This window comes from Echeneis naucrates, chromosome 21, assembly GCF_900963305.1.
Source record: "Echeneis naucrates chromosome 21, fEcheNa1.1, whole genome shotgun sequence".
Taxonomy (NCBI): domain Eukaryota; kingdom Metazoa; phylum Chordata; class Actinopteri; order Carangiformes; family Echeneidae; genus Echeneis; species Echeneis naucrates.
Genome location: NC_042531.1, coordinates 16,190,424 through 16,262,048, shown reverse-complemented (window position 1 = coordinate 16,262,048; position 71,625 = coordinate 16,190,424). Strand labels below are relative to the sequence as shown.

General features: G+C 41.4%; 3 protein-coding genes across 4 annotated transcripts; 2 read left to right on the top strand and 1 right to left on the bottom strand.

Moving 5' to 3' along the window:
- Positions 1–12,993: 12,993 nt before the first annotated feature.
- cpo (carboxypeptidase O) lies at positions 12,994–16,285 on the bottom strand. Its single transcript, XM_029530852.1, has 11 exons — positions 16,245–16,285; positions 15,902–15,965; positions 15,630–15,731; positions 15,216–15,326; positions 15,010–15,126; positions 14,806–14,899; positions 14,460–14,552; positions 14,090–14,199; positions 13,599–13,683; positions 13,293–13,373; positions 12,994–13,202 (listed from the first exon to the last, which is right to left on the bottom strand). Exons 1-11 carry the CDS (start codon positions 16,283–16,285, stop codon positions 12,994–12,996), a joined length of 1,107 nt encoding a protein of 368 aa, XP_029386712.1.
- Positions 16,286–17,423: 1,138 nt separating this feature from the next.
- On the top strand, positions 17,424–20,319 carry LOC115062217 (melanoregulin). Its single transcript, XM_029530849.1, has 4 exons — positions 17,424–17,567; positions 19,818–19,908; positions 19,993–20,159; positions 20,248–20,319. Exons 1-4 carry the CDS (start codon positions 17,424–17,426, stop codon positions 20,317–20,319), a joined length of 474 nt encoding a protein of 157 aa, XP_029386709.1.
- A 22,521-nt stretch (positions 20,320–42,840) lies between these two features.
- On the top strand, positions 42,841–71,414 carry LOC115061419 (fibronectin-like). 2 transcript variants are annotated; one of them, XM_029529699.1, is made up of 49 exons: positions 42,841–43,144; positions 44,064–44,189; positions 44,283–44,417; positions 44,729–44,860; positions 45,153–45,290; positions 45,896–46,054; positions 46,507–46,698; positions 46,825–47,007; positions 47,270–47,446; positions 50,838–50,993; positions 51,338–51,466; positions 51,577–51,720; positions 54,711–54,832; positions 54,975–55,143; positions 55,512–55,697; positions 55,811–55,939; positions 56,130–56,219; positions 56,328–56,522; positions 57,718–57,996; positions 58,167–58,430; positions 58,564–58,658; positions 59,047–59,215; positions 59,333–59,419; positions 59,537–59,728; positions 60,238–60,510; positions 61,150–61,264; positions 61,390–61,466; positions 61,549–61,638; positions 61,754–62,020; positions 62,129–62,245; positions 62,355–62,519; positions 62,614–62,769; positions 62,919–63,032; positions 63,149–63,418; positions 63,543–63,754; positions 64,270–64,357; positions 64,543–64,728; positions 64,845–64,934; positions 65,085–65,276; positions 65,371–65,460; positions 66,326–66,431; positions 66,548–66,767; positions 67,308–67,478; positions 67,568–67,706; positions 67,941–68,108; positions 69,148–69,273; positions 69,425–69,531; positions 69,646–69,765; positions 70,066–71,414. In XM_029529699.1, exons 1-49 carry the CDS (start codon positions 43,015–43,017, stop codon positions 70,132–70,134), a joined length of 7,506 nt encoding a protein of 2,501 aa, XP_029385559.1. In that variant the 5' UTR covers positions 42,841–43,014; the 3' UTR covers positions 70,135–71,414. The 2 variants fall into 2 exon arrangements, with proteins under 2 accessions (XP_029385559.1, XP_029385558.1); XM_029529698.1 differs by having other exon boundaries at positions 44,280–44,417.
- Positions 71,415–71,625: the final 211 nt, after the last annotated feature.

The following is a 71,625-nucleotide window of genomic DNA, read 5'->3' as shown; positions in this document are numbered from 1 at the left end:
CCAGCCAAAGGGGAAAATCAAAATATTATTCAATATTTTGTCTGTAAGAGGGTGAAACCAGTGTTTAAATCCAATATTTCCACTGAGTTCACCAGACACTGCACAAGCTTGCACAAAGAATTTCACATAGATTCCAGCAAGGAGTGAGAGCAGAGCTGAGTATTCCTATCTGTGGACACATTGGGTTCCCCCTCAGGGCTGGAAACACTATGCAAGGAAATCACAGAAGAATCTGAAATGGTGAAAAGTGGAGGTGTTGGGGTCACTAATGGGGCAACTGTCAAAATAAACCATGTTTAATGGAAGACATCTGTGTCAGTGAAGTGAGGCTCATGGCTGAGTGAATGCATGTCCTTGAGGATGAAATAGAAAGAGAAGACAGAGATTAAACAAAAAACAGGCATATGATCTTTTCATGAGGACACATGCCCAATTAGACACAAAAAGGGACACAATCTCTGACTGTCAGTTGTCAATAAATGAAAGGCTAATTCTCAGCCAGTTCATTGCTGCAGTATTCAATGGAAGGTTTCCTCTTGTTTGAGAGGAGAGCCAGGTCTTGTTCAATGCCATCAGCAGAGGACCTGCAAGATTTCTTCATCCAGTCGGATCCTGACCGTCTGCCACCACTGCCTCACCAGCTTGACCCCTGCACAGCAGCATGAGAAATGATGACACCCCTGACAGATTTGGGAATATGCTTCTTTTGCGGGCTAAAGGGCACTTTCTCCTCGAGGACAGCTGGGCAGGGGCCCAAACTCTGACTGGCTCCTGTGTGTGTATCCATGCCTTATTACTCCAGAGCATTATCCATCTTTCTGCTGTGGGCGTGCATTTGGGTGTGTGTTTCTCGGATTGTGTATCTCATCAGTGAACCAGGTGAACTGAGTTTATGACTTCACAGTTGAGAGCCGCATACTCACTGAGCGAGGAAAAGGACAAGAAGGAGCCAGAAGCACAACGAAACAGAGGGAAGAATGAAAGATAAATGGAAATTGAGAGGATGCTTTTTCTCGTTGGTAAAAAAAAAGAAAAAAAAGAAAGAAGGCTTGAGTTCACAGTTGTATGCTCATTTGTGTGAACCACCTCCCACACACACCTACACACATCTACACACACACAGTCACAATGAGCAAGTGAGAGTCAAACTCAGAAAAGACCTTTGACACAGAACTCATTAATAGTTTTCATCATCTACTGTATGAAACTAAAATAGGAAAAACACTTTTTAACCTGAAAAAGACTTTGTATTTGAAATTATATGGGCATAGCTTATATCAGTGAATGTATTTTTAGCTTTCTTACGGGCATGCTCATGTTCATTACATATCATTTATGTTTTGAGCTAAGTGTAAAGCTTGACAGACATACGTGCGCATTCTTTGGTAAAAACACGCGGACCCACTATCGGGCCTGTTGGTTGTGGGTGTCTCTGTACTGTTCAACAGTGCCACCCAGAGGTTAAGACAGGTGTGACATCAGTGAAGCTGCAGTGTGGACAGATGTTACAAATCTTCCTTTCCACTGTTTAAACAATCAACAAACTGTAGAATCTGTTTTCCTCCTTCAAAGGAAACAAGAGAGAAGATTGTACTTTGTAAAGCTGTCCCACTGAAAGTGTTTTAGCCGGGACTTTCTGGAAGGGGAGATAGAGAATTGTGTGTATGTGTGTGTGTACACGTCATTTCAGTCAGATACACAGTGCCTCCCACAGTGGTCAAGAATCGGAGCAGCTATTGATTATCATCATCATTATTCATGGTCAGCTGTCAGGTCACAACGCTCAAATGCAAACAGCAGTGAAAGCAGGGACACAACACACTGATGTACAACAGGCATTCAGAAACACACACGTACAAACACTCATTTATTATTCAGTCCAGTGGTACCATAAATCAACATGAAGATCTATAAAGCCACAAATTCAATCCATCATGAACATATTACTTTCTCTCTCACACACACACAGTTTCCCCAGACTTTGCCTGATAAAATAAGAGAAAGTCCAAAATTATTTTGTTCCTTTTTCCACACTGTTAAAAAAGAGCAAATAAAGCTCTGTCCAAGAACTGAGTCATTCTTTGTAATATTAACTTGGTTACTCTGTGTTTGATTTCAGAATTAGTCTTGATGAAAGGCTGTGTCTGCTTCCATCATTATCCAGTCAATGAGAAAAATATTGGTTTTCCTCAGTGAAGCTTCATGTCCAGAAAGTAAAGATATAAAGAATTAAGATCTGCAACCTATTTTCTAGTCACATTAATGTGAAGACTAAATCACAGACGCAGAACTACACACAAACACCAACTGTGTCAGGAGATGTCCATCAGGGCATTTGGTGTTTTCTCTCAGAGTATTAGTGCAATATTGCCTATTTCCTGTTTTGATGGCAAGTCATGTTTCAGGCAGACAGAGACACAGATGGCCTGGTCACCTCGTGGTGATGGTCTATGACTGGTGAGATTGCTGTGTGGTCTCTGTTAGTTTGTCTGCTTTTCTCACTCTATTCCAATGTAATGCTCTAACCACCCACTTCCTCTGTATCCTGCCCTCTGCTCTCTGTGTTGCTTTATCACTTGGTGCATGAACAGGAAAAAAGGATGCAAGTTATTTTCATAGTTATCTCATGTGGAGAATGTCGGGTCAAAATTCTGTGTCAAGTGGGACATAGAAGGAATGAGTCTTTTCTCATTTCAAGGTTCAAGAAGACGCAATTGTTCATGGATGAAAAAAAAACTGTCAGTCATGAAGGTTAAAAAAAAAACAAAACAATTTTATTATCACAGTTGGCTATCTGGGCAAAAGGAGACAGGGGAAACTATTCATGCTTGATAATGGCACATGTGACAGGATTTAGAAATAGACTAGATTACAAAAACTAATGAGGAAAAGATTTTCAGCACATTTCTACATGTGTAAAACACTAGAGAGGAAACTGGCTGCAGTCAGAAAGTTCATCCTGGTTAAGTTGATAAAATAAATCACCCTTGCACTCATGTGGTAACTGGTGAGAGCTAGGACATGAGAAACATGTTTTTACAGGAGCACCACACCTACATGTATGCACATCAACATATCCTCTACCACCCAGCTTCGGAAATCAAATCAGTAACTGTGGAGGCACCTTAATTATTGCATGATCTACCACCGATGAAAATACCATTAGATTTCCAATCATATGTGATAGTGTGGTGGAAGAAGTGCTGGCACAAATAAATAATAATACAGAAACATGTTCACTCACAAACGCACAAAATGAGATAGGAAATGAAAAGTAAAACTTATATAAATGTGCTGAAACCTTGTTTTATATCACAGTAACCACTAAATAAAGAACAATCTCTATTTGATTAACCAAACTGCTTTATCAAGACTGTGTCTGTGTGAAAGCTGAGTGAGAGAGCTGAATACTTGTATACTATGTTTTGCTTTCATACTCACAATTTTTTATTCACCCTCTCTACCTCAAGAAACTTTGTTCCCAGCAGTGTAGACAAATCTTTTCAGCTGAAACTCTGATAAAGTTTATTTTGTATTCTGCCAGTTCTGTACCAAACAGATAAAGTTGGACATAGTGGTGCTTGAAGCTACTATAAGGCTGAATGTTCCCCTTAGCAAGAGTGGAATTTCCAGTCAGCCACAGGCACCAAAGATAGTGTGGCAGCTTTGGTGCTTTTGGTAGTAATTACAGGATCTTGTCCCCACTTTTCCTTTAGCAAGACACTGATCATCAAATTGCCACTGATGGCCATACCAGCACTTGGCATTGCAGGCTGTGAGGTAATCGATGGTCGGGAGCACAAAAAAACTAAAGGAAAATCCAAGGTTGGACTTGTGTCCAGAAGTGTGAGAAGCCTTGAAGAGTCCAAACGCATACTAATGGATATCACGTTCACGTTTGTCATATGAGGTGATGATACTTATTTTACTGAGCTTAATGGGCCAAAACATACATCATTCATTCATTCACTCATCTTCTACTGCTTATTCACTTCCAGGGCCGTGGGGGGCGGGGTCACCCTGGACAGGTCACCAGTCCATCACAGAGACCAACAACCACTCACCACCAAAAACATATATATTATATATAATTACGCAGGTTATCATTTCTAATGTGAGGTTTCTTAGTTCTGTGATGGTAACACATGAACACAGAAGCAGGTGAGTCTGGTTTGACTTCGAGCCTGCTGGACTCTTTGCCGTATGTCATTTCCCCTCCCACTTTCAATAATTCCTATCTAATGAAAGTGTGAAATGCCTCCCCAAATAACTTTAAGAATAATTCCTTACAGTGCACAGCATTAGGTTGCATCTCCTTTTGAACACTGACGCAGTTAAGAGGAAAGAAAGAAGGGCGGAAGGAAGGAAGGGAGGGAGCTTGTGCTGTCTACTGTTCTATCTCTTGGGGACCTTGACATAATGATGATTTGAAATATGGCTACTCCACTTCCTCTGATTTGTTTCTCTTTGGCATCAAATTCTTTCCACTAATTTTGTCTGGGTTTTTGTTTTCATGAGTTCCCTCCCTTTGCCTGTCTGCCAATCAGCTTCAATCATTTCCGTTATTCAACATCACACATACCAACATACACTGACATTCACACATATCCACCAATCATCATGGTCTGCTAGTATGATGATCATGTGTCGTCCCCGGTCCGACTTGTTATTGATCACCAGTTGTAATGATCAGGAAATGCGGATGATGGTCCCACCCTCATTGATTAGGAGTGACAGTTAAAAAGCATGGCATAATTCGCATTGATTGTCAGTGACAGTGTGTAAAAAATTGTGTCATCTATATTGATTAGCAATAAAAATATGTGGCGAAGATGTGTCATGGGTCCACAGCCCACAGCCCTCTCACACACACTTCTATCCATCATGTGAATGTGTGTGGCACAAGTGGACAAAGGTGCTGGAGGAGGACCTTCCACAACTTAAAGCATGAGAGAGTATCAAGAGGGAAACATACTGACATATGGGGGTATCATGTTAGACACGCTCTGCGTTGAAAGGAAAACAGCACTGAAGGTCTTTTCCCACTTACATCCATGTAATAAAGTGGAGCAGACAAATAGAGCTAGTTCTTGCAAGAATCTCAGCACTTGCAGAAAAAAAAAACAAAAAAAAAAACAACAACACAAGATTTCTCCTCTTTTAATTTTTAAAGCCTGGAAGTTGATCCCTGGCTGCCTCCTGTTTGAGTCACTGAAAGTTTCTGATGGTTTATATGGATTGTCTAACCCTAACAAATGCATACTTAAGCCTGAATAAACACTTTATTGTCATTTCCTTTAGCTGTCCGTAATTAACATTTCAACAAGGCCTTCATTGTTGAAACATTATAGGAAGCGTCTAGTCAAAATTAATCACAACAAAGTACAATGAACTCTGTGAAACTATCGAATGTCTATCAAAGGTTTTTTCTAGCTACTCCACAGAATTCCCTGCGAAACACTGAAACAGAGTGGTCAGTGTCATATATCCCTTGGTGCCTTGGTCCCTATTGATCGAAGACTGAAATAGTCTGTGAAATTACTGCTTTAGGGTTCCAACAATATCACTGTGGCTGTTTGATTTGACGAGCTTGAACTGGGGAAAAAAAGGATATAAAAATGGGTTTTTTGAAAATAGTCTAAACTCTTTTCCTCTATCAAATCATTATGTTAATAAATCTTAGGCTGAATTTTAAAACTCACCTCAGCTAGGTAGCATGAAATAACTTGTTTTATAGGTAAATATTGTTTCCTTCTGACTCCACTAGATTTCTATGAAGAACTCGTTACATTTGCATTAGAGAACTCCCTTCATGGAGAGGAAAGGTGATCAGCTGCAGCTGTGCACCACAAGCCATGGCTTCGGCAGGCAATGGAGAGAAAGCTGCTCCTGCTCTCTCTGATAGTCCGTGGCCACACCTGAACTCCATGATTGGAGCGACAGGGTTAAAAAAAAGATGCTTATTGCTTTTGTTGTTTGTTACATTTGGATTTGACGTGCTGGCTTCCTCCCTGCTGTGTCCAACCTGTCTCACAAGGTAAACACAGCCCTGCCTGCCTCTGCTGCCTGTGAACGGCTTTTTAGTGCAACTGGGTGCAGCTTCGCTCCAAGACGGGGAAGAATTATTTCCCACAACTTTGAAAACCAGCTTCTGCTGAACTTAACAAGAACTTCCAATTTGAGCAGTAGACTAGAAGGAGGAGAGGAGAGAAATGCAGAGGAAAAACTGCACTTATTGTACTGTTACCCAAAATTGAACGATATGTCTTTGGCTTTCGGTTCAGTTCACAGAGGTTTTGTCACTGAGCCAAGACGCTTATGATAGCTTATTTTATTTAACATTTTGATTTTCAATAGGGCTGGTTTTCTTTTCATTAAAAGAACAAGATAGTGCTGGTCCGTTTCTATAGCAGCGGTCTCCAACCCCCAGGCCGCGGACTGGTACCAGTACCGGTCTGTGGGTCTTTTGAACCGGGCAGAAAGAATAAACAACTTGCATTATTTATGTTTTCTGTATTATCTGAATCTGAACTGTTTTATTCTGAAAAATGACCGAATTCTCTCTGTTACATCCGTCTATGACTCACTCTTGACGCATGTCAAGACGTTTCAGTCACGTGATACATTATCGCAAAATTAAACCCACAAGATAGCGAAATGATTAAAAAAGGACAGTTTCTTTGTGAAGGGGAAAAGGCCCAGTGAGGAGACAATAGAAGAGCCTGCCACTTCCATGAAAAAAGCTGCATTTAGGTTTGGGGTCAGGGGGCAGAGAGGATGTTACTCATGTTATGTTGTTGGCGCGATGTTACGACGCTAATAAAGTTCCAGGTGAGTACACAGTGGATTCACGTTTATTATGAAATTTAGAAAATAGCATCATTTTAGTATCATAGTATCATTTTATTTTGTTGCATTTATCCGCCATACCTTAAAGGACGGTCCATGGAAATATTGTCTAAAGTTAAACCGGTCCGTGGCGCTGGGGACCGCTGTTCTATAGGATGTGCTTCTTATTCAGAATTTTGATTCAGTCAAATTAGTTAATGCACACAGACTTGAAACCTGAAAACGTGATCTTTGTGAATCACAAGGAACCATTCAAGATCAAGTTGATCGACTTCGGCAACTCACAGCAGCAAAATGGAGGTTGGACTGATGATGCAGACTGCTTCATTTAGAGCTCCAGAAGTAAACCTGGGACTCCCCTTGTCCGAATCCATTGATATGTGGACAGTGGGCTGCACCCTGGCGTTCCTGTACTTTGGTGCCAACCTCTTCCCTGGGCATTTTTCATTTGGGATGGCTCCACAGGGCTGAGACTAAGGACACCATGGGAGTTCAAGGAGGTGACTGGTGACAAGCCAGAGATTTATAAAAGGCCGGAACTCTGCCCGAAACTTAAGGCATGCCATAATGAACTATACACCAACAAAAGACCATGCTGAATATGAGGACAGGAGGACGTTTTTAGACTTTCTGACAGAGCCGACAAAGAGTCAAACAAGTCCCCTAGATAAACAGAAAGCAGCTGTCCTGATGGGACCAGAGACACAGCCTCTCCAGCCAAGGAACAGCCGGACAGCTTTGTTCTACACAACAACGACCATCCAAACAACCGCCATGTGCCAGTTTCCAGTGACGATGCAGGCCCATCAGCTGACTCTGCACCAACCGATGGAGGAACCGCTGTCAACCAAATTGACGCTGATGCCATCAAGACAGAACGTCGCCACTACAATGCATTTTTTTCTGCAGAGTGCAGAAGACACTGACTTCCATCTTTAGACTGAGAAAGAAGTGATCCAACTCAACTACCCACTTACCAACTGCTGCCCCCCCCCCCCCACAGTAACCAATGAAAACAACAGTAATTGAAGCTGCAAGAAACAATCAACGGGCCAGGGGCCATACCACTTTCTGAGTTTTAGGGCATGTTTAGGCTACTAAGAAGGTTCTTGTTTAGGTGAAATAATAAAGACAAAATCCAACAGATTCAATAGGGCTCTCACAATGTCGAGTCACAAGCCAAAATAAAATATTGTAAGGCTCCCTTAACTTGACAGGCGAAGGGCAGAATCTGTTTTGTGTACATTAATGATATCGTTTTCTTGAGGACGCAGGAGCAGCATCTGTTGGACCTTGAAGCTGTGTTCCAGGAGCTGCATGAAGCAAATCTGACCCTCAACGTAAAGAAGTGTAATCTTCTGGAGAACCAGCTCACCTTTCTGGCTCATATGGTTTCAGGGAAAGGAGTAGAGGTGGATCCAGAGAAGATCCAAGCCATCTCTACCTACCCGGCACCCACAAATCTGAAGGGCCTCCAGAGGTTTCTAGGAATGGTGGGCTGGTACCACAAGTTCATACCCAGGCTGGCAGACACCATGTAACCTCCAGAAAAAAGCAGTGCCAGGTGAACACCTCCAGGGGGTCCTGCAGTCCCTCCCAGTACTCGCTCAGCCTAGACTGCACCTAGGGTTCCAGGTTCATTGTGATTCCAGTGATGTGGGGTTGGGAGCTGTCTTGGTGCAGAACGTGGAAGGAGAGGAGCATGCCATCGCCTTCGCTTCCAGAGCCCATCATGGAGCAGAATTGAGGTATTCCACCTCAGAAAAGGAATGTCTGGTGGTGGTATGGGCAATAGAAAAATTGAGGCATTATCTGGAAGGAGAACTCTTCGATGTGTTCACAGATTACAGTGCTCTGGCCTGGGCCTTCAAATGTCCTAAGACCTCATCACGGCTGACAAGATGGACTTTGAGGTTGCAGGCATTCTCCTTTTGGGTCATTATAAGAAAGGTTGCTGTACTGTGGTCCCGGATGCCCTTTCACGTGCCCCTTCTACAGACGGAGGAAACGTGTGGGTAGCCATTGCCAGGTCTCCCTGGGCTGATCTGCCCAGTACCCTGTGGGACATTGGAATGGCTCAGCAGTCTGATACCATCTGCCAAGAGCTAGAGCAGGACATAGATCAGCCCAAACCCGGTCGCATCCAATATCAACAACAGCAGGCGGTGTTGTATCGGGGAGTCCCTTCAATGCATGGAGGATTTAACTATCAGGTCACCGAGTTTCTGGCTTACTTCCATGATAGCCCGCTTGGGGGTCATTTGGGAAGGATGAAGACACTGCTCAAGATTCTGGACGTGGCTTGGTGGTCCAGTGTCCGCCGGGATTTATGGAGTCACGTCCCGCTCTTGCCATACTTGCCAGCAGTACAATGGTTCCACTGACAAGCTGGCCGGGCTCCTTCAGACCCCTGACATCAGAGCTCCAGGGGAGATGATAGGAGTTAATTTCATGGGTGCTTTCCCACTCAGCAAATCCCAAAATACAGTTCTGATGGTGGTAGTGGACCATTCTAGCAAGTGGGTGGAGCTGTTTGCGCTCAGGGATGCTAAAAACACCACAAGTCTGTCAAATCCTTAAAAATGACATATTGAAAGGTTGAAAGACGTGTGGGCGTGGCTAAAACCAGACAAGCCAAAAATTATAATGTACGGTGCAAAGAACACTTTTTAACTGTACACTTTGTAGTTGGAGATTTGGTCTGGGTTAGGTCCCATCCACTGTCTAAGGCCTCGGACAACTTCTCTGCCAACTTGGCACCCAGATGGTCACGGCCTGTCAGGGTAGAGAAGAGACTACGTCCTGTTAATTACAGGGTGCAGTGGTTAACTGATAAGACAAGGGTGGACACCATAAATATGGTAAATATGAAGCCAAATTATGGTCCAGAGAAGTCGCTGGCTGGGGGGCGGGGGTGTAAGGCTCCCCTGGCTCCACCTTTATTGACAGGTGACAGATGACAAAGTTAGGACTTAAATGTTTATGCCAATTTCATTTTGTTATCATGACGTCACCATCAATAGTTAATGATGTGTTTTATCCCAGGGTTTGTGTGGACCGTATTATTTTCTTAATTATTGCCATTGTAGTATTTCTGTTCTTTTTCTACCTGTGTTACCGGAGATTATAAAAAGGGAAATGACGGGGAAACAGGGGCGGGTTTTTTTGGTGGTTGGCAGGATCTGCTGCAGCGTGTCTCCTGTGGAGTTTTATGTGTTGGATTACGTTTCTCCTTCAGGCTGTGGGTCTGATCTGCGCTGCCGACAGGACTGTGTGACTGCGACACATGGCCACAAGTATTCAGACCGTTCGCTGTTTGCTAACTCAGCTGCTGTCCATTTCTTCTGATCATCCTTGGGATGGTTCTACACCTCCATTGTTGTCCAGCTGTGTTTACTTGATTGGGAAAGGAACACACCTGTCAGAGCAGATAGTTTTTATTTAAGCACAGCACAGTACAGCGCAGTATAAAAGTTATCGTTCTAGGCTAAGCTAGCTGCTATAGTTTCCTAAGGTCTGATGTTTTCCCCTCCCACTGAAAGGTGTGTGTGAGAGATGGAAGAGGCTGTAATGATTTCTATAATGCAGGTATGTGAGCTCCACTTTATTTTTGTGAAGTTACATAGTTTATTTTGTATTATTTGTGTTGATATTTTTAGGCATATTGCATGTTCATATCACTATTATTGGTGTAATGTTCATCTATAATACTAAAAACCGCAGCCAACGGTCGGACGAAATAACATTCAAAGCAATATTATATAACTATATAAAAATAATGAGATGTACACGATTTTGTTTAAACGGACTGTGTCGCTGGTGGCCACCGGACTTGCAATTACCGTAAATTCGAGCGAATTTTTCGCTGTTGCAGACCTGCCAGCGGTTTCTGAAAGCTGGGAAGTTGCGCTTCACAGTAAACACAGGGACATTACGGTAATTCCACTCGTGCTGTTGCCAGAAGTGAATCAGTTCCTGCGTTGTTAACAGTTAACGCATTCTGCAGTAAACTGCCGGGAATTGAAGTTTATCAGTGAGCAAATGAGCAAAAGAACAAAGACAAGCAGTCCTGACAGGACAGGCCTGTACCTGCAGAGCTTCTAACCACTAATCTGAGAAACAGAGTGTAGATTGTGATGCCCTTTCATTTTCCTTGTAAACAGATTCAGAACTGGTGGTACACGATCATTTAAAATGGAAGCCTCTAACCAAGAATACCTTTTTTTTTTTTTCCTTTTTCCCAGTTAGATTTACCTTTCACCATTCGTTCTCGGTTACTCTTTTGTGAATCACCTACTCTGTTCCCCTCTTCACCTTGCTCTACAATGAAGAGGAGAGCAGGCTAATGTAGAGCCTACATCATTGCTTCTGTGCCCTCTCATTGGCCTCCTGAACTGCTAACGTTAGTCCCACCATGCAGTCCTCTTTTTCTTCTTCCAACATGAGCAGATTTGATTATTTTTTTTCCCCCCTTCTTCTGTCTCCCTCTCTTGTGATTTTATGTCCACAGTGTGTTTTTTCCTGTTACCTTGATGAGCGCTCACACACATACACATACCAGTAGATGGATGAGCTGATGATAACAAAACCAGCCAGACTTCACTGTGAATCATAATCACCTTCAATCTGTGTCTGAATCCCTGCCCAGTTCTTCTCTTCCTATGTGTGAATGTCATGAAGCTCTGCTCTGCTTCACCAAGTCTGTGAGTGTCTTCTAGAAAGTGTAAGTGATGGAGATAGCATTTTTCCCCGAGGGCCTGTATATGACTCTGTTTTTGTATGTGTGCTGTTTTTGTGTGTCAGTGTGTCTGCTTAATATTCTCTTGGTCCCCTGGTGTTTGACCCGGCTTTCTGTTCTGTTGAGGTTTCATGTGAGTTGGAATATAATTCTATTTCCACTGCTGCTCGAATAGAACATGCACACACAGACACACTTTTAGGGAGAAGCCATCAGGGTGACTGGTCCATCACTCACCCTCACATAAGGTATTCAACTGCAGTATGTCAATGTCACATTGTGTGTGTGTGTGTGTGTGTGTGTGTGTTTCTCTGGATAACTGGTGATCTGGCAGTCATTGAGGTAGTAGGGGGAAATACACAGTGGAAATATAAATCTCATAAAGACAGAAAGAGAGAGGAATGGTTTTAAAGTTCTCAACAGAAGCCCTCTCCTCTATACATTTTCCAAATATTAAAAAAAAATTAACTTTTGGGAGAAGTTCAGGCTCGAAGTTGGGCGTGTTTACAGGGAGGCTGGGGAGGGCGTTGTTCACCCAGAGGAATCATTGGCCTATCATACAAAAACTCATGCTCGTACCATTATAGCTATTATTTGAGCATTTCTAATTTTCTGTAGGCCATTTCGAAGGCGTGGGTGTGCTTAGTCAGTTCTCCTCCTTCACATTAATACCAAGCCACGACACTTCTTCACACATGATTAAGTGAAGTACTACATTTAAATTTCATCCCAGTACAATATTGATATGAATCAGGTTTTCCAGAAATGTCTTGAGTTCTGGCAATATTTTATTTTGCATTGATTTGCCCCACACCCCTCCATTACTAATGACTTAAAAGAAGCATTGGTAAAACAGACAAAATGCCAATCTCCTCCATTTTACAGTATAAAACAATGCGTGTTTTTAGAGATGGTTGATCTAATGTGGAACTGGAAGTGATGGGAATCAGATGTGAGGACAACACAAGGAAATTGTTTAAGTTGAAGCAGGAGGTTTATGTTTGCATAAACTTAATCAGTCATGTGATACAGATAAGGAAAATGAAGTTAATTAAAGTATAACAGTGGAAAGAAGCCCACATTCATTAAAGTGTGATGTGTTAAACAAAGCAATGCTGCCCCCTGCTGTCAGAAGCTTGCAAACGTCACTACCATGTGCCTCAGATTTTCTTTCTTTGGTCAGTTTGCTGTTGCTAAAATCAAAATTCATACATCATTAATAGCAAATTTAATATTAAAAAATACAACATTGGAGATAGGATAGATTACACTGCATAACTCTAAGATTAAATATTGATGAAAGCTCCTTCATGACATCTGAACTTTGTGAGAGAGATTTGAGCCTCCAGCATCTCTTTTCTGCCCAACTGGTGACCCAGCTCTTTCTGATCGAATTGTTCATCATCTTAGACTGCAGTGTGTAGCACAGCTATAAGAGTGCTCCAAATCATCATAGTAACCCCAGAAACAGTCACTGTGGCAACAGCAGTGTCAGGGAGAGAGCCGTTGGTGAAAGGCTTGTCATGGACATATGTGATGATGGAGAGAGCTCCTGCATACGCCTCCTCACAGGCTGGCTGGATCTGCTCCTCTGGGAGCAGATGGCCGAACTCACCTGGAGCATCATTCAATAATCAAATTATTATGCCACTACATTATGTTTGGCTAGGTATTGCATTGAGCATGTTGTTAAAAATGAACCCACCTTTGTCCCTCAGCTCAAAGGTATACGAGAACGGGATGCCAATGAGACGAGCCCAGTCACGACTTGAACCCGAATTTGGATCTGATGGCCACGGAGGGACAGAGAGCGATGAAGAGGATGAAGAACAGGAGGGATAGGTAGTAAATTACTTTCATTTTAACTGTATGCCGTATTAGAAGGGCGACTTGTGAAAAAGCAAATGATACAAATCAACAACATCTAAGGCAGATCAGCCATATCACAATCACTGAGTGAGAAAACAAGGACAAAAAGGAACGGGTTAGATCAGATCAGTGTGAGTCTTACAAAGAATCTGTGGAGATGTCCCGACAGTGTAGTTCATTCCATGCACCTTCTTCATCTCTACTGCTGCAGCCTGGCCGACTGAAACCTGCACAGTACACACTTAATGTATGCTGTTTTCACCTCAGTTAGAAATACCTTATTAGTCCCCAGGAGATATTTGGTTTGTTACAGGTGCCCCGCAATCAAAATAGAAATATTGCCAGAAATATGTTCATACTTATGTAAAGTACAAAGTAAAGATAAGTAAAGTATCGGCCTATGGGTGTATAAGATTACATGGGAATAGGAAAATATAAAGAGTCCAGTGTATGCAGATAAGTATTAAGTTTTGTTGTTGTTACTATTATTGATTAACAGTGTTTATTGCAGAGTAGGAGTCTGATGGCCCCTGGCAGGATTATTTTCTGTGATGGTCAGTGCTGTATCTGATTTGGGATGAGTCAAGGTCCACCACTGTGCTCAGTGAAATATTCACAGGAATGTACACACACCAGCTCGTCGTAGTTGGGTGCAGAGATGTGTGGGTGGCCATATGGCAGGAGTAGAAGCTGTCCAGCAGAGTGAATAGTGAGGAAACACAGAATCTGGTCAACCATCCTACCTAAATATAAGAAGCAGGACAACAGGATTAATGTCAGGAAGACAAAACAGCATTGACCTCTTAAAGGTATAACTCCTAAGTTAATAGAATCAAAACCACAGCAGCACCTTAGTAAGGGTAGGGGATAAAGGGGTGTCATTTCTATTTATATATTTTCACTTTTTTCATTGTGCCGGAACATGTAATTCACAACACTTGAAAAATACTATTCAGATTTCTAAATAATGTATTGTTTTCTAAGTAATTTCATAGGTAGTTACCAACAAAGTCCATCACAGCTTTCACCTCTGGTTCTGACCCTGGTGATGTCCCACAGTAAGTGTTTGCACAACTGTCAAATGACACACCTACAGCTGAGGAGAGAAACACCAACATCAGTACAACATCACACATCTAGTTAAAGTCCATGAATAGAGTATATGAAAAGTAATTCTGAAATGTGAGTTTTATGAGACCACGTCTCTCTGATGCTATATAATACTTAATTAGGACTTTTGACAGGGATGTATTAACTCTTTGTCCTCTTATGTTAACTTGTGGCTGTGTAGTCACATTGCACATGGGTAACCAGTTGTAGTGCTATCATGTTGACACGATGTAACTCACTTCCCCAGTTGGCATTAAAGTTTCTGTTGAGGTCAACACCATAACAGTCACTCCCACCTGGTGGGAGGGAACGAGATTTTCTCCACAGGCGAGTCTGCATAAAAAAACAGAGACAAGTGTGATTTGACATTAGATCGAGACAGTCACTCAGTAATAAAACAATAAGTCAGGAGTTAACAACAATGAAATTTAAGAAAGACTCACACTTTCATTGGCCCAGGTGAATATATATCCATCCACATTAATTACAGGAGTAACATAGATGTCGAGGTTCTGCAACATCTCTTTAAGCTTCTTATTGGTTTTATACGAGTCTACAATCTGAATAGAAGAGCGATTTCACACACACACGTCAGAATATACTTGCACACAGAGTGATGCATGAATAAGTGATGTCTGGGTGTACACACCTCTTTCACAAACCACTGGCAGAAGGCAGGAGCAATCCATTCTCGAGCGTGGATGCCACAATCCACCCAGATCACCTTCTTCTCTTTGCCCTCAGAGTTTTCCAGTCCCAGCTGGAGGAAACACACAACACCACTTGTGGCTGATATACTGTCATTTTATCATTTTCCAAAAAACTCGGAGAATAGGCTGTTGAGTGACAAATTACTTGACAATAATTGAGTAAAAATAAGTTAAAAAAAAAAAACTTTTATAGCCATCTGTTAGCTACAATATAGTTGTTCATGGTTGAACAAGTAGGACTACATCATGTGAGGAATTCAGCAGAGTCCATGTGACCATCAAGGATTTAACACTTTGCTTAAAACATCCCACTTTTTAAGACACACTTGGAAGGTAACAGGAAATGTGAGCACCTTCAACAGTGAAATGTTTCGTCCTTCAATGGTGTGTCCATAGACAGTAGAGGACACTAGCTCTGGGTTTCTTCGCTCCACTTCCTCCATCCACCTGTATATCTGAGTTGCAGTTGAATCAGGATTAGTTTTTCCAGGTTAAGATCCATCTGTACTTTATGATTAAAGTGAAAATTTAAAATAAAGAACAACAATATAAGCCTAAAACCAATTTAGTTTTGGGCTGGATGGATAAAGTATCCAGTCCAGTGCAAACATCAGTTTTTACATACCTCTTCCATGGGGTGATATTTGGTGTAATCATACTTCCATGTTGATTGTAAACCCCCTGCTAGACTGTAAATGTAAAAATGAATAAATTATTTCATTCATTACTTCATTCTAACCCTCAATATGCCTTTTACTTTATTGGACATGATATCAGAAACAGTCATTAAGGATGAAATATGAATAAGTAAGAAAGATGAATGAAACAAGTTGTTTTTGTTTTTTTTGTTGTTGTTTTTTTTGATTTGTCAATCATTAAGGACAAAATGAAAATTGCTTCAATGTAGTTAAGATTGAACACTGACAACACTGTAGTTAATAGTTAAAAGTAATCTCACCACACCTCACCTGTGAGGAGTCCCAAAAATTCCATTTATCACCACCAACATACCCAGTATCCAACAATTAAGTGTCATCTTCGTTTGCTCGTTCTCACTTAAACCTTTTCTGTAAGTGTCCGTCCTCAGATCAGCTACAGTTTCTCTACCTGCTACACCTGCTGCTGTAGCACTAACACTGCTGTCACTGTCACAGCCCCACCAACACCAACATCAGCAGCAGCAGCAGCTGTAAATTTTGATGGGACAGGTGACCTTGTTGCTATGCGGGCAAAATATCATTACCAGCTATCTTTACAGTTTTACACAGCAGTAAATAAATGTCAGGTACGAGAGATTATTATAAATTAGTTATATGTTAACATTTATGAAGTCTCAGTAAAATTATGTAAGTACATAACTATATCACAAGGTACAGTAACAAACTTAGTGCTTGCTTCTTTATGAGTTTAACTTTCCAAAACATTCCTGTTTTTTCTCATGCAAGAATGAATACAGATATTGAGAAGTGCAGAGCAGGGAGTGCACTGTTGCACAGAACCAATTTTAAAGTATGAACTGTGCAGTGAGCCTGTGTTGTGAAAACTATGCCTCTGCCACTGCATTCTGCACTATCAGGAGATGTTGAACAAATGTGCCATTCATCCCCTCAACTACCCTGTGTGTGCGTTGTTGTTGTCACCCTGTTTGGTCTCATGTGGGTAATGTAATTGACAGAGTTCTCATTTAGGCCAGGAGAGACAAGGACAAAAGAGGATGGACATTACAAGATAGCATATTGCTTGGATTTCTACCCGTGGATGTTTGCAAATACAGACCTGTCAGGTTAGAACTACTGGGAGAGACCTGTGTAACTGTAGTAGGATATATCAGGAAACGCAGATATTCATAGTTTAAAGATTTTTTTTTTTTTAGGGGCTAATGGGTGCTAAATATAGCATCTGCTGCTGTCACCACTATCTGAAACACAACCCAGAAGAGAAGAGAGCCATTTTGTGGTAAGACAAACCTAAAGTTCTGCCTTCAATCATTCTCAATCATGACCGTCTTTTGCACTAGTTATTTTCTCCTTCTCAGCATGCGCAGCACCACAGCTTCTGGAAGACCGGGGCTATTATCTAGTGAGTCCAGTGGCAGTGACTCAGAGGAGGAAAGCCTTTTTGGGCCACAGCCTTCAAAAAGGAGCCCGATGGGCAACAAGCAGAGTCAAAGAGAGGTTGCTGATTCACAGGTCAACACAAACATACTCCATGACTCTCCCACCAGGCAAGGATCAGACAGAGAGCTACAGGCTTATATCAGCATGAGAGACCAGGCTGACAAGGCTACTGAGGTGAGACGAAGACAAAATGTTCATGTTGCATATGATATGATGAGCACAAATGATGTGGATAACTACAGATTTCATCGAAAAAAGCTGCCTATTTGTTTATACCCTCTCAAAAGGACATTTTCAGGGTTAATTCAAATGTATAAATGTTTTTCAGTCAGTGTAGAATATAAGAAGCATTTATAGCTACAGAGTACACATTCACAACCATATATGCAGTATATAACATTCTGATTAGATTTAACTTGAACATAAGCTTTGCTAAGACAGTTCCCATTGTAATGCCATTTTTATTCATCCAAATTCCAGCTGATTTGATGTTAATGAATGGAAATTTAAAAGAACCAAACATCACTTCAACATGTAATAGATTCAAGCGTTGACTGAATCCATAAATTTTGTATAATTTGTGCATGTCTGAAGTTCATAGATATTCCTAAGTTAGGAGTTATCATGTTATCACAGCAAATTAATGAAACAGTGACCTAATATAAATCTCAACAGAGAAAAATATGGTACTAATGTCATTCAGTGAAAAACAAATTGTCTTTGTTATTTTTAGGTCACTAACTTATTTTTCTAATCAAGGGAGAAGACATACTGTACACAGGTAGCTCTCAAAGAAGCCTTTGACTCGCATTAGCAAATGAACCTGACCTAGATCGCAAAATAACTTAATATGTATATATCAAATTACCAGAAATCAACTTTGTGTTCCCAGAATAATTAAGAAAAGTGATGCCGAAGTCAGTTTCTAGGCTCCAATATTTACCTCAGTTTATTAATTCAAGGTGCCACAGGCACTCATTCAGAATAACTCCTAAATGATGGCTGATATAATGGCAAACATAATGCCTTAGTAGCTTTGCTTAATTTCTTTCATCAGCCTTTATTGAGGACAAGCAAGGAGGAAGTTTTAGCTGCGTACATTTGCAGCTAAGAATGTGCCTGTGTGCATGTTCTTTAACACCCTTCCCATCACAACTGAAAGCCTAACACAAACCTGATTCTGCTGCTGACCCCAAAACCAAGCTTCTCCTCTTACACACACTCAGTTACCCGATTACAAACTTACTATAGGCAAAACAACTTGACAACTCCTTTAGTAGATCCCTCGCTGGGAATTATTTTTTGACTGTCTCTTTAGTTAATGCTAATTTATATACATAAACTAACTGTTACGACCAGCTTGTTTGGGGAAACGGAAGTAACATAAAAACCCGATGGTAAGGGGTTTTGCTCCAATTATTCCTAAACTGTAAACACAAGTGTTGTCGCTGTTTTACTGATTTTACTGTAATTTGCAAATTGGAGAATACCTATACCAATCATCTCCAGATGAGACACACTGGGACCATGATTTAGAGACTCTACCTATATACACCAGGATTGCAGCTCAGTGAGCCTGACTGATTTCATTTACTGAGCAGAGAGCCTGACCCATCCACCAGAATAGTTTGCTTTAGGCTGTACAGTGAACATATTGTCTAATAAATGAAGCCCTTAATAGAAATGTGGGTCTGGCATTCAAACAGAACCTTCACTGATCCATTCCAGTGATGTTGTTTCTTTTGATATTAGGCCAAACAAATTCAGAATGGGTGCATTAAAAGGTAATTAAGCACTGGAGGGAAAACTAGCCCAGTAAATTAAATAGGACATTAGTGTCCAAAAAGTAAAAATCTATGAAATGTCAGTGACTATAGTATGAGGTTTTGAATGACAAAGCCTTATTTAGTGTGCAAGGCTTTCAATAGAACAGGTCTTTTTCACTCCAAACATTTGTCAAAGCTGTGATGGCTCAGATTTTACTCACAATGTTAACAATCACTCTAATCTGTTCAAGTGTTGCATTAATCCACGAGAGTGTGACAATGACCCTACACGTACATTACCAGCACTTCGAAACTAAAGTTGCAAAATCAAATCCTCCAACCTTTATGCTTATTTTACACCAGTCTCTTTCCTGCTGTGGCATGTTAGCAGCACACTAACATCAGGGTCATTGAGATGTTAATAGAGCAATGTCTGTACGCAGACAGGGTTTGCATTGTAGAATTGTGTGCTATGAAGACTAGTGAGCAACAGATAAAATCAACCAATAATTAGTGTTTATATAGTGCTGCCTCTACTTCTTGCATGACAATGCTGTCTCCATAGAAGTCCTTTCCCCCTTTGCTACCTCCGCCCATTACTTTCCACACAATTGTAAGAAATATTTTGTTCACTTGAAATTTATTATTGTGTTTGTAGGAATGGGAGAAGCTGAATTATGACATACACACTTTACGCTATGCTAGACGAGAGGTGAGATCTCGATGGAGGAAGATCTTGCTACAGCTTGGTGAGATGATTCATCTCCTCTACTGTACTGTGTTGCTTTATCTCAGACTCTCCTGTGTTTGACTTTCCATCTGTCTCTCCTCAGGCTATCAGCTTGAGGTGGATGCTCTGCTGTGTGTGAACAGACAGAGCCAGTTCAATCGAGATCAGGAGCACAGTAACAGTTCTGCTGAGCTGTTGAAACAGCTGCTGGAGCACACCTCTCTGTTCCCACCTGGAACAGGACCCCAGAACAGATACCTTTACATCATGGTACACACACTAATCTGACCTGTTCTTTAATTTTTTTTTTTTTTTTTTTTTGTTTCGCGCTCCTCATTCTCCTCCATCTTTCTCTTAGGACTGCCTTGTGTCACTGGACAGCGCTGAAGACTTTGTCAGACTGGCTAAAGAAAAATATCCAAAGAAATAACACAGAGGCACAATGACAGAAAGAAGAAGATATAAAGGCTTAAAGTTTTAAACAAATACTTTGATTGATGTTGCACAAGTAAACAAATATAATGTGACATACCACATGCATTTAATAGTATTAAACATTAAACACCTTCTATTTATCATCAATCAATCAACACTACATAGGTAAGTAACAATCTTTGTTAAACCTTCCAATATGCTTAAACCATGTTTGTTTTTTGTTTTTTGGTAAGGTATTATAGATCACAGGTCTATTTTCTGGCCATAATAAACATTAGACAGTCTTGTAAAAACATGCCATTAACTGTTGACTCTTGAGTATAACAAAGTGTACTTTTTTTGGTGAAATTTTTCGTGCTTATTTTGTCACTAATAATACTGTAACAACATCAGGGCCTGGAGGCATTCTCTACTTTGGATTTGTTCTGTTTGATGCTGTGTTGGCAGTTTTGTCCACATGGTGGAAGCATTTCATCATGGTGCTGTAATCCTGGGGACTGAAATTCACATATCTTACTCTATAAAACACAATAAATAGTCTCCTCCCAGTGTTAATGCAAAGAAAATATTCAGAATGTGGTCATAGAGAGTAATGTGGACATGGAGGAATAAAGTTGTTCTTAGAAATTTACTTTTAAATGTACTCTTGCTTATTTTTTGGATCAAAGTAGAATCCTTACAAAGTCATACAATGTATTATGATAATGCTGTATTTAGGGGTCCATAAAACTTCTAGGTCTGGACTCTCTGAGCAGGAATTCAGAATTTGTTCACTATAGAGATGATAATGTCTCTCTGCATGTACTGCCTACATTGAATAGCACACATGCATTTACTGCACTGCATGATCTTAAAGTTGAAAGTCTGTGAGAAATGTTCATACGGTTGATGATTGTGGTATGTTGTACACATGATTGGGCTCTCCTGCACACATGCACACAGAATAGGAGAATTTGCTCTGACCCAGATATTGTTCTTTCCAAGGCCCCATCCCAAGTTGGGGAAACAGATGTGGAGCTAAAAGAAGGGAGATGGTGGGGGAGGGGAGCAGCGGCAGGAGAGGACCAATAGTCTGGCAGCACTGAAAGGCATTGTGCTTGCACCTTTTTCTCATTATACCTTTGAGAGTGTGCATGTCCATTTTCGGTCATGTAATTCTGACATCATTCCTTAAAATTTCACTGAAATATTATCACCAGGAATAAGTGAGACAATGATCAGTGCGCCTATTTCAACAGAAACGGGGTGAAAAGTGACATGAAAGCTATAACGAGGCAGATGGAAAAGATTAGAGAAAAGAGAAACATTCATTATTAATAGTTCACTTGAAGGGTCAAAGATTTCACCAAGGACCTCAGTGCCTCTTAGGAAGCAGCACACATGTACTGTTTTGTGTTTGCAAAAATGCCAGTCAGTGGTCTAGTCTGCACTGAATTATGATCACTTACTCAGGGCCACTCATTCAGTGAGTTCTGCTTCTGGTCAAGTATTTTCTAAAAGATTCCAGTGGGGTGTTGCCCACACACCCATTTAGTGGTAAGTGATGGTTTTCTAGTCATAGCTTTGGGTATTACAGTTTATCCACTTCATCTTTATTCTTTCCATCTCAACATTCATTTATATACAGTTCACTTTCGTGTCCAGATAGAAGAGAAGGTATCATTTTCTTGTACAGATCAAATACAAAGCTACAGCCAGAAAACGGTTAATGTAAGGGAAATGGCAAACTTGCAACAAAACACCTAAATCTGTGCACCAGTGTTTCTAAGGCTAATTCATTCACCTACTATATTCTGTTGTTTAACTGTTAAATGAGGGACATACTGTAATACAAAATCAGGTCATAGGGTAAGACTGATTAAAATCTGGCTGGAGTATGTGGGTTGAAGATGTCAAATTAGATTTGGTGATTTTCTCTTTTTCCTCACTTATTTCATGCATTTCCATCTCAGTGGTCTCATACACTGGTAAGTTTGACATGAACCATCTCATATTTAATCCCTTTGAGGCCTGAATATATTTACAATTGTATAATATAGTAAGTTATTAACCTAGCATTGAGGGATTAAATGTGTTATCTCTGCTGCATTCTGAATAGAAGCGTTTTGAAGTGAATTTAGCAATCTGCGTCAAGGGGTTTTAAGAGCAGGGACCCATGACTCATGAGGTCAGGACCTGTATGTTTACATCTAGATATAAAGCACTTAGCCATAGTGACAAATAGTTTACTTACAGTGGTTTAATGTCTCTAATCAAGGATTTGCGATTTGGATTGGAAGGTTTCACCTTTGACTCCAACCAAAAGCCTTGAATCCACTGACTGGATTAACAGATACCAAACAAAAACCAAGTAATAATTACTTGGTACAGATTTCTTTCTAGAATAGTTAGTCCTTAAGTTTGTGTGCTTCTTTAACACTTATTCAGTTTTCACAAACAGGAACCTCCGATTATACACTGAAGCATGAGGATGCCATTAAGTATTAATTCCATGTAATTCCATGACTAACAGCCCAAGGCATTCTGTTACTTTAGCACAAAGCAGGGCGACTCACATTGCTATGAAGTCTTGCATTTTTGTTTTTGTTTGCAGCTTTTCCTCTGGTACAAAAAATACATTTAATGAATGCTTTGTTTTATAACTAAATGTGGGCTGTATGCAAAACTGATTAAACGTCCATCTGCATTGACTTTTTGTGTTCAGAGAGTAATGTAGTGCATTTCACACAAAGAACGTATTGCATTATTAAAACGATGCACAGATGCCGTCATAGTGTTACCATCCAATGGCATCTTCATCTGTGCTGCAGCTCACTTTTGGCCAAATCAAATTAGTCATTAAATACTGAAATACTTGCCATTTTTTAAAAAACAGACCTGGAAATTAATTTGGTTTGTTGACCTGGTTAGCGAAGGTATACTCATAATTTCTTGATTGAATACATTACTCTTAAACAGAAATGGCAATTTAAAGATTCAATTTGCATTTAAAAAAAACTGTAGCACAAACAGTATTTGTAACATATGTTTAGGAAACTGGCTGTGGTGTGCCGACCTGTGTAGGTTTTGTGTCTATGCCATCCTTATTAGGCAATCCAATTTGGCAAAATCAATAATGAAGCATGCTGATTGAGATCCGTAAGGGGTCAATGATTGAACTCTGCAGAAAACCACATGAGAGCAAGGCGAGTCCTTATAAAACAGCAGAACACTGCTACAGCACTACACATACACACACCAGATGGCTTCAGAAACCCTGGGGGCAGGGCAGGGTGTGTTCTACAACATGTCATCAGCAGTGGGTCAGTAATTACACAATTGCACCGATGCTCTTAAAATATCCAAATTTATTCCCCTCAAACTGAACCTGATTAAAGGAGATGAATGTGATTCCCTCAATTTAGGACCGTGTATTGTTGCTGCAGTTGTTATTTATGTGACTGTGTTGTTCCATGGCCTGGGAAGATCACTGCAGTGTGACACCACCTGCTAATAGTAATTTCTAGATAAGTTTATTAAGAAAGTTTGAACCATAAACTAGCACTAATGTTAGACACCATACATCCAGATTTAGCTGTGTGTATAAAGTGTGTTTGTGGGTTACACCTTTCACTGATGAATGTTTAAGTTATCTCACCCAGCTGTTGGGGCCATGCTCCACCCCCTAACCTGCCAAAAACTCCGTTCCTATATATATGTATATATTCCCATGTGTGCTGTCACTGAATGAACTGGCCCTCGTACGGTCATCGAGCTTGTCTCCTGGCAGCTAGATGATAGATATGATAATACATAAGAAAACCAGTGAACGCATTCATTTTACACATGTTGCTCTTGCTTTTCTTTTCACTGTCCTGCAGCAAAAAGGAATAGTACTACAGCCTCTAGTGTGGACTGGGAGGAGATCAAGTGTATTTATTTATCTACCACTTGTGTCCTGGGATACAGAGTGGAATCTAAAAGAGATAAATAGGCCATGAAAAGTTGGAAAAGAAAAATGATGTGCACAGATTCTTTTTGTCATCCTCATCACCTTCTCTCTCCTCCTTACATGGCAGTCAGACAGTGAATCATCCCCCATTTAGTTCACCTGGCTGGGCTTTCTGTCAACACTCATCTGATGTTCACTCTAAGTACATGACTTGAAACCATAACCACAAATCAGCCAAAAAAGCTCAGACCTTCTTATGCTCACGGTTCCTTTGACGTGAATCAGAGGCTGGATCAGCCTGCTGTACTGATAGCTTGTAGACTTCATCCACACTGACAAAGTAAGAGTTGTTCTTTTGTTGTGACAGACGTTCCGGCGGTGTATGATGTCATGTAATGATGGTGCAGATAGAGGAGTTGCTGTGCTTTTGTTTACAGAGCCAGTGAAGGAAACACACACAGGTATGGTCTACATATGAGGTTCGTCTGAGGCCTGTGTTAAAGAGATCACCACTGTTTGTGTGTGTCTTTAACATCTCAAGGGTATTTAGCTGCCACAGCTGGGAGGTCAATCAAAGCAGAGTCCCTCCATAGAAATAGAAACAGCTCTGGAATACTAATAGAATCATATTTGATTCCATGAATCTATCTACCACACGATGCTCAGGCCAGAGTGCTGACATCATTTTCTATGTCTGTCTCTTTGGTTGACTTTCCATCCTAGTATTTTTTTTTTTTTTTCTAATTATGATGTACCAGACCTGAATAACGGACTAAAGTACAGTAAAATATATACAACTGGATTCAGATTAAACATGCAATTTTTGTCATTTCACTGCTGTCTGCCAAGGAGACAGCTATTGAATTAAAAGTCGGTGTGAAGGCTGAGCAAACTGAAAGGACAGAAATCAACATTTCCCTCAAGATTGGAATCACCCTACATTTCTCTTATCATTGTCAAAAATTTACAGAAATATATTTAATTAGAATGTTTTTAGTGTTCTATCCTCTTTAGCCCACTGTGTTTTTTAGACAACAGAAATGAACGGCAAAGAGGCTTTGGCTAATGGCTACACGTACGGTATCTTCTCAGCACCAAATGTCAGCTCCACGGTTTTGCTCATCAGCTCATCAAGGTATCTATGAAATAAAAAACACAGACAAAGACACACACACACACACACACACACACACACACCATCTTCTGTTCTGGTTCTGAGATTATTTATTATATGCTGCCCATTTTAGCTGAGGATGTTATTGTAAAAAACCCAAACCAACTTCCCAACTGTCCATCCACTCTTTATAGCCCTGTCTGCGGTCATCACTGAAGGCAACGACGTTATGTCATATGCTTTGAGACACGAAACTTGCACTAAATAGTTCTGAACTTTCAGAGACCTTAGGTATTGCGTTTTTACGAATTGCCACTGCCTGCGGTCTTTCTCTGTTGAATTTACATGTTCCTTCCTTGCCTTCCTTCCTACCACAGGTGATTATTGCCTTGAAAGCTCAAGCCCTGCTCTTTCTACTGTGTACCTGCACCTGTCTGACCTCAGCTCGTATTGACTCAATCACCACGACGTAAGTCATGGAGTTTCAACTTTGTTAAGATGATTGATCAGTAGTGATGTCTGATCAAACCTCTGATAATCTTTCTGTTGTCAGGATGCTTTAGTATGTTGCAAAATATAATTACTGTTGATTAACTGATTTATTTTACAAAACTAAATTAACTTGCCTCTGTGTCTTTTTTTGTTGTTGTTTTGTTTTTTTTGACTTCAGCAAACAGAGCCGCCCCTATGCACAGGAATTTCTGGGACTGAGTGAGTAACTGACAGTTCAGTAATCAAGTTCTACTTTCCATTGAAGTGATCACCAGTAAAGCTCCGCTAGAAAGAGACCTCTCTCTGTCTACTCTCTACTGTGGTAAAGAAAGAGTGATCATCTGTGGTGGTTTGTGGTTACAAAATCAGCATTTTCACTGCAGAACAACAGATCATATACAATACAATGATGTCAGATGTTTATAGTGGTTGCTAAACAGCTTTGATGAAGTTCTAAGTTTCAGAGATTCCTCGCAATGTTCTCACAGGGCCTGAATGTTTGAAATGAGCTTACAATACATTTAAAATCTAGATGATTGTCAATATGTATTTGTCTGCAACGCAACATTGGGCATCAACTGTAATAACTGGAATGTTTCCTCTACCTGTAGATGCATTAGTGGTATAGCTATATACTCCCAGAGAGACCCCCTTTAACAATAAAAGCGCGCACACACGCACAGATACACGCCTAATGTCAGACATCTGCTACTGAGGTGATTTCTGGCCAGCGTCTGTGTGTGTGTAGGTAGGGTGTGTATTTTAGCTCAGGGACATTGGGATATGTGTCTGCCTGACTCTGCAATCTCCACTTTCTGTGACTCACTGTGCAGAAATCCACTTTTGTAGGCTTACACACACACATACACACCCACCCAGAGACACAAACACACACACACACTCATATACAGGCAGACATGACAAATACTGGGCTTCCACCATTATGAGCTCATTGAAAAACAGCTGCCATTTGCTCACAGAGGTCAAGTGAGGGAGAAAGCTTGCTGTATTTATGCCTATATACATCCTGTCTTCATCTGTATTTCGGAAAGAGACATTCTGATTTAAGAGACTTTGGTAGCGAGGGCTCTCATTAAAATTTTGCCAGATCTTCAACCACTTAACTTCAATGAAGAACCAAAAGTGAATTTACCTGAAAAGCTGCTACATGAATAACTAATTTGTTACAATCTTCACTCAGAACCAAATCGTTTCTTTTTCTATTACAGCCCCTTGAGTTGTATAAATCATTAATATGTGCATATTTTAGCTTAACTGCCATGGCATGGCATGATCGAATACATAAAAAGGATTGTTGCTATGACTACTTTAACTGCTGAGTTGAACGTGGCAGCTAAATCCTGTTTTTTGTTTGTAGACTTGTGTTTGTGTGTGTTTATATGCGTGCTTGCCCTTTAGCATGCATTTCACTTGGCTTAGCATCCTATCTCATTCAGAAACTTTGCTCCTCCCTTCCCTCTGGGAAGAACAGACACACACACAAGCACACACACACTCTTTTCACAGTGTGGTATGGTTAAATGATAGAGCATGAGTGCAGCAGTGGTTAGGTAGAGAGGAATGGAGGGCAAGGAGGAAAATAAAGTTAGCTGCTTCAACATGGAGATGGAGAGGGAGAGATCCTTCAACCACACCTAGAAGGCCATGAGGACAAGTAAATAGATGTAAGGGGAAACAAATTGTAAAGGGATCTTATAAACTTCAGACTTACAAACCCCGATGTCATGTACAAATCTCGCGACTGCTAATTTCACCTCCCAAAATCCAAGTCTACCTCGAGATGAAAGTTCATGTCCATGGTCACTTTTGAAAACCAATGCTTAAGGTCTTGAAGTCAGCTCCATGATTTCTGCCCTGAATTATTCTTATTATTATTCCATTATTCTTTGTGGGGGACCAAAATGGATGGCCCAAATGGACCAAACATTTTAAATATAGCTTAGCCAAAGTTCTATGCCGTCCTGCCGTTTCTGAGCTCAGCCATCCCATTTTTGTCCCCATGCAATTAAACTTAAGCACCAAAATCTATTCTTCTGTTCATTATGATTTCCATGTTACTTCATATCCATCTCTTTTGCTCTTCTCATTACTGGCTCCTGATGTGAATTGCTGTATGAGCACTAACAATTACTTTAAGGGTTACTTGGGTATTCAGCAGTGATGTTTACAGTTCACTGGCGCTGTGTGTAACTGTAACGATGGGAATTTATGCAAAATCCACTTTTTATATCTCAATTGTCAGAAAAAGTTTTTTTTGGGGGGGAAATTGTCTTGAAACTCCATCACTCTCTCTCTCTGTATTCCTTCATGCTTAACCCCCCTCCTCCCCTCTCTATGTGAACTTCAGGCCAAGCTGATATAAGACTTACGTGTATGAAAACCCCCTCCAATGACCCACAGTGGGGTGGGAGTTTTTAAGACAACACAGCAAGGGATTCTTTGGTTTGTTATTTCTGGCTATGATTCATAAAGCCTTTAGCATCATAGACGAACCATGACTGGCTCTAGGTCCCTCACAAGTCTCTCATGTTCTCACTGACGCCATGCTGGACTCAAACTAAGTGAAGCTTGAACATATTTAACTGGAAGTAACATCAATGTGCAAAACTGCTCTATGATTGTGATTAAAGAGCAGTCAAAAGGTCTTAGATAAACAACTAAATGGTGGCTCATTTCCTGCCGCTCTTTAGTTCAGTTTGAAAGTTGCTAAAGATGTAATTCTTTTCATCATTTCTCTACATGCTTGATATCAAAACAGTCTTTCTTTTAATAGAAAATTAAAATATAAGGACAGGTGGCAGGCCTCACTTAACTGCCTCCATATCTTCACCTAAAAGGCTGATATGGAGGAGGAGGAAGGAGAGATAGGGGCAGACAGAAGATGAAATTAGAGAAGAGATGGAGGAGGAGAGGAAGTAGCTGAGGATAAGATAGGTGTCTGAAAAAAGAGGGACAGACAGGAGGAAGAGATGAAGGACGTGAAAGACAGGCAATAGGGGAAAAGGGGGAGGAGGGGGGGAGTCTGATATACAGATTGTGCATAAAAAGCTTGTCTGGCAAACTTCCTGCCCTGTGACAAGGGAAAAGCCGAGCTCAGCTTCTTGCTCTTTTCTGCTTGCTCGGACAAGTTGCCAAAGTCAACTGTAATGCAGCTCTCCATCTCCTTTCTTTTCCTTGCATGGCTAATCATCTCATTTCTCTTTTGTATCTGTGCCATCTGAAAATGTTGTCCCACGAGGGCTGCATGATCATTTTAGGTCAGCCCAATTATACTCATTAGGGGCGTCTACATTTTCTCTTACAGTCTCTGTGTGTGTATGTGTGTGTGTGTGTGTGTTTATGAGTGTGTTTGTGAGCGCATCTGCTTTGTTAAAATTTGGTAAGTTGTTAGCAAAGAGTTTATTTCAAAGTAGCAGTATGTTATGTTAGAAACTTCAGATGCAGAGACCTGCAGAAATGAAAATACCTTGTTATATGGACGGCCATATAATCTGATTAAAGGAAAACGGTGAGCCCTTTCCTGAGACAGTGTCTGTTCTGGTGAGAGTCTCTGCCATTTCCAGAATATTTCAGTAAATTAAGAAAAACATTCTCCACTGTAATACCTTCATGACCGTCAGTGTGTTTGTTAGAGCCGTGACAGTGGCAAACACACTTAGATTAGGTCTCAACATAATGTCTGGGGTACGGAAACAGTTTGCCTTTGTTTATAGATGAAAGGAAGGAAGAAGAAAGAAACAGGACAAATCAAAAGAGAGAAATCATAAGCAAAGGGGAGGAGACAAGTACATTAAAAGGAAGATACAAGATAAACCTTAGGGCTAAAACAAGATAATAATTAATGCTGCATCTGCTCCTCTTCGACATGAAGAAACTCTCAATGAAGACATCTATTTCCGGCCTAGCAAACCCAGCTGAAGGCTAATTGTGTGGTTATCTTTTCCAGCTAATGGTCAGCTCGCGACACAAGTTTTTACTGGATGGTGCGCACACATTTACACAAACACACACACACACACGGACATTTCAGCTGATGGATGGACAAAAACACTGAGGTTCTCAGATCAACTTGGATCATCTGGGAATTTAGGAGAATGAAAGTGATTCAAGCTAAGAAGGCAAAGAGACAACGATTGAGAGAGAGAAAGAAGAAGAATGGACAGAGAAAAGGGTGGGGACAGTATTTGAAAGAAGATGAGACACAATAAGAGGAAGTGCGAAATGTGATAAGTTGAAGTAACCAAGACAAAACTACCAGGGTCCTTCATGACCCTGTGGCTGGCTAACACAGCTGGTAACTGATTCGCCTGTACTCCTCGGCATCAAATACTTTTGACACAATCCAGAATGAGATTTTATATTTGTCTATTTTAGGAGAGAAAAAGGTTTTAAATCAATGTAAAAATAAAGAGTGCAAGAAAATAATCAGGAATTAGTTGGAAAATATTATGTATTTGTGTCAACAAGAAAAACTGTCAGTAAGTGGATCACACGGAGGGGGGGATGCTTACCAAAATACAAACCAAGTACATGAGCTAAAGAAGAAAAATTTTGTTAATTGTGAGAAAAGTTAGTGTTTAATCCTTAATGATTAAAGCAAAAACTACAAACACAACTGAGGCTTAGAACATAGAACAAGGCAAATGCGAAGACAACAAACAACAAGGCTGGAAACAGCGCAGCCGACAGAAAGACAACATCAAGGACCTGAGCGGACTAAAAAGAAAACAGGACTTAAATACAGGGTAAACAAGACACATTAGGGCAGAGAAGGCAATCAACATGTGGGAAACAGAACAAGAACAAGACTTTCAAAATAAAACAGGACGTGAACACTGCAAACAGAGCGATCGGAAACCAGACAACAGAACTCAAAACCTGACATATAATTAGCAATATGCAATTTCAGGTGTGAAGCAGTGTAATGTGAGGCTACACAAGGCAGCATGGCCGATGTCATTGAAAGTGGGGCCTTTACATTTGGGGCAGGCCATTTCCCTCCATAGACAGCATGTGTGGAAATCTGCATTTGAATGATGAGCTGATTTGACCATCATCACATGTGTCAAGCCTCTATGAACATATCACAGTAACATTAACCCGCGCTCAGCTTGTTCATTATTTTTCATTCTTTGCTGATTTAGAAGAGTTTTTCAGCCTCTCTTCCTCAGATTGTTTGTACGGCCACTGTTTTGTTTTTATAGGCTATTTCAGGGCCACACAATTGCACAGTGGGGGAATTTATGTTTAGTTAATCCACAAGTATTTAAAGGTTACTTATGACTACAACAGTGACCATTGTGAAGTTTTGACAGGGTTTGCGGTTTTCTTTTTTCATTTGTGGAATAATGTGAACACACCACAGTTGGTGGGCAAAGCCAGAGCTTTGTTTTGAATGATTGCCTTTTTACAGTGGACATGAGTTGTTTCAGAAAACAAAGCAATAATGTTGCAATGCCTTAGGCATGCACACATGCCCAAGTACACACACAAACACCCAGTGCAGCAGACTATATGTCCATCTATGGTGGGGAAACTGTTCCAGCGTCGTTGTGATACAATGTGATACAAAGTGGTGAATCATGGTTTCTTTCTCCTTTGACGAAACATTTAGCAAACTGACTTTTTTATTCTTTTGTTCTCTCTATACTTGTGTCAGTTCTCAAACTTCTGTAATGGTAACGCAAAGATAAAAAGAGATCGTGATCTAAATTGGGTCAATTCCACATAGTCTTTTTACTGAGCAGCAAACCAATATCATAAGATGCTGCAAAACTAAAAACACACCACAGTCTTCTTCTGTCATTTCAAGCATAAGTGGATTTAATTATAAAATTGAAATTCTTTTCTACATTTTCTTCTGATCTATTTGTCCTATAGTGTAGCAATCACAGATGCGTTACAGAATTCAGTTGTTTTCCATTTGGTAATTCATGGGCCGCATATGTATTTCAAAATGTGTGGGGAATAAGAAAAACCAAGCTGAGCCAGCAAGACTGAAAGACAGGTTGAGGAGAACAGGAAAATGAATCAGTTTATGTTGCTTAACTGGGAACGTTGCAATGTTTAAAAAACAATGACAAACATTTTTTTCCCCTTTAAGTTGCTTTTATAATTGAAATTACTTGGTGTAACTGCGTGGTTACAACATCCTGTAGGTGGAGGAAACACCAGTGGGCTGGGAAGATGTGGGAAGTCTAAAAAAGCAAGACAGTGTTAAAAGCTGATAGTGATGGCCCTTTTCGGTCCAGTGTAGCTCCAGGTAGCAATGAATGGACTGAAACTGTGTCATTTTGCAAGAACTGCAGCTCACTTCAATGCAATTGAGGCAATCAATCACCTGAACTTTAGTATAAATTAGAGATCAAACTGAAAGGAAAAAGTATAAAACCACAGTCTATTTGAGTGATCTGATAGGGGAGTATGTTTGGATATGAATGTCTTCCTTTTGTTTTTAGTTTCTTTTACTTTTACGTTGGGCTGATGTGAACTGATGCCATGGCTCAAAATTACTATTTGTAGCTGTACGCGATCATGAGGAGTCTATGATGTGGCATTAGTCCCTTCTCATTTTCCTGTCTCTCTACACCACAAATTATCAGATGGATTAATAAAGAGCTTCAGGAGAATGAGCTGCCTGCTCAAAGTCAAACAGTCACTCTTCTGTTCTGATAACAGAGGGGATATTTGGGGGCAGGTCTGCACCCAGCATCAAAAGAAATGACTGGGTTTATCTGCCCTGGTTCAGTGGCCAGGTAACAGAGGCTCCTCTAATAATGTAGCTCAGCTAAAGACATGAAAGGAACCAAAACACACGCACACACACACACACACACACACACACATTAGTTTCATGGTGCAGATTTAAATCCTCCGTCCTCAGTAAAGATCGAAGCCAACAAGAATTTAACTGTTAAACTCTGTTAGAGCACAAAGACGACAAGTCCTGCTGTCATATTTTTACACACAAGTCTTTCTCCAATTATTTCTTGATTAACTCCACATTTCCATCCCTCCATTATTCAATTCTCTCACGGTGGTATTCATTTTCTCCCTTTCTCTGTCCAGAAATGTGTTAACGTAACTGAATACGTAGCAGTTTCACAGTCAGTGTAGTTTTCCAAACACAAAACTCACCATATTCATATGAACAGATAAACAATTATATGGTAGATTTACAGAAAACCACCACGTCTCTGCCCCTCTCATTACATCCAGGTTGATGGATTTCCAATACTACTGGACTTTTGACTGCTATAGAGGCTTCTGGAAGTGTGTGTGTATAATTCCCAATGGTTTCCATTTGCTGGTTTCCGCTCAGAGCAAACTTAGTCAGGCAGGCTATGATGTAATACTCAAATTGGGCAAGCACTTGAAAGAAAACAAAGCTGGATTTTTTATTTTTTATTTATTTTTTATTTTTTTGCAGACTCATTTAACAGACAAACCTCATGTATGACATTACTGTCCCAACACCACAATATCAGAAAATGAGACGCTCATAAAGTAAACGTCAACATGATTAAAAACAAAAACATTCTCTATTTTGTCACACACTTTTGAGTGGTATCTGTGTAGATTTCTGTTGTTTAGTTTTATGGCTCCATCCACAGAAAAATGAAATGTATTAATTACATTATAAAACGCCACCATTACCCAAATAATCCACACAATCCACCGGCTGTTTCTCTAGGAGCCATTTCTCTGAGTATCACGTGACTTTCATTCATGATATAGATGTGGTACACTCGCTGGAATTAGAGTGTTATATTTTAAAATAGCTGTTACGCTGATCTTTGAAAGCAACGCATCTCTGATTGAAAATGGTGTCAAAGAATTTGCATTCACTCTCCTCAACATGTACCAAAAGACATGCTTCATCCTTTCCCTCCAGCATCTTCCTTCACACAACACATCCTGAAACAGAAGATTATTTTAATTTGAATTTTTATTTATTCAGATCTAGCAAGAAGAACGCCAACAGAAGTCAGTCCACTGCTGATCCTCCCGACTTTTTACTGAATCATTTACTAACTGCTAAAAGATTTACTTTCCCATGTGGCTGGAGGATGGAAAACATGTGACGTGAGAAAGGAAGATATTCCACAAATTTGGTTTCACATCACATCAGGGCACAGAAACATACACTGTGGCAATGACAGTTAACTTTGCCCCACACAATAAAGACATACATGGACGCACATGCAGCTGCTCCCAAACATCTCCATATGTAGTTATATACCTCTAATTAGAACATGACTGTCTATGACTCAAACGTTTGAGGAAAGTAATCATTTCCTAGCTCTCCCAACTTTCCATGCACTCTGTTTTACTAGAATTTTAGAATGACTCAAACAAACATGATGCCCATGGCTGATTTCTGCTATTCTCCCTCTTTTGGCTTCTCTCTGTCTAAATCTTTCACGTTTTCTCTTTCCATTCAAGCATCTAGTCTGTTTCACCCCCCTTTTCCTCTTGGAGCTCTCTATTCTGCAATCACATCTTGACTATGAAATTCCTCACCAGTGTTGTGGTGTTACTAAGGAAACCAAAATCTGAATCTCCCTGGGTAACATGAGATTTATATCATCATGAGAAAACAATCAATAGAGGATCGGTGAAATCCCAAATTTCACTTACTTACATTTCATAATATAACACATCTTATTTTGACAGATTTGTAATATATATAAAGAAAAAAGTTTGTATTTCTTGCATGACTTGTATTTAGAAACGTATGCACATATGCAAATCAGGATGGTAAATGTCTCCAGGTCAGACTGGGGGCCAGCAGGGACAGTAGGGTCAGCAGGGTCATTGTCTGGGCTCATTCATCACATCAGGTCCAAACACTTTATCCATCAAAACCACCAACACATTGGTAACATTTCTGACCCTAACAAAACTTCACAAACCATAACAACCAAAGCATAGAACTAACGTCTAGCAGGCACTTGTATCAACGAGAAGGACACCTACTCTGTGAACCAAGACCCACCAAACCAGAGATTGATTTGTGTTCCCAGAACAGTTTGAGACACAGAGCCAGACTTATGAAAACAAGCACTTCTGCCATATATAGTGATGAACCATCAGAGAGAGCTTTTAACTCTTTTACAGCCTGTGCACATAAAGACAGAAAGTGTTTTTCCAGAGTCTGTGTCTGAACTGAAAACTGTGCATTATTAGGACCAAACCTGAGACTCCATTGACAGAATATTTAAGGGACGGTATGCACAGCTATTTGTCTTTTCCTACGCCACAGAATTGTAGTCCTTTAAAAATTGCTGTCTCCAAATTCTGAAAACGCATGATACCACTAATGGCACTGATTCCCAAAAGAAAATGTCATAAAATGGTGAAAGCTTGTTGAACAAAATATCTCTGGAAATATCATGGAAACATGAGCTCCACCCTCATGATGAAATGTAGTAATATGAAGAATAACTTGCATTTGAGCATATATTACATAAATCTTTATTAAACTAAATGTTTTGTACTGCTGTCAACTTCAATTGAGAAAAAAAACTAATTTCTTCCGCAACAATATGTAATATATCAAAAATGCTGCAATATACACAATAATACTGACATATATGAAAATTGCTTTAACATCCCTATCTGATGTCACAGTAGCAAAAATCTGGAAGGTTAGTCTCATATCATTCAATCTTGAGATCAGCTTTATTCCTCTAACAGTTATTGCATATACACTCAAGTTGATACCATTTCATAGATAAGATAAGATAAGATAATCTTTTATTAGTCCCTTTATTAGAAGAGGTAGAAAAAGGAAGAAGTTAATGGAAAATATACAAATGAATATGAAACCAAACATTTTGCCACATCTATATACAAGAGCTGACACAATAGTTATGTCACAAGAGTTAAAAATTACATCTGCTGCAAATCTAGCATTTGTGTATTAGGTCTTTTTAAGGACCCATACATGGCTCTGAGGAAAATAGGATGACGAGTTTCTACCATTCACATCTGTCAGAGAGATGAACTGGCTGCTGCTCTCTCCCTAACCCACGCTCTCTCTCTCTCTCTCACACACACACACACACACACACAACATGACCATACCCCCTTGTGTCTCTACTTCCTCCCTTCTAGCTTGGGTTCCCTGTGGGGGTCGGCAGTCCAGTGCATAATGTCCTGTCACCAGGAGATAAACCAAATGTTGCAGTGATGACATCATCTGTGTGTTTGTTTAGAGAGAAGTGGGGGTAGAAGGGTGAGATGGAACGATGTGATGAAGGAAGAAGTGGGGATCAGGAACAAATTAGGAAAACGGGGTGGTGAGAAAGGCGGCCTGAGATTAGGAGAGAAAGAATAAAACAGGATGCTTTCATTAACCTTGAATAAGCACATTTAACCCACTTTGCCTTCTCAGTTTGTTTAGTCCACAGTATGTTCACTGAATAACCAAACACTCACAGTTTGCCCTCACTGGCTGTTTGCTTTCAGAAGACAGCTGCTTAGCTCATGGATGAGCTTTTCAATTAAGTACGTCTTACATCTGTGTATTATCTTGTTATTATTCTTCTAACAGACACAAATGTATCAGCTTTTGGTTTTTATGTTTCACAGTCAATAGTCATGAAATATTTCTGCATGTGGGGAACAAAGGTCAACGGCAATAAAACTAGAGTTGTAAAGTTTTTTTTTGTAGAAAACCCATATTTTAGTCACTGACTGTTTGTGTTGTTTGGGATTCTAGATAAAGTCAGAGTCACAATGATTTGTGATAAAGATATGCACCTTCTGGTCCCCAGGCACATTTTCTAACTTGCATAATCACAATAGAAAGATAGGACAAAAATCTGACTGGGCTGATGTGTGTGGGCTTGTCCATTGAGCAGGGGTTTCCATAAGCAATGCAGATGTATTAATGGGACAAACAACAGTAAAATGAGTAGAGCTCATGTATTTTAAGTTTGCTAAAGACAACCTAGCTTGTGTAACAGAAGTAGTCTGAGTGGTCACGCTGTGAGAGTGGACCAAAAAGTCTGAATTGAGGGTGACAGCAACCAACTGGAAAGTGCTACACTTCTCTGAAAGTGCAAAAAGTGACAATAAAGGTAAAATGACAACACAGAAAACTCAAGTCTTTGCTGTGTTGACACTGTTGTACATACAAGGCTGATCATTATATGCAGCAAACATGACTGTCAGATTGCAGGATTAACAAAGTTAAACAAATTGTCAAAGCAGAACCAAACTAACATGGTTGAAACAGCGTTCGCCTTGAGATTTCAGGCTTAGAACAATAGAGCAGTGAACCAACTGGTCTGTTGCCACATGAGATGAGACAAGGTTGACAAACAACAGCCAAATGGCAAATGTCACAGTCTCCATGTTTAACAAGTGAAAAACAGTGCTAATTTCCATGGCAACAACAGCGGACATGGTCATGAGGTGTACATGACACACTCTTGGGTTTTCCGTCCATCCATAGCCATTCAATAGACATATGAATCACTCATATCTGTGGTGTTCTGTAGCTAATGGATGTGGAGGTGGTTTGAGGCCATGTTGCTCTCACGCTCCCTTACAACTTTAATGCACGTCTCCACAGCACATGGCTATGACTAAGGTCATTCACAGAGGGGGTAGACATCAGGCTCTGTCAGGGGTGGCATTTAAAATCCGTCTATTTTGGTTGAATGAAAACTATTTCCCAAACAAATTTTCTGAAGTACATGCCATCTTAAATACGTATATCTATACACATCCATCCAAACGTACACTCTCATTGTGCACTGTCACTACTGATGAACAGCTCTAAATATATAAGGCCAGCTCTGTGAACTGAACATCTGTGATCATGACAGTAGCTGCTGCTGTGGTTACGGAGCAGATGAAGCAAAACCATTTTTCCTCTGTATTTCCACTGTATTTCCACTGTATTTCACAGAGATTCATGCTGCACCCTAAACCCGATCCAAACAGTTATAAATTCTGAGAAGCTTTTGAAAATATCCCTGAAAAGTGTAGCATCTGAAGTCCTAATCACTGCATCTTTGCTCAGACTGTGACCTCATCTCCCTGGGGAGGGGGAGGCTGAGGAGAGGGAAGCAGGGGGAAGGGAAATTTGGCATGTTTTTGTTTCATTTTGTGTAACTGCAGATTTTTTTAATAAGGCACATGTAAGAAATCCTTAAGGCAGCCTGGCGGCATAGTGGCTGGTGCTGCTACCTCACAAGAAAGAGGTCACGGGTTCGGTTCCCGGCTTGGGGCCTTTCTGTGTGGAGTTTGCATGTTCTCGCATGCATGCGTGGGTTTCCTCCGACCGTCCAAAGACATCATGTTTGGGATAACTGGTGACTCTAAATTGTCTGTAGGTCTGCGTGTGAGTGGTTGTTGGTCTCTGTGTGTCTCTGTGTGTTGCCCTGTGATGGGCTGGAGACACCGCCCTCGCTCAGTGTGAGCTGGAATCAGCTTCAGCACCCCCCGTGACCCGGTAATGGGTGAAAAGTGAATGTGTGACTAAAGATCGATGAAGTTTGGGGAGGATTAAGGGCTTCCAGCACTCTACGGAGGTTTAGGGGTTGCTGAACTGAATGTAAATCAGCTCCTACTCCTCCATTTTCCCCCTGCTGCCAAATAAGGAGCTCCTATTGTTTGCTCAACAGGCACAAAAATGTCAGTATGCTCTGTGGCTACTGGCCAGCGTATAAAACCTAAAATTTCAAACTTTACGATTTAGGAAGTTGCTGTTAAACTGTGCTGTGAGTGAGTGGTGATGTATTACTGCCTGAACAACTGGCAACATGCAAAAGGCTGCAAACAGGTATTTGCCTGAGCTTTGATTGAAATGTCCACAAACACTACCTGCTAATTGATAACATGTCCAGACGCTGTTTGTTCCTGCCTTCATTTTTCCATCATCCACACATCTATGAATTTATGATGATAGATGGCCATGACCAATGACCTTGCAAAGGCCTGATCAGCGGACTGCAACAGACAGACCATAAAAATTATGGAAAACAAGGCTCAATGCTCAGATAACTGTTATCGGTCTTGTAGACTTTGAAGGAGTGGACAGAGCACTGAGGCAAACCAGACCATTAAAGATGTGTGAGGGGGGTCAGATAGGGGACTGCAATAGGTTTAAAAACTGGAAAATACCGTGTAAAAGAAGGAGTATGGAATTGGGTGACATCTTTTGGGCGTTAAAGTGATGTGTTAGAAGGCCAGTTATTCAATTCTGGGTCAACACACTTAATGATATCAAACTACAGTATGTATATGTACAAGCCCCTGAAGGTAAAGCAAAAGATGAGAAAAAGAATTCAAGGAGCATCTTAAATTATCTGGGGAAGGAGTCAGACACTAAAAGTTGGGAAGAAATACAGCTAGCATCTGTATAGAGACTTTGCAGCTGTGAACTCTCACTTCATCCCACTTCTCTTTTTCAGAAGAATCATCCAGAATGAGTTGTGTAATCCACTCAAAAGTTACAATATGATGTTCACACATCAGCATTAAAACTAACTAACTCCCCAAATTACTCAACTTTCCATTCACTCTTATGATTTCCCCTCATTTTTCACTTACCTTTTCCTCAGCATGTTAGGATTATTCATACTTCACTCCGATGAACTCAGACTGATACCTTCGCCAGAAATTTTCATGCTTTGCTTTTACTTTCAACTCTCATCTACATGCGCGTTCTCCGTCCTCTCCAATTTTCCGGAACAAGATTGCAAGTTGCATTTCCATGGATAATCTGAGCCAGTGTCTGCAGTCTGTCAGCTAAATGAAACTAGAGGCAAAGATTCATATTTTTACCTTAGTTCACACAACATGTATTTACAACAAGAAACTTTTCGAGCAGCTCTGGTTTTTGTGACCACATTTTCCTATACGTCTCAGGGTGTTGCTATCTGATACCCAAGTTAAGTAGAAATAACTGCAACAATTCCCAGTGTGAGCCCCCTGCATTATTGGCTTTTAATGGCCAATTACCACTTAGAACCAGGAAGTTTAACCATAAGAATGTGTGTATATTTACACGTGATACCACAGAAGGCAGTTAGCTTGCACAACAACCAGATAATGGCCTTAAACTGGGATTTTCGTCATCCGTCATCACATCAGTGCAGTAGCATTGGTGGTTCATGATGCTGACCACAGGCGGGTGATTTCAGCTCGGGGTAGGGTCCTAATGAAAGAGGGTACAGAAGATGAAGATTTGTTGTGCAATGATTAACCTCATGGTGTTGACTTCCACTCTTTAAATATGAGATGATGAAAAAAGAGCACTGCAAAAAGCCACCGCCCAGTGGAAGGACCGGTGGTTTGCACTTCAGTTTTAATGAACCATAAGTATGTCTCCACCTCAGACCAGTAGAGCAGAATAACGGCATGTTGCATGATGTTTTCCTATCCTCGGCTACAAGGTCTGCAGCCAGTTGCCCCTCTGCTCCGCTAATTTTCTGTCGCCATGAGTTCCCCGTTCTTGTTCAACGACAAAACATTAGCTTGTCGACAACTCCACGGACAGTGAGGAATTTATTTAGAGTGTAGCATGACGGTCAGCAGTAAATCTGATACCCTCTTCACCTCTTCACCTCTGTGTGACATCGACATTCAGCAAACATTTACAAAATGCCCATGTTCAGATAAATGCAATTTGAAATGCAGAGGGCGAGCAGGACTGAATGAGCAAAAGAAAAAAAAAAAGAGAGGATAGCCATTCCAGAAAGGTATTTTCTAGACAGTCAGATGGATTAACCGATTGCAATGGCACTGCAGCTCTGTAACTGCAAAAATATGTGGAGCTTCTTTGCACAGAAGTGGCCTGAGCATTGGCTGGTTTGTAAAACACAATGGGTAAATGCAGTGTTTCATTTATTCCACATCTCTTCATTTTTCCACCACATGGCCTGTACTGAATGAGAGCAATATGAATCTTTGCCTTTTATCTAATTTCTGCCTGGACACACACACACAAAAAAAATCTCAGACCACCTGCTATATTTTGTCTGCATGCCAGACAACATCAACACATTTCCCACCACACATGAGACAGAATTTAACAGATGGGTCCTCATGCTACGATGTATTTAAAAAAAAAAAGAAGTAATTGTCTGCTTGTGTGGAGCAAATGGGCAATAAAATAAACAGTTGAGGTCGAAGTCACGCTACAGCAAGATGATGCCGGCATAAAATCTCTCTAACACCTTGAAAATGTCTCTACATGCCGCGGATTTCACAATACGCATAAAATAATCCCCATGGGCTCATTCAGAAATCCTGCCGTCATACTGAACCACGGTGTGATCGACTTGATTTGGCTGACAATTTATCTGATTTACTGCGGCAGCAGATGAGGTCATGACTGTGCAGGAGAGATTTTTCTTTTTCACATTAGTCAGAGCGAAATCAGTTTTGGACATGAACTGAATTTCAAGTGTCAGTGGCAAGCCATTACTGCAGTCTCTCATCCTTTCTCTGTGATTTTCATCTTTTCAGTTTCTATGTCTGTTCTTTTTTTAGCTTTAATTCCAAACCCTATTGATGTTATGTTATGCCTTTTAGATGAAGTCCAGCTCATGAGTCAGTGCTGCTGGTTGAGGTGTTATACAGGTCTGATGGTGTCCGGACATCAAATCTCCTAAATTACTCAGGAGACATCAGCTGCTGGAGCATTTCCTCTGGCCTGCCAGGCTTTTGTAAATAGGATAGTGGTATTTTACCTTGTTAACAGCAGTCGTGCTCAAACTGTATTGATGACTTTGTTTTGTTGTTGGTTTTTTTTTTTTTGACTGCACTCTGGGGACTTTTCTTTTAAAACTTTGCTGATACATCCACTGATTTAAAGATGGATTTGAGAGAGACAGAGACTGCTGTGTGTTATTCAAAAGAAATCCAAGGACTCATGCATGAGTGTTTCAACCCCCAGAGGTGACTAAAGCCACGGAAGGGAGTTACAACTCATGGTGGGTGAAAACAACCTTGTCATTTGGCAAAGCAGAAGCATTGGTAGATGTTTCCATTTACCAAGTGGTCATCGTTACCAGGGACAAAGATGCTGAACAACTCACTCAATCTATCATCAGACTAAACCAAGCACATTATTCTGTGTCAACAAGGAAGAGAAGAAAAGCCAAAGATAGAGAGTGCACATCTTTCATTATGGCGTTCACACTGGACAACTCGGAAAAAAATAGTGACCTCGGGACTTGCACATTTTAAAAGTCAGCTTGTATCACAGAGAAATAATTTCAATAAATCCCCTGGACATATAAACACTCTCCAGACATTGAAACTTTAGGCTACTGGAGACTTTCCAGACACTGACGCCATATGACCCAATTCCTGCAGCTCAACACCAGGACTGTGTTAACACTGATAGGCCAACACACTGCATAGCATCATTGGCCAGCATTAGGCTGTTCTGCTTGCACCGATGTGAAGATGTGCACTAACAGCAAAGATGCAGGCTCCCATGGATCCTGGGGGGAAGGGGGGCAATGAACTGACGTGATGTTAAATGGACGAAGCACATTTGTCTTAATTCTGCAAGCACAAAGCAATTGAAATCAACTATGAAACTATTTTCAGGCACCTTTAAGTCAACATTAAAGTCATAAGGGGGTCTAAGGTGTTTACTGATGGGGGCTTTCTGGACTGGGCTACACATATGCAAACGGGCAGATTGACTTAAATCTGGTGCACAGTCAGGGCTTCCTGTGTTAAAGATGTGCAGAGTTTGTTTGTCTCAGGTTTCGTGGAGACAGCCATTAGCAGTTGTTTAGAGGAATCCATGTAACCTCCTGATCAGCACAAAAAAAAAAAAAAAAAGTTAATGCCCTAATATGTCAGACTTTGGGTCCTCCTCTCTTCTCCACGCTGCGTGAGGAGTCGGTCCTCCCACCTCCGGCTGAAAGCCATGCCCAGATAAATCAACGCCCCCCCTCCTCTCCTCTCCAGCCCGTTAACCTGCACAGTGAGGCCGCCGCAGCTGCCCGGAGAGGAGCGCACCGAGCGCCGCACCAAACATCAGAGTCGGACTGGAACCGAACCCTCTCCTACCCAGGAGACAGTGAAGAAGCGTGAGGAAGGAGCACCTGTATTTTCTGTGAGCAGTGGTAGAGCAGCTCTCAGGCGGCAGTATGTCCGGCAGCACCGTGCTCAGGCTGCTGGTTGCGCTCTGCGTCGGTAGCGCGGTGAACGGCATGCCCAGAGGGACGCACAGGAGCCGGAGACAGGCGCGGCAGCATCACGTCTCCTCAGTGTCTCCGGGTGAGTCCTCAGTCTTCTGACTGATTTGGTTTGGGAGTATACGGGGAATCAAGGTCATTATAAACATCTGAGAGCAGAGACTAAATGCATGAGGAAATGTTACTTTGCATTTTTTGTTTGTTTTGTCAATTCAGTATTTGCAATTAAAACAATAATTGGAATGTAGCTTTATCTGAATTAAAATCAAAATTTAATCAAAATTTAATCCCCCCCAAATCGTTTTGACCCTTTTAAATAAACCTTTGTTAGAGAATATAGAAAATAAAAACAAACTGACCTCCGTTTGAAATCTTTGAACAAAGAAAACTTACAGAAAAGAGATGAGTGTCCTGTGCGTGTGTGTGCATGTATGTATGTGTATATATGTGCGTGTGTGAGTGTGTGTGCGCAGTGTGAAGTCATGAGATGTGAACAAAGAACAAGCCTGGTGGGGGAGAGAAAGGGTAAAAGTGGATATAATTCTCCAGTGTGTGCAGCTGATTTACTGCTCAGCCTGCAGGCCCTTTGAAGTGAACTTAACACATCCACAGTCAGTTTCACAGACATGGGTGAAGTCTTGTCCTACAATAAAATGCGTATTCCAATGTAGGCTTTGCTTACTTTGGTTTACTTTTGTCTTTGTCTCTCAACCCATAATACTGACCTATGTGTTTTGAAGTTATGGTTACTGCCAGAGCAATTTCCAATGGCTGCGTTTGTCTTTCCACTTTGAAAAAGGATTTGGTAAGCAGGTACAGAGTTTGTGGGTGTGCGTGGGTGGAGTGTTTCTTTTTTTTTTTTCTTTCCCCCTCTCCCTCACATTTTCCCTGCACAGCGAGTGTTTTGGAATAAGTGCAAAGGCTGGAGTGGGTTTTTTTTTTAGAATCAAGCGTGCAACACAATCTAATCAGTTTCCTCTCACCCCCCTCCCTCCTGTCAGATGGTTGTGTAGAGAATGACCACCTCTATGGCGTCAATGAGCAGTGGGAGAGGCCATATTTGGGTGGCACGCTGGTCTGTACCTGCCTTGGAGTTGCCGGCATCAAGTGTAAAAGCAAACCTGAAGGTGAGTTTGTTTGAGTTATTCTTTGCGTCCTTTGTCCTCATTCCCCTTCAGTAGAGGGATAGACCTTTTCATCTGCTTTCTTTCTTGCAGCAGAGGAGCGGTGCTATGATAGAATCAACCATCAGGAATACACAGTGGGAGAAACCTACGAGCGACCAAAGGACGGCATGATCTGGGACTGTACCTGTATTGGATCTGGGAAGGGCAAGATCAGCTGCACCATTGCCAGTAAGTCTGTTTTTGCCATTCATTGCTCTAAGCCGCACACACACACGCACAAACCCCAGCTCACGTGTCATGTCCTGCATCCTGGCCTGCCAGATTGATGCCAGTAAACTGGTTAATCTCCATATTCTCTACAGATGATTAACAACTGGTGCTGTGCAGCTGTTTGCAGTTAGCCGGGCGGTTAGATAATGAGAGAAATGTCTGAGTGTGTGTTTCTTTCTCTCTTTTCCTTTGCTCTCTTGGTGGGAAAAGACACATAGAAATAGTCAAATTCCTCTCTCTCTGAAACCCTCTTTTGTCTCTCTACACAGATCGCTGTCACGAGGGCGGGGCATCTTATAAGATAGGTGACACCTGGAAGAGACCCCATGAAACGGGAGGCTACATGCTGGAATGTGTCTGTCTGGGTAACGGCAAGGGAGAGTGGACATGCAAACCTGTCGGTGAGTCATTCAGACAGTCACTGATGGACAGATGACTGTGGTCGCATCACTAAGTGATTAGTCACTGTTTTACTTGCTGACTGAAAATTTTGGGTGATTAAATGTCATTTGTTATTCGTTGGCTTTGTTTTATACTGAGTTAAAGGAGCTTTAACATTTACAAACATCGCCATCAAAGACTGTATTTATTTCATTGTCTTCAGAGCATTTTTGTTGTTGTTGCTTCATACAGAAACCTGGAACAGTGAAAAAAATCGTAGTTTTTAATCGATTAAGTGTATGTTTCCTGCAGCTGAGCGTTGCTATGACAACTCGGCGGGAACATCCTATGGTGTTGGGGAGACATGGGAGAAGCCGTACCAGGGCTGGATGGTGGTGGACTGCACCTGCCTGGGAGAAGGAAGTGGACGCATCACATGTACCTCCAGGAGTAAGTGTTGAATCAAATTGTCCCGTGCCCACTTATTTATTCATCTTAGCAGCACTCTGTCAGAATGCTTTAATTAATGTGCATTCAATATTTATCTCTTTATATGAACAAATATAATCTTAGCTGTTAACAAGAAACGGGCAGAGCCATCTCAGATAAACCGGCTGAACTCGCTAGCAGGACTGAACTGTCTTGTACAGTACTGTTAGTGATCTGTCGGAGGATTTCAACAAACCATGCAAGAAATGTTCCCCAGTTGTGTTTATAATTAGAGACATGACTTGAATGCTCAATGGTTTTGTCTGATGTAACAGATGATAATGAATGTTATTCCCTCTTTGCATGTTGTCACATGCAAGTCTTCAGGGCGGCCTTAGAGGCTTTTTAGTGGAGGCCATCAATAAAGTCTCATCCTGCATGTAATCGACAAGTTATTAACAAAGTCACCGAAGCACTAACATATAAGCAGCTGGAGGCCAGGAGGAGTCATTCCCCACAGGACTGCAGCGGATTTTCATCTGAAGGCTTTGAGCAGAAAAGCCACAGCGGAGTTTCTCTGTTGCTGTGTCGTTATAATTTATTCCAGTCATTGTCTTCCCTGTTAGACCGCTGTAACGACCAGGATACTCTGTCCTCCTACCGTATTGGAGATACCTGGACCAAGAAAGATTCCCGAGGCCACCTGCTCCAGTGTCTGTGCACAGGAAACGGCAGAGGGGAATGGAAGTGTGAGAGGCACGCCTCACTTCACACCACTGGCCTGGGTGAGAACTGATAACGCCCCCTGTTTTTCCCTCTCTCGCGCTTTGTTTGGGGAGAGGAATGCACACCATCACAGATGCTCTGAGGAGGGAATGATAACAAGTGCCAACTGTCCAAGTGTTGAAGTGACAAAGATGTGTGTTGTAACTCATTATCATGACCTCATGAAAAGAGACACAATGAGGAAATGGGGGGTATAGAGGGAGGAATGAAAAATCTGAAACTTAGATGGAAAAATGTGCTTCAAATGGCTTTAAGTGATTAGAGGGTGTGAAACAGGAGCGAATTTCATACGACTGCATTTTGTGTGTGTTTTACGGCACAACTCATTGAATAGCAAATTCATTTTGATTTGAATTAATTCAAACACTTTGGCAGCTGTTTCTATACCCCTGACAACATAAAGCATTATTGCATGATGATAATACCTGACTTACCTCATGCCACATTTTAGGAACTGGCTCTCGAGTGATCACCAATATCCAGCCTGCCGTCTACCAGCCTGGTGCTGTGGCCGAGCAGGAGGGGCCCTGTCGGACAGATGCAGGACTGACATACTTCATTGGCCAGCGCTGGATTAAGACCCAGGGAACCCAACAGATGATGTGTACCTGTCTTGGTAATGGAGTCAGCTGTGAACAGTGGGGTAAGAAATGTTTTGCTCCCTTCACGAATTCGGGGAAATTCAGCACCCCTGTCCTCTGTCAGACCTGCATGTTGCCACATGGCTAAAGATATTGATGTGTATGTGTGTTTTCATGTTTTCATCCAGATGGACCTGCTCCGGTGTATGGTGGCAATTCAGGAGGCCAGCCCTGTGTGTTCCCTTTTGTCTACAAGGGCAAGACCTATCACTCCTGCACCTCTGATGGACGCAGCGATGGGCAGCTGTGGTGCTCCACCTCCTCTGACTTTGAGACTGACCAGAAGTATTCCTTCTGTACAGAGAAGAATGGTGAGTAGACGTCTTGACCATAACAAAGGTGGAAATCGTTAATGATGGTGGTTGTAATGCCAGCTAATGGATTGTGAGGTGAATGTTTGGGTGTAGCATTATGATGTTGATATTTGAAGATAGACAGTCATTTTGCTGAAAGAGAGATAGGTTATTTAGAAAAGGATAACTATTAGAACTTAATAACACAGCCTCAGTGACTAGTAATGAAATTTGATTGCTGACGGGTCAAAGTGAGTGATAGCTTTCCTTCTCTCGATAGCGATCGTGACAACACGAGGCGGTAACTCTAACGGCGCTCTGTGTCAGTTCCCCTACATCTACAATGGCCGGAACTACACTGACTGCACTGCAGATGGGCGTAGAGATGGCATGAAATGGTGTGGTACCACCACAAACTACGATGCAGAGCAGCGTTTCGGGTTCTGCCCCATGGCTGGTATGTATGTGGGAGAAGAATCTCCTTTTTTTCCCAGCACATCAAAATGTTACTGACAAGAAGTCAGTAAAATTCCTTGACAGCAAAATGCTTGAGATTATATAAAAATCCAAATTTTCATTTTCCCCACAAGTCCCCACCACAATAGGAGACAGATGTTTTGAGTTCTTTTTACCTCAGTTCCCACAATTACATAATTTTACAAGTAAAAAAAAATCTCACTTTATGTGTTAAGTGGCCAAAATATTTGAAATATATCTGAATAGCAATCAATACATGTTATCGCAGGCCTGCCGTATTACTGACCAGCTGCAGCTCAGCGGGAGGGGGAGCAGCTAACGTGATTAGCTCAGCTAATTGCAATGTGTCTCCCAGTCTCAAGTAAAATGTATCTCCACCCTGTCTGAGTTAACTTGGCCTTTGTACTATTTGCTTTCTTTTCTTTCAGCAGTGAAAATATTTGATGAGTGATTTTATTTAATTTGCATGAAAGCTATTATAAGAGAGACATTAAGGAGGAGTCAGATCTGATGGCACAGAAACAATCTCATTTACAGTTCTCACACCTTTATGTTTAGCAAAGCCAAATTCACATAAAATCACAATTCACCTTCTCAGAAGTGTGTTGCTGTGTTGCATAGGTGTTAATTAGATCTCCTTGGGTAACAAAGGGGGGCTGAAGCCAGCGGAACACTGGGGGGTCATTGACACTGCACTAATGTCTGTGAAGGAGTAATGATATGGTAATGATGTACTGACTGCTATAAAAAGAGTACAAACCATGAATGAATCCATAGGATTTGATGAACATTACAGTCTCATTTAGGAAATATATAATTATGGCGGCTAATCATAGTACGTCAAATTAGATGCCAAAGCCGCCTAATACAGCCACAGCAGAGGCATTGCAACAGATGTGATTCAATACTGTGAATGTCTTCAACAGAAGATCCAGAAAGACATAAATCCAGGGGAACACTGGGCATGGCTTCAGTTACGTTGGATAACTGAAGCAGATTTGTTGGATGGTGTGAACACAAATTCAATAGTGTAATTTTGGGGCCATTATGAAACAATATCCACAAATAGAAGGGAGGGTAACTAGAAAATATAGCCGTCGACACCAAAGTAGAGTTTGATGGACTTTAAACTAGTAAACCATTCGAGTCTTTGGCAGCAGGCTGTGGAATTTGGATGGTCCAAACTGGAAATGGTTACAGGGCTGATCTGAGATTCTCTTATCTTTGAATTCTGGGAAAAATTGAGCGCTTATTTTTTAATCTCATAAGAATTTATTCTTTGAAGATTTTTTTCCCCATTGGGCCCAGATAGAGAGGATAAGATGTTTTCATAAAGCTCCTGCCCTGAATACAATATGGCTCATGCTGTCTCCTGAAGTTGGCACATGTAGACAGCCTTGTCAATAGTAATTTTTATGTTTTTTGTATGCCAAAACAAATTTTATATGGTTATTTACTAAGCTAACCTTCATAAATCTTCAGTTCACTTTTACTTTAGTCCTTGGAAGCAGCTTTGAGGCAACACCCTCTCTTTGTCAAGATTCAGCTAGGATAAAAAGAGTGTTGATGCCTTTTAGTAAATGTTGGAGAGGTTTGTTGTAAACTCTGGCCAGTTGTGAGCACAGCAGGGAGTCTTTGATATTGACATTAATGACTCCACAAGGATTGTCAAAACAAACATGGCTATTGGGATGTTAATGGTAAAATTCAAGTCTGGTGTCTGCCATGTGCTCTTGGAATGATAGGGCAGTGGTTTCCAACTGTGAGCACACATCCAGGGTCCACGCCTCCATTATCCATTTACATGTTTATATCTGCTCCATAATTGCACATGTCTCTTAAGCTCCAGGAGTGGGCATGTTTTACACCAGGACAAGTTAAAGTTAAGCAGTATGTGTTATTAACAGATTATTGGCTTTTGCCCTTGGTGGCACACTATCAGGTTGTTATAAAACAGTTTTTTCTGGGGTGTTATTGCTTTAGCTTCCACAGCTGTTGGCTTCACTGCCCCGCCAGTTAAATTTTAAGTGGACACTTTCAGAGCTTAAATTGAACAGGTGGTTAAATTACCCTTAGAAAGTAATGATTGGTGCTAGTGAGAATAGCATTGATGCTTGTTGGCTCTCAATAGAGAGTTGTTTTTGCACAAAACAGAGCAAGTCTAAAGATTTTCCATGTCCAGACTGTCCATCAGGTAATGGCAATGAGGAACAAGCACACCCAGACAGAGTAGTCTCCAAGTGATGAGCAATTAGGAAAGACTCTAAACCAGAAGCCATACCTCACAAAAGCAAAACTGTTCAGCAAAGACTTCATAGAAAATTCACAGTCCAATATTTTGTGAAATATGAAAACTGTTTATGTTGCATTTAGCACTGCAGCCTTACTCAGATCATTCAAATTACTACATTAGCTTTTACCATGGAAGCCACACCTCAAACCATTTCTAAGGACCTTGACTATGTTACACCATTAACCTCAACATATCCACCCCCTTTACTCTTGCTCCATCTTGGTTCAAACCAAGTATCTGTCCTTCCTGGGGCCAGATGTTCAGCTCTGGCATACTGTAGAAAATCCCTGGCTGGGCTCCAGGACATCAGATCTGCTATCTATCTCCTACTCCACCTCCTTCAACAGATTCCTTCTAATGTTCATGCATGCATATCTGTTTTGTCTGCGGCTCTACTTGCTCAACTGAGGCAAAGGCAGTCATTCAATCTGCAGCCATTTTTTCCTCTCACTTTGTAAGCATTCTGAACTGAAGGACTTTGTAAGAGCTGATCTAGGAGTTCAAATATCATGTTAAAATCTTCATGATTGTTGCTGTCTTCATTATTATTATCCACTTTCCCACACAAACACTAACACACATGCAGGTCTCTGCTTGCCCTATCATCTACCTTTGCAAACTTTTTATCCTTTCCTGATAAAAACCACTCTTGTAATTATTGGAGAGCATTTTGTGAACACCCACATTCATTCATACACACAAGGAAACTAAACAGCTGTTCCTGATGTTTAATTCAATCTTTGTTCCTACAGATACAGGTGTTCTGTGGTGGTTGCATCCTCAGCAGCCTTGTGTAATAATTACAGGGTAGAATCAGTGAAATCCCAGTGCAATCATTCATTATGATGTGCCTGTTTTTATTTTGCACTTGGTATGCACTGTTTGAGTTGCTAAGCGATGTGTTCAAATGAGTTGGATGCATACCTGTGCTCCAGACAGTTGGATGGGTTAGATCGGCTTGTGCAAAAATAAAGTGTGTTCCTGTTTAGACTTGCGGATGTGGATAGAGTCAGACTATACATAAAAAAAGGATATTTTCTGCTTTTCTAACCATGTGGTTTTCTCTTGTTTGTTGTAGCCCATGAAGAAGTGTGTACTGCCACTGAAGGGGTGATGTACCGCGTAGGAGACCAGTGGGACAAACGTCATGACGTTCTAGGTCACATGATGCGGTGTACCTGCGTAGGCAATGGCCGTGGAGAATGGAGCTGTGTTGCTTACTCCCAGCTGAAAGGTATGTGTGTGTGTGTGTGCGCGTGTGTAACAGAAAGACACAGGACAAGTTGACCAGCAAGAGAAGTCATTAATTCTGTCCATGCGTGGTGAAATTATTCCAGAGTAATATTAGACCTCTATGAGTGAGGAGGTGAAAGGTCATGTGTGATATTCCCTCACCTGCCTAAAAGGCCAGAAGTGAGCCTGCACACCTGCACTTTATGGGGCCTGAGTTGCACCTGACAGACACAGACACACACTGTGCAAAGGCAGGCATTTAGAAAAGTCTCTTTTGTGCACTTTCCACCACTATATCAATGCAGGCCTTGTGTCTACATATCTGTTTCTTTGTGTGTGTTTCAGACCAGTGTATTGTGGATGGTCTGACGTACGAGGTGAATCAGACCTTCACCAAACAACATGATGAGGGATACATGATGAACTGCACTTGCTTTGGACAGGGGCGTGGCCGCTGGAAGTGTGATGCCATCGGTAGGTTTACATAATAAAGGCTGTAAAACGTAATTTCTCTAAATGTCCTAAACTGTACTCCCAAACTTACCAGGGGCCTAAATTCCTGATTTCCTGATTTCTGCCCTCAGACCAGTGCCAGGAACCAGAGACAAGAGCTTTCTATCAGATTGGAGAGTCTTGGGATAAAGTCATCCATGGAATCATGTATAAATGCTACTGCTATGGCAACGGCGTGGGAGAGCTCAGCTGTGAACCCCAACAGTCTTACCCTGGTAAGATGCTAAATTCGTATATAAACACAAAAAATATTACATAAATCTGCATAAATCTTTTTCTGCACTGGTCTTGTTTCTGAGACTTTTCATCATATTTCACTCCCAGCTCATATTGTGTTATTGTATCCAGATGATGGTCTAAATCTTTATAGAGTGAGCCTATATGGTAGACATCATTCAGGGCACAGGAAGGATGTGTTCACGACTGCCAATGGTGAATTGAGTTAATGTTTACAAATTGAGCTTCATTTCTTGCAGTGAAAAATGTTTACCTAAGTCACCACAAAAATGAGACCCTTGACTTTGATGTGAAACAGGCAGAGATGGGGAGGGGGGTGTGATTTCCTCTTTTACAAACACACCCCCACGCTGAGCCTTTGCTTTTGTTGGTATGTGGTCCACTCTTTAGCTGCTGTTGCCACAGCTGTACACAACATCTTTAGCTGCATCACTCAGAAAAGCATCATGCTTCATTGTACAATATTATATGGTCATGACAGTTAAGTTACCTCATTCCTAATGACACGAGACTAAGACTGCTGAAACTGCATCGCTACAGCTGAATCTTTCTCCCTTTTTCATCTTTAACAAGGGACTGAAACGTCCCTCCTCCATATGCCTGTTCTCCTACACAGCCGGTGGTGTTTACTTGTCAGCACTTTTCCTCCGTTCTCATTACAACTCACCATATTTTGTTACACAATGAGCAATTTGTTCAAATTGCTAAGTTTTTTTCTTAAACATTTCCAATTGTTAGCGTTAGATAAGACCCCTGTTAAAAATTTAAATTATTTCTGCTTGTCATATTGTATTATGTGATAATTGCATCCTGAAGTAAATCACCATCTAATGCTGTTTTATTCCCCTTTTCTGTAATTCATGGCAAAAAAAAGAGAAAGGAGTAGTAATGCGTATGTATAATGTGTTTTTGTGGTTTACATTCACTATTTGGAGCAATAAAACCTTTTAACGTATCCCACTGTGAACATAAATATGCCAGGACAGCTCCTGGCTGTGGAGTCTAAAAGAAAACATGTCTCATGTAACGGAACATTTGTAGTGTTACAATACTTGTTTGCTCTGTGTACAGAGCAGGTTGACGGGCGATACAAAATGCAGGGTACTATTCTGCTGTAAGTAGCCATAATGGAAACCAGCTGTGTGTGTGTATGTGTGTATCTGTGTGTGTAAGAGCATACTAAGATTCGAGGGAAGCACAGAGTCGGGCCAGATTCTTAGTCAGCTAACTCTCTTGGTAAAACTACCATAAAAGGTAAAAATGGCTAACCTAAGTGAGGGATTCTTCTAAAGCTTTTCATGTCTCTCAGATTTGGCCCTAGATTGATAAGATCTCCAAAAAAAATTGTTTTCTTTTCTGCCACTGTGTTGCCATTTATTTGTTTGGGGTTCAATGTAATCATTCGAAGCCTTTCTTATTGTTGAGATGACTAAGATATTACTTCCTTTTACTGTGATCTCTCCTTATCATCATCTCATCATGCAACTGCCATGGAGAATGGATGGAGAATGACTGTTGTGTCTATGTTTGCAAAGTAAAGGGGGTGTTTGTACTTGTAAACTACACAAATGTGTGTAAGTGCATAAGAAGCTGTGTGTGTGGGTACGAGTGTGCATCCTTTTTCATGCACGTCCCACATCTGATTCTGTGTAACCCTTCCTCGCCAGCGGCCTGTGGGTCTGTAATAGACAGTAATTGGTCCCAGATTGTTTTTGAGGTTTGCGTATCTGCTGGCAACTTCTGGTTAACCAAGCCACTTGCTCAGTAACTTTGATTACAGGTCTGCTATTTGGAAAAGTGGTTAGAAAACCCCAGTTCTTTATAGAAGCTACCAGTTTCTATCAGCACAGCTTATGTCAGGATTCTGCTAGTCACTTCTGTTTGCATTACAGATGATTCGATACATCATTTTTCAACCAGCGCAGAGGCACTGCTGCTAGAGTGCAGGTGCCATTTTTTCATTTTGGGTCTACTAACCTGCTAAGATGTATTCATTCAGCCTGTGTGCAACGAGCATTGCCTGGCGTATGTCAGTTGTCAGATGCAGTATGACACAGTACACACGCTTGATCTCCTATTAGCTGCAAAAGCCACCAAGTATTTCCAAGAAATCCACCAACAGACAGGCCCATCTGTTACAGACATCTGTTTGGCAGCCTGTAGTGAGGCTGCAGGGAGTCTAACTGAGCTGAAACCTGCTTTTGTTGCAAGAAGCAAAAAGAAGCACTATCCAGTATATCATTTCTATGGTCAGCTTTGCTTTTAAAGGGGTTTTCAATTCATTGCTCTCACATTCCACATTATCATTTTCACATATTCTATGTTAATATATATCAATAATTCTTGTTTCTCTTCTTAGGTGCCTGTTCTTTTTTTCTTTGCCATATTCTTTTGTGTTATGAGGTTCCATTAAGTAGAAGAGTCACAAAAGAGTTTAATTACATGACATAAAATTAAGAACATTTGAAAGGGGAGGATTTGAAATAAAAATTTTCACTGTAATTATTATGTTATATATCCTTGCACTATTTTTAAAATTACCACTAAATGCTGCTCTACTAAACACAAACAATTCCTTCAAGAGAACAAGGAAGGAGAGAAAGCAAGGTGAAGTGAAGAAGGAGGAGAGAAAGTGGGGCTGGTGAAGTCTGTGAAGGAATCTCACAGCGACATGCTATTTTCTTTCCCCACTCTTTCTTTTTTTTCTGCTGGGGAAAATCCTGTTGCACAGTCATACTCACTCACTGTAATGTAAAAGCACACGTTTTTGAAATTGTAGAAGCTATTATGTTAGAATTTCTGTATTTTGGTGCTCACCACCGCAATTAATTAATGAAAAAGTGGACATTAAAATCATCATCCTCATGGGATCATTCCATCTCTGATGTCACACAATCATCATGTCTTTCCTGCACAGAAAAGAAGAACTGGCCTGCTTATCTGTCTCTCTGTGATCTGTGTCTCTCAGGTGGTCACCGTCCTGTCCAGGTGATCATAACAGAATCTGGCAACCAGCCCAACTCCCACCCCATCCAGTGGAACGCCCCAGCATCGGCTCACATCACCCAGTACATCCTAAAATGGAGAGTGGTGAGTTTCCGAAGTTAAAAAAGACCTGATTCCTCCCCTTGGCCACCGCCCCCCCGCCCCCGAGACCTGAACCCAAATTCTGTTCAGCATGCTGACTGTTAGAACTCCCTCACATCTCTTTTTCTACTACCTTGCAACACAGAAAAACAGCCAGGACGGCTGGAGGGAGGTGATGATCCCTGGTCATCTTAACTCTTACACCATCTCTGGTCTGAAGCCGGGCATCACCTATGAGGGTCAGCTGATCAGCATTCTGCGCTATGGACGCCAAGAGGTCACACGCTTTGACTTCACCACCAATTATGGATCATGTGAGTGAGCGTGGTGATAAATGTTGATGTTCTGCAGAGCCTCAAAACTCTTTGACAGTATAAACTGTGTCCACATTGTTTGGCTACTTCTTCCATGTAAGCCTTTCATGTTTGGATGTTTTTCTTCTGCGTGGAACTGCACTGGTTTGCAGAATATCGAATGCCTGGGAAAAGACATGCAGCATCATTAAAGCGTAGTTTTGTCTAGAATTTCTTTTGGGTCCATAAACTCCACCTTGAGCAGGAAATCCTCTTTGATATTTCCAAAACTCTTTTGCCAGAGTATCTTGGCCAGTGTTGCCAGTGCTGATCTCAGAGGCAGCAAGTAGCCAACACCAACTTATTTTCCATCTGTGGTTCCCCCGTAGTGGCGACATCACAAGGCGAGACCACCCAGCTGCCGCCTGTGGTCGACATTTCAGAGTCAGTGACTGAAATCACCTCCAGCAGCTTCGTCATCTCCTGGGTTTCCGCCTCTGACACAGTTTCTGGTTTTAGAGTAGAGTATGAGCTCAGTGAGCATGGGCAGATCACTGGACAACCCATGGTGCTAGGTAACTGCAGACGCACGCTGACGCATGGATGCATTTGCATAGCAACGTTCATATATTTTAGCTCATGAATGAAAACCAACGGTGTGATACTTTATACATTTGTTTCCTGTCAGACCTTCCCCGTACAACTACCTCAGTCAACATTAATGACCTTCTGCCCGGGAGGAAGTACACTGTCAATGTCTATGAGGTGACTGACAGTGGGGAGGACAACCTCATCCTTACCACCTCACAAACCACTGGTAAGTAAACACACAGTCACCTGTCCTCTCCGATATTCCGAGAGTCTAGGTTGAGCCCTGCTATACTGAAATATGGATTTGCGTCTGCCATCAGTCTAATAGATATACGGATCAACTGATAAGTGCTAAAAAGGCATATAATTATAATTCCAATTTTGCTTCTAATACTTACCACCCATTTGCTTCACAGCACCTGATGCTCCCACTGACCATGAGGTGGATGAGGTGGGAGAAACTTCCATTGTAATCAGCTGGGAAAAACCACTGGCTCCTATCACTGGTATGCCCTGACAATTATTTATTACCAGTCATTATCATCAGCTCCACTGCAGGAAATTGGATCCTCTGTCTAACCTCTGTGAGCTGTATGATCTATTCCTCCGTGCAGGCTATCGTGTTGTTTACACACCGTCAGTGGAAGGTGAAAGCACAGAGCTGATTCTTCCTGACACGGCGACGTCCGTGACCCTGAGCGACCTTCGACCTGGCAAGATGTACAACATCAGTATCTACTCCGTTGAGGACAGTCTGGAGAGTGAACCTGTCTTTGTACAGGTGAACACTGCTGGAAATCCACTGCCAGGTAAATGACAGATGTGTGCACCAATTTAACTAATTTATGTTTAAGTCTTTTTTTTTTTTTTTATCTTTAACGTCTGTGTATCTACAGGTGCTGGTGGTATTAACTAACATAATCAAAATAACTGTAGTTAAAAAACATCAGGACAGAACTGCTGACAATGAAATTTTGGAAGTAGGCTGTCACTTCTTTCTCTGGGCACAAGTGGTTGGTGTCCAGTGAGTGAAAATGTGCCCAATGGGTGATTTTGATCCCTCAAACCCCACCCTGCTCTGCTGTATGACCTTATGGACTTTGCTTATTGCTCTTGTCAGAAACACATGGTCCAAAATCAACCTGCTACTCATCCCCTGGCCTTTTTAGTGATTTATGTTATAGTTTCAGCCCAAGTTTAGTTTTCCAATGGAAGAGTGAAGTCATCGAGTTCACAGCTGTTGTGCTCTCCTTCTGCTCAGTTGGAGTTATGTAAAACTTCTCAGTCTGCCAGGTTGAACACGCTGGAAGGTCACTGTAGCAGATGCTAGAAAAGTGTCTCTGTGTGTGTGTCTGTCTGCGTCTGTCTGTAGAGTCTAATATAACCTACTTGAGAATTTTTGCTGCCGTCTTAAGATAGACAGAGATGTCAGAAGTTGCCAGATGGGCTATATGTTCACCGCAACAAGCGCAGTTAGCATATAATTCATATTATATATAAACTGTTAAACCCAAAAACTACTCTTCCAGATCAGCTGACAGTTTCAGTGTCGGGCCATGGGCCATGAGGAAAATGATGGCTAAACCCAGAGAAAAGCGCACATACAGACTCACAGCTAGGCTGAATTCTACAGTATCACAACATCACACTCGTCAGTAAACTCTCATTTCATGTTGTGTTGAATTATGGGACCTCAACTCGTGAATGACAGGATTTCCACAGGCTCACCAACTTTATTTCTAACAGCTGCATTAGACTCATTCCAGCTATTCAACAAGAGACTGGCCATCTTACTTTTGGGATTTAGTTTCTGTGCTAAAATAAATTCACACAGATTTTCACTCTTAGTCAGGATAGAGAAAGGGAAAGGCATTAAGACAGATGAATTATGGCAACCCTCACTGGGGGAACAGTGTTCTTTGGGATCAATGGGAGACCACGTGTTGCCTTATATGAATATGAGAGTAAAATGTTTGATAGTGAGTTTGTTTCTCCTGTTCACAGATGAAGTGGCTTCTCCTACAGACCTGCAATTCTTTGAGGTGTCAGATAAAAAAATAGTTCTGACCTGGACTGGGCCAAGCAGCGAGGTCTCAGGTTACCGTGTCACTGTCGTCCCTGTTGATGAGTCCGGTTCTCCACAGAGGGAGATGACCCTCCCTGTCAGTCAGAACTCCTACATCGAAGTGATGCACCTGCAGCCAGGAACACTGTACCGCTTCAATGTCTACACCATTCACAATGGAGAGGAAAGTTTACCCCTTATTGGAGAGCAAACTACCAGTGAGTTTGACAAAAGCTTAATGTACACACACACAAGTTTATTTTTTGTAAATTTAAATGAATATCTCCCTAAGAGTGCATGGTGTGATTAAAATGGTTGTAAAGGAAAATATGCAATTTGTTTATTTTTTATGTAAGTAACAGTCTTGACGGAAATCTCTTTTGTTTAGAGCCGGATGCTCCCACAGATATCCACTTCACCAATGTCACTGAGGACAGCGCTGTGATCATGTGGTACGCCCCCCGTGCCAAAATCAGTGGCTACCGTCTCTTCCTCTCCACGGAGGGCTCTAACCCCAAGCAGCTGCGCCTGCCTTCTCGCCTCACTCAGTACACTCTCCTCAACCTGAAGCCTGAAACGGAGTACACTGCCACGCTACATGCAGAGCAAGACAACACAGTCAGTGTAGGAGAGACTGCGGTGTTTACCACTCGTGAGTGTCTGAAACAAATACAAATTTGTATAAAGCCTTGTGGTCACTTTTTCATGTGCTCAAACAAATCGTGCTGTGTGATGTTACCACACAACTGATCATGGACACAACTGTGCTCTCTCTCTGTGTGTAGACCCACCAATGGGCAACGCTCCTCATTTCAGCACTGATGTGACTGACACATCCATTATAATATCCTGGACTCCAGTTCCCAGCATTGGATACAAGGTACATTTACTCTAAATTCATAACATAAAACACCTTTTCTTTTTAGGCCTGCCACACACTTATTGCTAAATGTGACCTTGTTACTTTCCAAGACCTGCGTTGTGTGACAGTCCCTCTCTGACAATTATTCAACTCCTTTTGCTGATGGAGTCCAGATTCCACTTATTCTTGGTTCACTGCAGGTCCCTTTGGAGTGAGCTAACATGGGAACTACAGACCTCTAGGATAAATGTGATTGGTCAAAATATGTCACACCGCAGATGAGAATGCTTTGCTGACTTCCATGTTCTTGGGAAAACATTGGCCTTTGACCCTTGCCTCCTGTAGCCCCAATGCATGTTTTTCTCTCTCCTCCGCCTTTCTGACTCTGTGTTCATTTATTGCTCAGTTGACAGTACGCCCCAGCCAGGGCGGAGAAGCACCCAGAGATGTGACCTCTGACTCAGGAAGTATTTACGTTTCCGGTCTGACTCCCGGAGTTGAGTACACCTACAGCGTCCAGCCAGTCATAAACGGCCGCGAACAGGGAACCACAGTCACACGCCGCATTGTCACACGTAAATATTAACTGATACATTCTGAGTTTCAGAATTTTTTTCTTGCCCCTTGTTCAAGCTGTACCTTTCCTGCCACTTTGACAGTCTTTGACTGCTTTTTCCCCTCTTTATCCCCAGCTCTGACTCCTCCTACTGATCTTGACCTCCAGTCAAACCCCGGCACTGGAGAGCTCACTGTGCAATGGAACGGAGCCAATACACCAGGTAAACACATGTTCACATGCCAAGGTATTATTAAACACAAATTACCAACTACCACTCAGCATATTAGTGATAAGTGATCAAACTAACACCTAAGTGTCAATCTCCCATCTATTCAAGACATCACCGGCTACAGAGTGACATGCACACCCACGAATGGACAGCATGGGAACAGTGTTGAGGAGTTTGTGGAGGCTGGACAGAATTCTTGCACACTTGACAACCTTAGTCCAGGAGTGGAGTACAATGTCAGCGTTGTTACTGTGAAGGATGACATGGAGAGCACCCCAGTATCCACAGTCATTACACCAGGTAGGTTAGAGGAGTAAATCAAGGAGTTTTGAATGGATACAAAATGTATTCCCTGATAGCTCAACATGTAGACGAGATAATGCAATTATGTATATTTATATATAAATGTAGAAAGTTTGAACACATAATAACAGCTCTAACGTATCACCAGCAGCTGAGGAATGATGTAAAAACAGCACTGATTGTTTTGCTTTATTTTCTGGCTATATATTAAAAATGTTCAATGGAGGAGCTTCATTGAATAACAGCTGAAACCTCACTAGATGGTAATATATAGCAGGAAAATAAGCCCTCGGCTGTAGCTCTTCCATTGTTGTGATATAGCGAATATCCCAACCTGCTGGAAGGAAACAGCCTCCTTCGTTGCTCATCTTAACCGCTGCTCCTACATGTCTTTTGTTTGTTGTTTTCCACTTCCTGCCACGCCTGTATCCGATTCCTTCCTTTTCCCTCCACCTTTGCCTCTGGTCCTGTGTGTCTGCTGTCCTTTCCACTAAATCCTGCCCCAGACGTGCCCAAGCTGACGGACCTCAGCTTTGAGGAAGTGAGCGACACCACCATCAGCCTCCGCTGGACGCCATTCAACACCACAGCCATCACCGGTTACAAGATCACAGTCGTGGCAGCCGGAGAGAGTGTGCCCATCCTTGAAGAAACTGTGCTGCCAGGCACTGGCCATTACACTGTCTACGGACTGGAGCCTGGTATCGACTATTACATCAGCGTGGCCACCGTGACGGAGAATGGCGAGAGTGAACCCACCACATTCACTCAGCACACCTGTAAGATCATGTTTCCTACTGAAACCGAAAGATTTTCTCCGTTGATAGTATAACTCACAGCACATCTTTTGACTGGAAGAGTCATTGATTTATGAATTACTATCAGAAGAGAGTGTTCTTTAGATTTGTGGTTTGTGCTGTCTCTTCGGCAGTCATAAATCACAGTGTGCTGAGCCTATATAATGTGAGGCGGTTCATTTCAGCTCTAAGACACAGCCCTTCAAAGCAGACCTTTTAAGTTGTTGGTGTAATTGCGCCGCATGCTGTGCGTGCTAATAATCCTCTTAGTATGCGTGTGTACACGTGTGGACCGTCTGGTTTTAGTTGAGGGGATTTGTCATACTGAGGCTCATTTTGCCCCCCAATGCAAACACTGCTTGTTCTCTCACTTTAAAGATGTCATAAAACCTCAGACAGGGGATTACACTGACACACACACTCATAAAACAGACTCTTCCCCTTCAAAAAGAAGGTAGTATGAATGCCTCTAAATGTAATTTCTCCCTTTACTTACATTTCTCTTATCACCTTACTCTCACATGGTTTAAATTTTTCTCACCACTTAAAACTTGAGCAAAAATAAATCTGAAAGTGCTATCTTGACCTTTTGAATCATGCAGCACTTTCTCTTTTTAATAGCTGTGCCAGCCCCCACTAATCTGGGTTTTGGCCAAATTGGAGCTGACACTATAGAAGTCACCTGGGACTCTCCTGCTGTGCCAAACATCGCTGATATCAACAGCTTCCTCATCAGGTACACGCTTGACCTCTTTTATTTTTGACTCACATTTGTACAGATTTTTTTCCAGAATGTTGAAACCACCAATACCTCAGAAATGAAAGAATCGTCTCTTTGTTGTTGGCTTCCTAAATGTTCAGGTACCACCCCATTGATGATGAAGATGATATTACAGAAACCAGTGTAGGAGGCAGAACCAACAACGTGGTGCTAAGCAGTGAGTTACAGTATACACAAACACTTGGCAAAAATGTACACAGAAACACAGCCAACTACATTTGTTTCCTGTGTGTCCACAGACCTGCTGCCAAACACAGAATATCTGGTGAGCGTGGTATGTGTTTATGAACAGAAAGAGAGCTCGCCTCTTGTCGGCACTCAGAAAACTGGTGAGTTTTTACCTACAGTAAAATATCAGTCCAGAAGTAGGATTTTACTATCTAAAAGAAATGTCTCTACACAATTTTCCCTTCGTCATATTCTGTATTCTCTAACCATCCTCAGCTCTGGATTCACCTGTGGGCCTGCGTTTCTCTGAGATCTTCACCAACTCCTTCACCATCCACTGGCTCGCTCCACAGAGCAAAATCACAGGTTACCGTATCCGTTACCAGATGGTCAATGGAGGGAGGTCTAAGGACGAAAGGCTACCCCCGTCCAGGAGCCACTTCACCCTGACAGGGCTCATTCCAGACACAGATTACCTTGTGAACATCTACGCAGTGAGCGGGAACCAAGAGAGCGAGCCACTCAGTGGGAAACAGAGAACGAGTATGAAATCCTAATTTAATACTTTCTAGTACCACTTACTCATCATCTTGGTGTCATTGCACTGTTGAAGTAGTCTTTTGTGTCTGACTTTTCTGTCTCTCTCTTTAGTCTCTGATGCGCCCACAGATCTGGAGGTGCTAAACTCCACCCCTACCAGTATCACTGTCCGCTGGGACTCCCCTCCTGTTACTGTGCGCTACTATAGGATCACTCACGGAGAATCAGGTGAAATAGTAATAATGGCTCAGGATACTGATTTTAGTTTATAGGAGTTACCAGTCAGTATCGGTCTACTGATGTTTTAAACACATTTTTGGTGCCAATCTTTATCCAGGAGGTCATAGTAATCCCAAGGAGTTCACTGTCCCTGGCTCTCAGTCCACTGCCACTATCACAAACTTGAAGCCTGGTACCGACTATACTATTACTGTCTATGCTGTGACCGGTAGAGGAGACAGTCCCGCATCCAGCACTCCAATCTATGTTACGCACAAAACAGGTACGAAAAACAATGCAGGACAGCCTTTCAAACAGATTTCACCCTTTTCTAGTAACAGATCATTTCCACTCACATCTCCAATCTCCTGTACAAGGTGTCGACTCTCCCTCTGGAATGGAGGTGACAGAAGTGAAAGACAACAGTGTCACAGTGAGGTGGAGCCCTGCCCAGGGCCCAATCAAAGGATACAGAGTTACTGGGGTGCCCAGAAATGGACTTGGGCCATCTTTTACTGAAGTGGTGGCCCCAGGTATGCAACCAAAATTAAGCACTTAAGCAATTTTTTTTTTTTTTTTTTTTTTTTTTTTAGCTTTGAATTTATAGCTTCTGTATTTCTCCTCAGTTTATGAAAGTTTCATTCATATTGTCCTTTTTGCATAATTTTCCATCATTTTTCAGATCAAACCGAGATTACTTTCTCAGGCCTAATGCCCACCGTCGAGTACGTTTTGAGTGTGTACGCTCTTGGCCAAGATGGAGAGAGCTCTCCAATGGTGGTGAATGCTTTAACGAGTGAGTCTACGCTTTCAAACTGACACAAATAGAAATACAAATCATCCGGACATCTCCTACATCTCCCTAGAACACTAACCACTCCACCCCTTCTCTCCATTCTCCTCACTTTTTAGATGTAGACCGTCCCAAAGATCTGACTTTCTCAGATATTGACTCCACCTCACTGCGGATCTCCTGGGACAGTCCAGAGGGAATTGTTACGTCTTACAGGGTCTTTTATTCAAGTCCAGAGGAGGGTGAGCGAGAGCTGCGTCCCGCTCCCCGAGGTGATGCCGAGTCCACTGTTATCTATGGTCTGCAGCCTGGCACTGAATACACTGTGAAGGTCATTGCCCTGCATGATGACACAGCCAGCACACCTCTGGTTGGCACACAAGCTACAGGTACAGGAGCAAATTAGTTTTAGATCTCTTTTATTAGAAGTAAATGACATTAAGTAAAGAAATGAACATTTTAATGTAGAAACCATTCTTATCACTGTTTCTCCTTCTTTGCACTTTCCTGCAGCCATTTCACCCCCCACCAACCTCCAGTTCTCCCAGATTAGCCCTACCTCTTTCACAATGCGTTGGGCTGTCCCGGGCCAGGAGAACCGACTAAATGGGCTTACAGGTCTCACAGGCTACCGTGTGGTGGTAAACCCCAAGAACAAGAGTGGACCAACCAAAGAGATCAACCTGGCTCCAGACACCACTGAGACACACATCTCTGGGCTCATGGTGAGTAAAGGAGTGTAAATCTGTCGATGAAAGACTTGTGCTCTTTCTTGTCATAAGTTAATGCTGGCGCAGAGAGACAACTGTCTCCATTTACTTGCAACAATAGCAAAAAAACTATCAAACAAAAAAGTCAAATGTGTGCCTCACTATATTTTGATAAATTGTAGCTGTTTGTTTCCTTATTGTATGTTCCAATAATATAATTGGGGAGAATTGCTTCCTAGAACACAGGAAATCATCATGAAAATGAAGCATTTTAAGCCTAATAAAAATCACATTTAGCATGTGCAGTGCCGAACGAAAGAATGGATGTGTGCAAACCTACAGATCATTGCTGTGAGACTAAAAGTAACGTGCAGGCAGACTTAGACATGTGGATCAACATGCATAAACATGTACATCAGTCGTAAATGCAGCAGCAGCCAGTATACTTTGACTACATTCAGTAGTGATTGTGCAGCTATCTCTCAGCCTGACGTCTGCTGTTTTTTTTTTTTTTTCCCCATCTCCCTTAGATTGCAACTACCTATGAAGTCCATGTTTACGCCCTGAAAAACTCACTGACCAGCAGGCCAATCCAAGGAGAGGTCACCACTTTAGAGAGTGAGTCTCCAACATAACTCATAATCTACAAAATGTGTCTTCATTAATAAACACAGTGATGGGGCATTGGTGTTTCACTAAGTTTCTGCCCTTTGAAAAGGGTCAGGGTGCTCCCATCATAAAAACCATGTACAAACACTTTAATTTTATTACCCCTGACCTCTTGTCCCTTTTTTCACCTGAAGATATCAGCCCGCCTCGTCGAGTGCGAATCTCTGATGTCAACGACTCTTCCATCACTCTGACCTGGCGCTCCAAGACAGAAACCATCTCTGGCTTTTTGGTTGAGGCCACACCCACTTCTTTATCCACAGATTACATACCCATTCAAAGGACAATTGGCCCTGATTTGCGCTCATACACTATTACAGGTACACAGATATGAAAATGTTAATGCACAGAATCTAAACCAGCATTTTGATTTTTTTTATTTTTTAACGTTTTCTACGCACAGTACATCATGAGGTGTTGTCTGTCTTCCTTTCAGGTCTTGAGCCTGGGACTAATTATAAAATAAACATCTACACATTGAAAGGAAATGGACGCAGTCCCCCTCTAACACTGACTGCCACCACAGGTAACCATTCACTCTATACTGTTAGTCTCAGTCAAAAGTGGTACAATATTTTGACCTGTAACTACTTTGCAGAGGGCTATAAATTTTTTTTTTTTTTTTGCTAAGCTATTGTGAATTTGTTTTGACAATTGTTTTGTCTATCTCTTCAAGCTAAACCAGTGGTCATCCCACCCACCAATATCCGCTTCACTTCCCTGAACCCCACCAGCATTTCCTTCACCTGGGAGCCATCACGAAGCCCAGGGGTCACTGGGTATTATGTTACCTACGAGGAGGCCGGTGGCTTGCCCCGAGAAGTGACGCCTAGACCCCACGCTGGTCAGAGCTATACCATGATCAGTGGTAAGGGAGGAGCATGAGCTTTTCTGTTCACAAATAAAATAATTGAAATATGACTTACAATAAACATCCTTTAATATGTATTTGTTGTTCATAGGTCTGAAACCAGGAACAGAGTATGTCATTAAGATTGTTGCACTGCAAAATGCTTTGAGGAGCACACCTCTAGTAGGCAAAGCCAGAACACGTGAGTAAGCCCATCGAAACACAACAGTTTTTTTCTTCATTTTGTAGCGTGTAGTTCAAAAATATTTCAAATGCCAGTTATGGACAAGAGAAAAAAAGTACACAGTTTGGGGTTATGATCTCATCTCAAGAAATTTCTCTTTCTGATATAATTCATCTTAGTTTTAAAACATAGTTTTCCATGTTCAAGTACATCATTACAATAAAGTATTGATTGCCATTTTAACTCTTATTTCCAAGAGAAGACATTCTGAAGATTAACAAGTTGAAACGGTTGCTACTGTACACTGCCTGTAGGTTTGAGAGCTACGCTACGCTGACCCCTGCTGGCTTTATCCTCTACTAATAGAATCACATAATTCAGCCCTTGGCATCGATTGATAGTTGTGTTCTTCACTACATACATATGAGCTTACATAAATTAATGGCAGCTCTGGGAACAATTGAACCTGTTTAGATTTTGAGGGCCATTACTCTCAAGTGGGCTGCAGGTAAAGTGCAGGAAGTATCACCATCGTGTTATCATAGCCAGATATCATGTTTCAGTTTCATTAGCATCGAAAGGTGATTTCAGTCACCTAAAAATAAATCTGACTTTCCATCCCAGATGGTTACTCTAGTAATATTTACCAATCTTAAAATGTGTCAGTCTCTGTCTATGGGCTACTGCAGCTTGTGGGGCAGCTGTCTTGTCAAGAGTATTACAGAAAAAACATGTGTGCATTGGTTTCCTGTTGGTCATATAGTAGCACAATGGAAACATAAACTCTTACTTACCTACTAAAAATTCAGCTGGTCGAGCTGCGCATTTGCTTTGCCTTGCTTGCTTCTAACAGCTAGCGTACATATTTTTGTTGTCTAATCAGAGCCAGCTACAGATCACCTATTGGTCCCTGAGCTGCCTCGGCTTCCTGTTCCTCACCGACCCAGCACTGACATCCTGGACGTTCCAGAGTCCTTCGATGACAAGATGTAAGAGCCAGTATAATGTTGTTGATCTATTTGATCATGAACTAGACTCAAGAGAGTAGAACTGAAAACTCAGATTTCAATTCCGTCAAACATTTCTAAACTTTTCATCTATCTAGCTTCAACTCCAACCATGTGCACTTGGCTGGCACTAGTGGCCAGAACCAACCAGGGCAGCAGGGTCAACACATCTACACAGAGTACCAGAGCCTAGGCCCCAATAATGGACTTTATCGCCCCCATGGTGGACCCAAAGAAGGCCAGAGACCCACCCTCAGAGAACCCCTTGTCTATATTCCTGTACCCGGTCCTGATGGAAACAGAGTACCCTTGGTCAAGGTGTGTGAGGCTTAAAGGATCAGTTGCATATCTGAACTGGTTTATCCAAAAATTGTTTTTGCATTCTTCTGACAGTTCTCTGAAATTTCCACATTTCATTTGCATTTGTTTAACAGTTAGAAATACAAGACTTCTTATGTAATATATTTTTGAATGTGCATGTTGAAAGTTGGAGCTGAGGTTTGCAGATGATATATAAATGCACAGCCACAAGAAACTGTCGTTGGAATAATCTGAAACCACTGTAGTGTAATATATACTTCAGTTGTGTGTCACTGTGGTTATACCATAAAAAACTGTAGTTATAGTAAATGACGTTTATATTTTACATTATCAGAAACACAAAACTTGATCTTGCGTCTAACACATATTAGCTGTTGATCCTTAATGTTGACATAAACGTGCCTTCCTTTTTCTAATTTAACGACCAGGGAACAGACACACGCAGGAGCCTGCAGGGTCACAGTAAAAATATGAGAGTGTGTGAGGCTGGCATCTAAAGGATATTGCTTGATTCTGTTTGTACTCTCTGTGTTCAAGGTGAGTGAGGGTCCTCTCCCAGGTCTCGCCTTTGGTTTCCCAGACAATGACACAGAGTTGCCCCAGGAAGCACAGACAATCACAACAATCTCCTGGCAACCCATTCCTCAGACCTCAGAGTATGAGGTGTCCTGCAATCCCATTACAGAGCTGGAGGAAAGGGGCTTCCAGGTAACCCCCCCCCCCCCACACACACACACACACACACTTACTCCTAATGATGTACAGAGGACTTGTTAACCTTGTCTTCTTCTGTACAGATGCGTCTTCCTGGTACATCCAACAGTGCCACACTAATTGGACTAACATCTGGTGCATCCTATAATGTGGTAGTTGAAGCCATGAGGGGCGGGGCTAAGGAAAAAGTCCTGGAGGAAGTCGTAACTGTTGGAAATGCTGGTATTGTACATCAGAATTTTTGACTTTTATCATAACCAGGTTAGGTTTACTATATGATAATATTGTATAAAAGTAATCATAGAGAGACACTATCAATTATGTTATTCATTTTTTATAGTGTTTTAGTATTTATTACTTCATAAACATTACATTTTATGTACATGGTGAAGTTAGAATAAACTAAACCATTTCTCTTAGTCTTTTTCTTAACATATGTTTTCTTCCATCCCATAGTTCCTGGAGACATCCCCATTACCAGCAACCGGGATGTATGTTATGACACATTCACACACACCTATCACGAGGTGGGCTCAGAGTGGGAGCGCATGTCTGAGACGGGCTTCAAGTTGTGGTGTCACTGCCTTGGCCTGGGCAGTGGCCATTTTAGATGTGATTCTTCCAGTGAGTGGCTTAATAACCCCATCCCAGCATGCTTTGCAAACATCCATCAGCACATCATAGAATTAAAAGCCAATTAATTCTATGTGATTTGTTCCACGGGAATTTATAAGAGGGAGTAATGAAATGTCTATATCAGATAGCAAACTACAAAAACTTGCAAACTGACACAGGGTTGTGTCTATATACCAAAGCATTTAGCATCTTCCATCTTGGTCTTGATATGTCAGAGGCACTGTGTGTGCATGACGTTTTAGGATGGATCTGGACCGCCAAATTAGCCTCATATCTGAATGGCAAGCATTTTAAATTGGTATTTCTCATAAACGTATCATAAATTCCTTTGTTGATGCTGTGGAAAAGCCATAGAATTGTACCGTTCCTTTTCTATGTGCTGCAGCATGCAGTAATAAGATCCCAGCATGGACAGCCTTCTCAAAATCTGACAAGATTTTCTGCACAAATAAATCATAAAGATAATGATGTATTGTTTGTGCAATGTATTACATGTTACAGCCAGTAACATAGCTGAAACAGCTTGTCCGTGCGGGCCTCTCTGCTCTGTCTCTGTCAACTGTGAAGAGTACACAGCAAGAGGACAGAAAGCTACAATCTGCTAAACTGAGCTAATGAAATTGCATCTGAATCAGTTTTTTGTATTGTCTTTACAGCTAACATGACAATACCAGGAACTGAGAGCATCACCCATCAGCATAGGTTTAGGTCATCACACTGTGTGCCTGTACAACTGGGAAAATTATGCATTCAAATATTGTCGTGTCATATGTGGTTTGAATCGCATTGTATTTTGCACAATGAAGGCGAATGCCTACTTTTAAGATAGCATTTATATAGACATTGGGATTTATTGTGTGGAAGTTGTTGTATTGGAATGTTGTGAAACATGGAGGAAGCACAATTTATTTACATAAACTGATGAACTTCTTACATTTTTTCCTTGTGTATTTCTGTTCTTGCTCCCTTTCCTCTCGCTCTCTCTCTCTCCTCCTTTCGCTTCATCTCTCTGCACCTCCTCTTCCAGAATGGTGTCATGACAACAACAACAACTACAGAATTGGTGAAAAGTGGGACCGCCGTGCTGAAAATGGTCACATGATGAGCTGCACTTGCCTGGGAAATGGCAAAGGAGAATTCAAATGTGAACCCCGTAAGTGCACACACAAGACATGCAAAAAAGATCCCTGCTGTCCCCCATCCCTCCTGGTTCATACACAGCTTGTGTTCACACGATGGCTTATAAGATTTAATCATTCTACTAAAGTGATGTTGATCTTTAACATGTGAACATCATCCTCCAGATGAGTCGACATGTTATGATGATGGCAAAATGTACCAGGTGGGAAATCAGTGGCAGAAAGAATACCTGGGTGCCATCTGTACCTGTACCTGCTATGGAGGACAACAGGTGGGTAACAAGCAGAAACTCATTCAAGTGCATACTACATCCAGGACTGCATTGGAAACTTTGTGGCCTGAGTTGTTTGTGTGTATGTGGATATTAATCTCTCTTTCTCTGTAGGGCTGGCGCTGTGAGAACTGCAGACGGCCAGGAGGACAGACAGATGTGGATGCTGACCTCCTGCAGCCTGTTAGCTCAGATGTCTTTGACCGGTACAGAGAAAATGCTCTACGCAAACTGGTCAGTGTCCCACAATATGTTACACCGCTAATGATGTCTTCTACTCCTTCCAGCATTGCATGACCATTACCAGATATATCCATTCAATTTCATTTAGTTTTTTTGTTTTAAAATTTGGTAATATGAATTAAACGCAGGATATTAAATTCACTCACCTGCTCTTTCAACACTATACGAAAGCCTAGTTTTGCCAATGTTTGCATTTTTTCGTTGACTTCATAGGCATTGCAATGAATCAAGTCAAAACTAATCCTGCCATCCTGTCTATTTTTTCCTCTTCTTCTGTTCCCTCCTGTCCAGAACATCCAGTGTCCAATTGAATGTTTGAGACCAGAGCTGCTTGCAGATGCTCACAATCCCTCAGAGTAGAGAGAAGAGCGGAGTTTGAGAAAAGAAAGAAGGGTTGAGACCCCTTCTAAGGAGGAAGCCACCTCCTGATTTCATGAGGAGAAGATCTTTCCATTAAATTTGTGCCTTTAAAGGTTTTCCCAGCAGCAAATTTTAGTGCCTTAAGACTTTTTCACACCAATGTCTGTGCCTGTTCAAGATCCATCCAGCTTCACATGTTGGCTATGATCCTCTTTTCTTCTGCAAAATAAAAAAAAAAAGGTTTCTTCATTAGATGAATCTTTGACACAAATCTGTCAGAGCACAAATCCTGCTGCTTTATCACCTCAACTGCGTACACCAAAACACACACAAAGACACCCGATGGAGCTCTGTTGTGTCCTTTTTCTGTTGCATTAGTACATTCCATTGCATATCTCTTCTTTTGAAAAAGACAAAACACAACACTTCAAGTGTCCGTCCCTGGTCATACTTGTAGCCACATTTGTTGTAATGCCCATTTGAGTCTCACTGTGACTAATATCTATTCTGAGGACATTTAGGTAATGTCAGAATGCTTTTGTGGGTCCTTAGACAGTTCCAAATAAAAAAAAGAGGTTTGTTTTACAAAGGATGTCCAGAGCCATGCTTTTCATATTTTTGCAAGCTCCTCTTACAGCTCTTGTCCCAGCATGGATGACCGAAAGAGACATGACATTCAGACAGATTTGCAATCAAATTAATGTGACAGTTTTATTAAGATCAATCAGAATTCTTTGAGATTAAGGGGGTTAGAGTTGTAATGCCTGTCTCTCTGTGCTCAGTGTCCTTTTATTTTAATGACCCAAATAACTGGTCACACAGATTTCTCTTTGATCACAAAAAATACTGAACTACAAACTTTCCTTAAAAAGATAAGCACTGTTACTTTTGAGTTTGTATTAAAACATTGCTATTACTGTGTAGGCTATTGAAGTCACCATGAAGATGTGATTCTCTGATCTGTAATGTTCTGTAATGGTGTTTTAAAAAGTGCATAAGGTATAGCACCTGTAAAATTTAGAAAGCCAAAGCTGACTGACCAAAAGTTGACTCGAATTTCAAAAAAGAATAGGACTCACCATTATTTCCAAGAGAAATGCATTTTAATTCTATAAGTGTTTGTATTTTTTTTAATCATTCTTTTATTTATCCCTTTTTATTCAGGAATTTTGTTCAATGCTATTTTGGGGTGTACACTTTATTTTTTACATGTTTTTATGTTGTTGGTGCCAAACTCTGAACTACTGTGGACTGAATCTTTTTAATAAACTGAAAAAAAATCCAAGCATGTCATCAGTTTTCTGTTGGGGGAAGATTTTCAACAAATTGAGTTATGTGATATAATGTGGATATTTGATTTTGTCCCATGACTCCATGAATGTTAAGGTGGCAGGTTTGGATATTGATTTATCCCAATTCATGGATCTTCTTGTTTTCTCTTCAGGAATTGGTTTCAAAAGGGACATAAGCCTTTGTTTTTTGAAAGACATG

What these genes read in the sequence shown, in the direction of transcription:
- LOC115061419 (XM_029529698.1), top strand. Translation starts at nt 43,015, where the DNA reads ATGTCCGGCAGCACCGTGCTCAGGCTGCTGGTTGCGCTCTGCGTCGGT. An exon ending in GCGCTCATACACTATTACAG is followed by an intron (nt 64,729 to 64,844) that starts GTACACAGATAT and finishes TCTTCCTTTCAG; the next exon opens with GTCTTGAGCCTGGGACTAAT. An exon ending in AGAATTCAAATGTGAACCCC is followed by an intron (nt 69,274 to 69,424) that starts GTAAGTGCACAC and finishes ATCATCCTCCAG; the next exon opens with ATGAGTCGACATGTTATGAT.
- LOC115062217 (XM_029530849.1), top strand. Translation starts at nt 17,424, where the DNA reads ATGGGCAACAAGCAGAGTCAAAGAGAGGTTGCTGATTCACAGGTCAAC. An exon ending in AGGCTGACAAGGCTACTGAG is followed by an intron (nt 17,568 to 19,817) that starts GTGAGACGAAGA and finishes TTGTGTTTGTAG; the next exon opens with GAATGGGAGAAGCTGAATTA. An exon ending in GAAGATCTTGCTACAGCTTG is followed by an intron (nt 19,909 to 19,992) that starts GTGAGATGATTC and finishes GTCTCTCCTCAG; the next exon opens with GCTATCAGCTTGAGGTGGAT.
- cpo (XM_029530852.1), bottom strand. Translation starts at nt 16,285, where the DNA reads ATGTTGGTGGTGATAAATGGAATTTTTGGGACTCCTCACAG. An exon ending in AATATCACCCCATGGAAGAG is followed by an intron (nt 15,732 to 15,901) that starts GTATGTAAAAAC and finishes ACTGCAACTCAG; the next exon opens with ATATACAGGTGGATGGAGGA. An exon ending in GCCAGTGGTTTGTGAAAGAG is followed by an intron (nt 15,127 to 15,215) that starts GTGTGTACACCC and finishes TCTTCTATTCAG; the next exon opens with ATTGTAGACTCGTATAAAAC.